Raw genomic sequence first — 72,089 nt, forward strand, 5'->3', positions numbered from 1 at the left:
TTAGAGAAGCTCTAAAGTTAACAGCACGGAGATTGCAATCGTGAGTGATGATCAAGTCGTGGCTGGAAAAGATGAAAGTGCAGTGTTAATTGAATATATTTCTAATCCTGTCTAGGTTCTTTCTAAGTTGAATTTAATTGAACATATGTTTTATACTTTCTAATGTATTCTTTTACCCGATAACTGAAAATTCATGGCATTCGAGTTGACAATACGACGAGATAAGCGGAAGAAAGCACAGTTATTTCAAATTCTAGGTAAGCCTCAAAGTTAACAGAACGGAGATAAATTGTAGCTGGAAAGAATGCAAGTGTAGCGTGAAAAGAGTTGAATTTAATCGAATATTTAATTGTTATCTGTTCTAAATTCGTAGCGTTGAGAAAAACGCCAGGATATATTATTTATTAAATTTCAAGAGAGCCCAAAGAGATCGCAACCTCCGCAAGTGGTAATTAAGTCGTAGATGGAGAAGATGAAAGTAGATGTAGTGTGAAAAAGTAAAATTTAATTGAATATATTTTTTCCTCTTCCCTTTCTAAATCTGCGAAAACTGAAAGTTCGTAGCGTTCAAGTGGCAAGGTGAAAAAAAAGAAACGCGTCTCTTTATTTTTATTTTTCATTGTAAATCTTGGCAACTTACATTTATAATATAATTCGATTTTTCAAATATGCACACGGGTAGCTTCGACAATCCTTGCCTTTGTTGCCCTTATCGTTCATAGAAGTCGTTTTACATCGTTTCCACGTAAAAAAGAAGAACATATATATATATCTACTATCTTCTCCGTCCATTTTTCAAGAAGCTTCCTCGCAAAACAATACTGAACTGCGTCGGCTAACTCGAAGATTATACGTACTATCGTACAAACAGAGAGCTAAAAATTGGAACTTCGATTCGCGGAAAACTAGACTTAGATAGGCTCTTAGGTCAGGGACAGAACAACAAATCGATCGGATCGAGCGCTGTGTATCAACAATGTGTAAGGCCTGCCAGCAACACATGCACGTTCAAGGAGGAGCGTTACACGTAATCGCGTGTGTGCTTGCACGTTGCATAGATCACGTTCGTAATTCTAAAAAACATTTTAGAGAAATGGGAGGGGGACGTAGATTTTTCACTTCACTCGTTAGTTTTTTTCACTTTCTCTCTTATTATTTTCTTTCTTCATTCTTTTCCTTTTCAGTCCCTCATTTTAGTCTGTATCCTCACGGATTTTGGAGCTCGATGCATGTACATTACAATTGAATCATCTCGACCATATTTATCCTACATGTTAATTTTACCAATTTAGCTTTAACTCTACACTCGCATGAACGTTGGAATTTCAATTTATCTTTTCGTAAGACGTCGCTCCTTTTTATGCAACTTACAATTAGCCGAACTCTGTCGCATAAGTTTTGTAGTGCAATTTATTTCGTCATGTAAAATCCTTTTTCTTTAAAGTATAATTTAGTCATCTTTCATCACGTTATCGTCATGTAATAATATTTTGATCGTATTTCACAGATTTTGGAGTCCAATCTGCCTTTTCCACGTAAAATCGTTTCATTCACACAATTTGTTCTTTACCAATCTCACTCGTACTCCACGTTCCCACAAATTTTCGTGTTCGATCTAGTTAGATTCTCTTCAGGTAAGATTATTTTTCTACCGACTCTCCCTCCCTCTCTCTCTCTCTCTCTGTTTCATAGCGATCTGTAAAAGTCTGTATAAGAAGAACAAAGAAGAAAGGGGATAAGAACCTAGAGAGAGAGAGAGAGAGAGAGAGAAGCAAAGATGAAATACGAAGAGGAAGCGGAGCTAGCCGAGCTGTGGCGCGGGACCGATCGATAGAAAACACGCTGGGCGCGTTCGCGTGTAATGAGGAAGTGTTCTCTCGCAAACAGTTACAAGTGGAGTAGGTTACGTAGATAAGTCGTCACACATACGGCCGTGTGTAATTCTCTCCCGGCGAGTGGGCATGTGGGCTCTCTCGATACCGAGCCGCCGCGACCGACATTGCAGGTGTGTAATATGCAACGTAGCGTTATCCAGTTACGTTTACACCGGAAAGAGAGCCACGGGGGAGGGAGGTATAGGCGAGAGAAGCTGCCGATGGAAAATGGATCGACCGATTCGGCCCGGGGCCGGGCGAAATTCGCCCCCGAACCGCTTCGACCCGGAGAATCGATCGTGCGAAAACCGAACCTCCGGGAGGGCAGGTGTGAGAGAGGGGGAAGGACTCGATGTTTCTCGGTAATTGATCTTTCGACGTTTGCGTAAATCCGTCCAATTCACGACCCTTTACGATAAATTATTACTAGATTCCGGATTTTCGTGCAAATTTGTATTTTTAAGAATACAGTGGAAAAAAAGATAGAACAGGTAGAACCGCGGTGGACAATTGTTCTACAAAAAGCTGTACTTTTGATATTTTATATTATATGGTATATTATAGTATATCATAGTATATTATAATATTATATTATAGTACATTAGAGTATATTATAATATTATATTATTACGTGAAAAGAAGAATTTATCGACACGGATATGCGAAGGTTTCAAACTAGGAAGATTCACCGAAAGTGAATCTCCAATAATTTGAGATTAATAATGAAAAAGAGAAACTGCATCAAAGAAAGATCCCGCGCAAACCAAAAAAAAAAAAAAAAAAAAAAAGCGCCCCCGAGAGAGGCGAGAGAGGCCTTTGGTCCGTGGCGCCACGCACATGTGGTGCATGAAACTCTCGCGTTTCATCGAAACGTATCGGCTGCTAGCATCGTTTTGATCATCGGATGGAGGTGGGGGAGGTCGCGTTTTATAAATCCTAGATGAAATGTTTCCTATCGGCGTTATCTGAATTGGACGGTGACCTGTGCTCAATAGAGGTGTGCAGAAAGGCCAGCGCGCAGCGCTCGAACGAAACCAGGCTTTGGATATCAAACTGGCCAGCGCCTGTTGATATTAGCATTTATTTATATCTCCTGACCTCAAATATGTGTATGTGTAACGTGCGCCTCCCCCTCTACTCGTGGCAGGCTCGGCTGTACAGGCACGCCTCCGTTTTTCGAGGTTACGCGGGCCCTGATATCGAGTTCCATCAAATTCTGTCGGTCACTCGTCGCCAGTGATAACACGAACGGAACGATCGCACCATTCTCTCTCGCCGATGATGCTCGGATCCTGCCGCACTCTCGATATCTTTCCATATTTTTAAGGACGTTCAAAAATGTCCCCACTAGCCTTACGTAGTAAAATCTTTTTTTTTCTCTGCGGACACTTTTTGGCGATGATATGCTCTTTAACGTGTATTTTGTATTTTGAGTGTTAACTGTCGCAGGCGTGACTAAAAAATGGTACAGCATCAGAAATGGCACGCGGCGTAGAAAACACGTAAAATATATAAAATTGTACACTTGAAATTTATTGATTATTCATACAAATTATTATTTTTATATTATATTATATGTAATATTATTTAAATAAATTTTATTTAATAAAAGATGTTGAAACGCATTGTAAAATGACTTCATCGTTATTAAAAATATACAGAAATTAAATTCATTCACTGTTAAATCGAATTCACATCAAGAATATAAGAAAAGTGACGAAGAAATGGAAGCATGAAATAAAAACTTTATACGGCGTGCAACTGAGGTTCATCACGTACCAAATTTGGAACAACGACGAGTTTTTTGAGACTACAAGACACAGATCACAACAAATTTTTAAATTGAATTGACAATTGATTTTCGAGATATAAAAAGTTCCATGAAACCCATATATCTATTAAGGTGTTGATATGCAGTCTTTTATGTTGGTCAAATAATTTAAAAAATTATTTTCAATCTGAAAATGTGGACTGTGGCCGATTATAAACTATCATTTGGCACCAGATTCAGTTTCAAGTTGATCACTTTTTGACACAATCGAGAACAAAATGTTTCTCTTTTATATTACGTTTTTACACATTATATAATTTTTCTTCATGTCAACAGTATCTCTCAAAATTAACGATCGAGATTTTCATTCTCGTAATATTATATTATTACGTAATATTACATAATATTTTTAATTCGAGTATCGAAACTTCGACGAGGAAACGCCAAAGTGATTCGAGGGGGGCTACACCTCCGTCGAGGACGAAAAAGGAAGGAGAGAAATTCGAGAAAACGAGGTCTACGCGATCGCAGAGGCATTTCACGGGAGATGAACGATAGCTTTTGTTGGACGAGACTCGTGTTCGATGTGTTACGCTGCAATCGCTGGCAGAGAATATTGGCGAGGCTATTGTTGCCGAGATTCGCTTGTTATTTAGGAATTTATTGGAAACTAAATCGAGAAAATACGTGACAAGAATGCGCGCAAGAATCTTCCATTGGATCGTGCCATTCAACCAGTTCGAGTCGCGTCGAATTATAATTTCCCCGAGCCTCATGCCGGGAAAATTTCGAATTTCGACGTCCGTCGTTCTCTGATCCTTTCTTCACGGTAGCATCGTGAGAAAACAAGCGAAGCTAACTAAATACACACGGAGGCAAACAAATTGAAAGGAAACGCACGCCAATTTAATTTTCCACGCGGTGGCGAGGCGATCGCGATGAGAAAGAAAAATTGGCATACGAGATTTTATGAGATGGTTATGAGAGCGTACGAATCCATCGCGATTACACAGCGATTTCATAGCGAAGCGTTATCTCTCGATGGATGAGCGCTGCTGGAAAAAACGTCTCGTACAATGAAGTATTCAGAGGCGGCTAATGTGGAACAGAAGGAAAGCCACGATTGTGAAACCGACGAGAATAAATGGAATAGCAACAATTATACTTCGAATAGATTAACAGATAAACGTTGGCCAATGTTGGTCGCCACAGAATCGAACAATCCTCCAAATTCTTGTTAATTAACGCTAGAACTATCGACGAGAGAGATCAAAGCACAAAACTTTCATCTTACAATTAGACGTTAAAGTAAAAAGAATGGAAAGGAAATTGTAAAATGGAGCGCACGATCTTTTACTTATACGTTTGACGAACATTACTCAAATCTATAAAAATATATATAATTTGTTTTTACATCTGTACGATTTCTAACAAAAATTATAAACAGCACTTTCGAATTTCACCATTCCTCGAGGACTATTTCGTTCGTATTTATAGGATTAAACTACATTTATTTGTAAAAGATTCTGATCTTTCTGATCTTTCCAATGCTCCACACTTGAAAAAAAAAAAAAGAAAAAAAGAAATGTGTATGTTCAATCGTTTAGTAGACCAAATTCGTGAAATCTTTCTCTAAGTTTCGTTCGAGTCATTAACAAATTGGATAGTTTGTCTACGAAAGATTATCAAAAGCACGGAGAAATTTTGTCGATAAATGTATTGAAAAGCTATGAAAGTAATTCCAAAAAAATTTGTGGTCGGATAAACTGGTCGGATAAACTCGATACAGCACCTGGACAAAAGTAGGGACTCTATCCATCGGTCTATACAGATTTCCAGCTATTTTAGTTTAGTATCAAGAGGGGCAGGAGCCAGGCAACGTGTCCTTTAGAGCGTACCATCGATCCCTCGATCCCTTCCTGTCGCAAAGGAAACTTTCCTTTCCGCTTTCTTCCATAGCCAGAGGACTGGGGTGTGCTTTCGAACTTTCTTCGCCGAATAAACACCGTGGAAGCGCCTTCAAGGTTCACCTTCGTACATTCCACTTATTCTACTTGCACGTGTATTTTTAAAGCGGCCTGGTCTCGTTTCGCCAGGCGAACCGACTGCAGATTTCAAACAACAGTTCCTCACCGGGATGATTTATTTGCCAAATCGGCAAAACGCTCGCAACGCCGCGAACAATCGATTCGAGGATCCTATACGAAAAATATTTCGAGTGTGATCGAACATGTACGAGAATCAACAATTTAGATAAATTCAGATAAATTAACACGATTGACCATTTGTGCTTGGCAACTGATTGCGGACCATAACGAGTGACCAAACACGTACAATAATTTCGTCGCTTTCTTTTTGAACTCGCCGGTATTGATATCGTTGGATAGAAATTATCGAGAAGCAATCGAATTGTTATCTGTTTTGCCTGGGTTATACTTAAATATACTTAGAACTGCGAAAAATATTGCAATTTTGGGACGAAAAGATTCTCGATCCTTAACGTTTATTGTTGAAATATTTTGGCCTTTCCTCCAGAAAAAATTGCGAGCCTCGCAGTTTTCGTGGACTAGCTATTTCAATACGTTTGTTATCGGCGCGTTTTTTCAACTACTCCAGAGGATTTAATTAAGGTTATCTACGGCAACGCTCGTAATATACCAGCGATAGCAGATAGTTGTGCATAAAGATAACTTAATACAATTGAGCGCAGTACAATTTAAGCGAGACGAACGTGTATGTGTGAGAGAGAGACAGAGAGAGAGAAGGTAGTAATCTGTGTCGCCAGCTAATTAAGAGCAAACGTTATCTTTGATATCGCGCGTTCCAGCGAGTTTTTGGTGTTAGACGTTACCAGAACCAAAATCCAACATCTACGGAATAAATGAACGAGGTGTAGAGCGTTTATAATCGAACGAGAACGCGCTGGGTTAATAATCTTAACTTGTGTACAAAAAAAAAAGAATGAGAAATACGAACTTATTTTCTTATTGTACAGTACGTTTTCTGGTTTCAGTATTTATTGTAATAATAAATAAGTCTCAGGATGTCGAGGAGCTAACTCGACGGTCGACGTGTTAATTACAAGTATAATACTTTTGCAAGAAACGGTCTCTCAGTTACTTTTGTCGTACGTACGATCGAACGTGCCCGTTTCAATTACTCGGTGGACGAAAGAAAAAAAAAAAAAGAAAGAAAACCGCTATTCAAACCTATTAAAACTCTTTCTAATTTCTAACGTCCTTCAGCCACGAGGATAAATCCGTTTCCTTTTCTCCTCCGAGAACCGTTACACCTCCCATGACCGAAAGCTGCGGCAGACTGAACATCCACTCGCGTTTCTTTCTCGTATCGACGATCAGAAACGGCCAGACGACGATTGCAACACCGAGTCACGTTCGCAGAGTGAATTATAACTCTATAATACGACAGAACGCGATCTTGAACGCGGCTGTTTCACCGTTCTAGCGTCAGAGGACTATTATTTTAAAAAACCACGTTGAACAGTGCCACGCGGCGCGACAACATACTTCCTCAATGTAACTGGCGAAAAAATGCCAGCGAAGCAACGCAATCGCGCCTCTTCTATGTTTTATTATTTTCCGCAGGGACACCACAAGTATGAGAACTGCTGATCTAAGAAGATTGAAAAAGTAACGCTCGCCGAGAGAAAAGGAAGAGATGCCTAACATTGAGACTAAACAGATGCGCGAGGGTGGGGAGGTGATCCTCTGCAATATGGACATCCTTGGCATAAGCATAGAAAGCTAGAAAGCCTCCGCAGCGACGATGATAACCCAAATACTGAACTCGGTGTGATGGGAGTTGGATCTCGAGAGAAACCTTCGGGTCTCGCGCCAAAATTCAACGACAAATCCATCGGCAGATGTGAACCGGACCAGAGGCGCGCTCCGTTTTCGGTGAAAGTGCCTGCATTTCCGTTTTCGCGCGTGCACCAACACCCGTGCGGCTTAATGGAGAAAAAAAAAAGAAAGAGAAAGAAAAAAATATGCGAAACGTTTCTCTTCGTCTTCGTCGACGATCGGCGTAAATGTAGAGAAAAAGAAGGACGAGAAAGAGAGAGAGAGAGAGAGAGACAGAGACAGAGACAGAGAAAGGGAGGTAAATCAGACACGATAAATCTCGACCTTGTTTTCCCTTCCTGAAATTTATCGACAGGCTCCCCCCTCCCGGTCGTAATATCGCTCTGAATTTCTCGGCGATCGGGATAGAAAAACTTTCGGGGAAAGTTGGGAATTTCCGAAATTTCGAGAATTAATTCCTCCTTCGTAATGGTTACGACGAAACTTTTGTGGTGAATTTTATTGTCCAAGTATTACTAGTATACCATTGTATTTATCGTGTGTGTTAATTAATTAGATTCAAATATGTTAAACTTCGTACCATTTGGTAATACGAGGTTTAACACATTCTTTCGTATCATCATGAAAATAAAAATTTCATGTTATAAAAACGAAACGTAAAACTTGAAACGTAAAGCTTTCCAAATTATTGCAACATAAAAATTTCTTTAGTTTAATCTTGACATGTACGATTAATAGATATTATTAAAAAGAATAATTAGGTAAAACTGACAATTCTATAGAGTGATTTTTAAGTATGACTGTCGAGGTTTCAACATTTTATGCAGATTTTGTGAAACACCAGCTATTTATCAAAAAAAAAAACACTCGTCAATCGTAACTATCAAATTTTTTTTATAGATTTACAATAGTGTATACGTGCGCCACTTTTTTAATTTTAGTAGCCATCGAAAACTTTGTATTAATTAATGACACTTTGATTCTAATATAGAATAAAGTATCAATAATAATAATAACGTCGTCTAACTAAAGAAAACATCTAACGTGAATATTAAATTCAAGAGATAACCATTGCAAACGTTCGCTCTTTCAACTCTCTCAAGAAACAAGAAAACACATTTCAATGCGCCGTGTACTGTTACTCAACTGCGCTGCTTTCCACCCTGTTCAACGTGAAAGCCAGCAGACACAATGCCACTAAACTCCCAGTCCAATTTCCCTAAACCAGCGTGCACAATTGATTACATAAACTCCGCAAATCCAAACTGACTGCAAATTATCGACGACCGCGTAATTGGAACAACAAGATCGTTCCCATTAATCATCCCCCTCCTTTCCGTCGCCGGAAGCCAACCAAGCGCAATTTTTACTGACACGAAATGCAACGACTCCGTCACCGCGAAAAAGTAAAAGTACAACGCTGCAAAAATAACAAATGCGCTCGTGACATTGGACTTATTGTTCCACTTATTACTGAAAGACGAGATCGACGAGAACGGCACGCGTATCGCGAGATAAATTTAAACTGCAAAATCTGTCGCTGTCGCGATTCTTTTCTCGTCATCGCTGTGAGGGGGGGGGGGGGAGACACTTATTATTATTTGATAATAATAAAAAGAGAATTCACATTGATGCTCGTTCTTTCGTTACTCCTTCTAAAATGGAGTTGGAGAGTTTCAACGTCATAATTATTTATAAATTCCGTATTTCCGCCTGTCTGAAGCGACTTCAGCTCGACTTTAACGCTTCGTTCATTCCGCCGGCGGAATTATTAAAATGAGCGAGCGGGCTGACGAGCCTCGTTTAGACGGCCGCGTGCCGCGTGAATTTAAAAAGGGGGAACAATGCTATCAAGAACATTTGCCCAAGCATCGTATAGACGTGAAAAAGCGTCGAGGACAAAAGAGTCGCGAAACTATCAAGAAAAGAATTCCAGATTACACGAAGAGGCCATCGATCTTTACACGACGCGTGACATTCCACGAAACTTTATCTTGCCTTGTCCTTCTCAGGTAAAAGTGAGACTCAACATTGAAAATCGAGAGAATCAAAAAATTACGAAACTTTGAAAGAACTTTTCGTTGATAATTTATACGCAGGTAAGTACCATTATCGAACAGAAGAAACAAAAGAAATTAAAATCGTTCGATCTATCATGAACGAGTGCAAACAAACACAGACATCTTAATGACCAATTTATAATTTCTATTAGAAATTTTATCGACACGAAACAACGTTATTTTTAAAAGTTTAAACGATTATTCGAGAAATGTGTAAATAAAAACTTGTCTATTGTATTATAAAACCTTTCCATTCTTTCACTTTAATGTTTCTGATGATTACGGGAATTTTATGCTTTGGTCGTCGATAGTTCCAGTGTTAACGCCGCTGCGAGCCAAAGCCGGTTAGACATTTTTTTCTTTCTTTTTTTTCATTCTGCGACGAGGAGCAAGAATGCTCGTTCACTTTCCCTCACGACCGAGCGAAATGCCGAACGTCACTCGCCAGGAACCACCGATTTAATAGAAGAGTCCTCTCTTGCTCAATAGGTGACGGTTTCTTTGTTGCTGCAGCCGAGGTTGCAACGCGACCGCGAGTTCTCCAAGTTTCTCGGCGAAGAGAAGTCTCCGCGAAACCACGGAAAGAGTTTCGACGAGAGATGTCGTAACTCCGCGGGGAGAAAACAAGGGATTTGAGAGAAGATCATTTCAGAAAGCGAAACGAAAAGGATAACGTTCATATTTGGTCGCATCAATAAAGTGTAAAATTTGAAATTTATCGTATATTCGTTTGAAGTGATATATAAACTGGAGTAGATATTATTATCTAATTACACTTTATATTAACATATACGAAGTACAATCTGCATATGTTGTATTAGAATATATGTTAACATAAAATGTTAAATTAAATCCTCCTTTTGTTGTTTTCATTTATTTTTAGTTACACACAGTTAAAATTTTCAACAATATTATTCTGAAACTAACCCATTTGATATTATACTGTTTTATGTTTCGTGTAATGTTCCTTCTACGCCGAATTTCCATTTTCCAAATTTTGTGTTGAAGAATGTATTGAACTTTTATTTGACTTTATATCAAAATGACAAATATATATATATATATACATATGTACATTTGATTCACGAATTTTACTTTTTTACTTTCAACGAATATTTCCACAATAAGCACGAGCTATCTCGTCTTACGCATTTTTGTGAGTCAACTCATACGCAGTTAACCACTAGCGCTGGCAACTGACTGCGGACCATAACGAGTGACTGTATATTATAATAATACATAAATTAGCATTATTATGTCACAGACTTAGACATTGGAATTTCGTACATGTCAACAGAATTTTATGTTAAAAAACGAACCGTGCGAACGTAGTTTGATTTTGTGAAAACTATAGAAATTACATACAGGTGTGCGAGAACCCGAAACGGGACACGTACCCCTGTTACTGTTGCACTAGGTTACTTCGGTTTCCATTGTTCTTTTAATACGCAATAATACCCAACTGTGCGTTCGAATAAGCTTTGTTCGAATAAAATCGTTATTCTTAAATATCGAATAATTTATTATCGAATAAATAATGCCCAACTCTGGAGCGCGGAAGCCGGCCCGCGCCGATCGAGGCTTATAATTCGAAGCCGTGGCCCCGTGGCGAAATTCTAGAAAAGGGACGAGAGCGAGAGAGAAAGAGAGACTCGGCGAGTGCCACGAGGCTTCCTACCGGCCACAAAAGATCCACAGCAGCCGCTGTCAAAGCCAGGGTTCATCGTACACAAAGTGGGTAAAGGTAGGTAACCCATTTTGGGGTGGAGAAAGGGTGGATTGGTCGTCCAGCCCTTTCGCCATCTCTCTCTCTCTCTCTTCCCTCCCCGTTTTACTCCCAATACCGTGTTCCCTCTGTCTTTGTCCGCTGCACTGACCCGTACGGCCACCAACACCATCAGCCAACTGGTAGCTGGTGTCGTGTCGTTGAGTATTGAGCGGGGTGAATGCTCTTGCGCAATGCACGTACAGCAACCCCAACCTCGTCGACCTCGAGAAGCTCCTTCGTCCGGGTCTAGCCTGGCCCTGGTCGCGATTGATTAACCGAATACCGATGATGTTTCATCCTGTTGGGGATTATTATTCGCGGCGTGTGAGATTACGCGTTGTTACTCGGCACCGTGGAGGATTGATTCGAGGAAAGTGTTTGTAGGGCGGGCGAGGAAGAGTCTGGGAAATGAGCTTGAAAAGGCTCGAATGAAAGGATAAATGGTTTATTTTTTTTTTTTTTTCTTTTTTTTGTTCCTCCTTCAAGGAAGAGAGATTTAGCGACATGGCCTGCTAAACAGACGTCGATGAGGTAAAAATGAGCAACTCTTGACAGAGTTGAAGCTCTGGGAACAGGATAGAGAAATCTTGAAATTCTCAGATAAGGAATCTCCTGTCGTAACTTTCCAATTTCAATATATTTCGTATATTTTTACCCGTTTAATGTACGTTCTACGCGTTTTTACTCGAGGAATCATCACTGATCGTGACAATTTTCCAATAATTTTCCAAGTGTAAATTGCCTCCAGTGTCAGAAATAAAAATAACCAGGCACTTAATAGATTAAAAACAAACGGCACAATGTAGCTCGCACGAACGTCCGATCGTTTTCGAGCTGCGAGGGGTGGAATACAATTTCTGAGGCATAACCAAGAGATCGAGATACTCGCGAGAGCATGGATCCATCGCAATAGTACTCGTTTCGAATAATAAGGAACTTGCTGGGTCCCTTGAGCCTAACTGAGAGATATCGCAGCTTTCTGGGTAAAATATCGAACAAAATACGAGAAGAGAATTTCGTTTTTCCATCCCCTTTTTTGCTCCGTCTCTCCTCGAAGGAAGAAAGACAGAAAGAAAGACCATGGTGTAAGAAAAATTAGTCTGTGATCAAGCTTTACGGCTGCTTTAATGGGCCTCTATACGGAAGGCAGCTGACAAACGTGAGTCGTTTTTTCTTGTAGAATCCTTCAGAGTTATCGCACAGAGTTAGCATTTCCCTCGTGTTTCGCGAAGGAACATATTGCCACCGATGGCTAAAGTATGGTGTAATATTTGTAAAGAAATTAAAGTGCAAGACACAAGAAAAAGTTAATAAAGAACACGAGCTCTGTTAGTACATATTATTAAAAATAATTCGAGCATCTAAGAGATACACTGTCGTGAATATATGAAATTCCCATAGAAAATTATAAATTGATCATTTCGATCATTTTGGTAGTTCCAGTCTCCCTCGAGTGTATGAAATTCCGAAAAATTACCGATTTTTATTACGTGCACGACGTTTTTCTTTTATTTGGAAAATGACAACGATTTTATTCACAAGTTCAACGATTATTTAACTACCTAATCTATATTCGCAATTGTTAATTCGTCGTTAATTTATATTCGTTCCGGTGACGTTCGCGTATTATTGTTGCAAGACTTAATACTGCATACACGACATGTGTCGATACCAGCGTGGATGGTTTCGGAGGTGGTCTCATTTACCATTTGTGCGACCGATTCCCTCTCACAGCTGACGCTCGTCGAGCCATTTAACAAGGAGAAAAAATGGAACAGCCCGTGAAAATATGATTTCGCGCGAAATTGTTTTCTTTCTTTTCTATCCAATCAGTCGATAACAGAACAAAATCGCCTAACATAGGTTCGAGGGTTCTCAATAAAATTTGACAAAGTAAGAGGCGATCTTCATTTATTTCTCTATCTAAGTAATTGCATGATCTATGAATTATATCTTTGAAATTACAAGTTCACAAGCTTTTGTCATTGTGATTCTTTTTGATCTTGAGTGAAGTTTAACCATGACGTTCTTTGGTATTTGGTAAATAATTGTAACGTAGTTCATTCGTTCAATCAAAGGACTCTGAAGCTACGCAAATAATTGTGAATATAATAAAATGAAGAACTGATTATTTGAGAAAACAATGTTTATTCGCTAATTGAAAGCAAAATAACATTCGAACGAAATATCCACGAAATCGAAATACTCGAACGAAAGAAAAAGAAAAATCGATGAGAAATAGTGAATAATTTCTTTCAAATAACGAAATAACAAATAAATCACTTAATTGGAAACAATTTTCAACGCCAAACAATGTTATTTTCGTTACTTTGCAGATCGATCATTTCTGAAATAACTTTAAACAGTTATCTGAAAATTTGTCGAAACATCCACGTTTGGATCGAGCAGAGATCGTCACAGCGCGACGTGGAATAAAGTTCGCGGAATTCCAAGGATCGCCAGGTACACGCGCAGCCATTTCAAGTGATTACCGGGCAATCATATTCTTGCACAAGCGGCTGGGATCGTGCGTTGGAAAGATCACCACGCGCCACGTGCTCGATCCGCGCGAACTGAATGTCAGTAGCTAAACCGCTTCGCCACTTTGCCAGATGAAAGAGCAGTTCGGGCTTCTCGTAATTAAAGTTGAAAGGTTGTGGCGGGGTGAAAAGAACGAGAGAGCTCTCTTTCTCTTTCTCTTTCTCTTTCTCTCGTTTCCTTTCTCGTTCCTCGGATCGATTGTAGAGAAAGGGAGGCCCGGAGGAAGAGGGAAATGAGAGAAAAGGCGACGAACGACAAGCCATTTGAAAAGCAAAGCACGATAAGCCGTCGAGCTCCCGAAGGGGTGCCACCCCTTCGAATCCTCCTATCTCGAGCTACCGTCAAGCCGGCGCAAGACAAATCCCTGGCGATTTTTGCCTTGGAAAATTGCACAAGTTTCCATGGCGTGCCCATTTTCCCTTTTCTCCCTCTTCTCCCTTCCCGCTTCTCTTTATCGTGCCGCGGACGCAGAAGGGGAGGAAAGAAGTTTAATATTTCGTTGCAATCGATGGGAATTCTACCGGTTGAATATAAAATAGAGGGAAGTTTCGATCTCGGATGAAAGACTGTCTGACATGTTGATATTATCGTGGTAGAACTATTACCTCGATCGTCGACTATTTTTTTCTTCGCGTGATATTTTACGTGAGTGAGGTATTTTCAAAAGGGGAGGGGGAGTAGAAAGTCGTTTACTACTGTTGCACTGGAAATTGAGGAAAAATTGATTTCTACCTGGCCGTGTAAATGTACCATGTGTCGTCGTAAATAATAAAAGCAAGAAGCAACGTTGTCGTCGTCTCGACTATATTTTCGATGCAGTTTTAGAAATCAATAAAAAAAAAAAAAAAAATAACTGACGCTCGATGGTTTACGAATTACGTGAACATCATTATTTCGCGTAGTAGTTACGATAACATTATATCGATTTATCTCAACTGTAAAATGAACGCAGTTCTCACAAGAATAAGAAATGCGAGACACGATTCTAATTGAATTTTTTTTGTAGACTTTAACATGTACGAATTGTGAATGAAATCAAATAAAATGTAAATGCATGTGTAATTTAAATGTAACATTGAAGATACACGCGTGTAACATTTATGGAGGATTCAAGCCTAAATCTTAACGCCTTCTACGCTTATTAACGTCTGCCTACTGCCACATTCTACTTGGGAAACTTCTTCCATTGACGTGCGAGGTCTGACACAAAAAGAAACCGAGATTCTCCTTATGGCTCGACAATCAGAATTGAAAGGCGACAGATGAACAGTCATAAATGATATTTCAATTAAATATTTCTAAAATTCAATGCAATCGGATGCATCTTCAAATGTAAGACAGAATTGGACGGAAGGAATTTCTGAATCAGAAACATTGCATCACAATGCAATTATTTGTGAAACAGTGTTTTTCAACGTCTCTTTTCACAGGACAATGCTCAATGGAATTCACATTTCGTCGTAAAAAAGTATGGAAACAAAAACGGAGGGAGATTCTCAACAATGTTACCTACAGAGGAAAACGATTTTTAAGACAACTATAGTTGATAGTATAGCCCTGAACTTATAGGCATATAGCACAATTTTCATGTCCCCTTCCGTTTGGAGCATATCAGAATTTCAAAAGAAATAATTGAATAAATATTTTATTTATGACACTGCTGCTTCAAAATATCGACAAATATTTTATATGCATATATACTATATAGGTTGTACGTGTATATTATATTTATTTATAGCTCTTATTAATCTTAATCCCATTTTATAAAACTATGAATCTCAGAAACTTGCATTTTAAACTTTCTTCCTGTTCGTAAAATATTAGTATTACTATCGATGTAAAAAAAAAACATGTAAATGTAATAATGTAAATAAATATCAATATTAATATATTTCATTTGAAATATAAAGCATCCGAGTAAAAGTCGAGTCTATTTTCAACTATCGAGCATACGTGTCCTAAAAAAAAAAAAAAAAAAAAAGAAAAAATTATGAAAATGTGCAGATTACAAAGAGCAAACAAATATTATCGGACCGCAGCGGAAATGTAGAAAACGCGACGGTAATCAGAAACGACCGGTTGTTGGATATCGAATAAAAAGCCGAGGTATGTTTGCAAAGAAGCGTGATTCATGGCTATCAATCGATCGATATTTCGATACGGACGGTCTATCGGCGTTTCCTTTCCAATGCTGATACGATTATCGATAACAGGAGTACGTGCTATAGTTGCAATCACCGGCATAAAGGGAGAGAATTCCGCAAACTATTAATGACGTGACGATCTGTGGCTCGTGTCTGGCATTTAGTTGCACCTCCGGTTAAAATCGGAAACCACTCTAGAATAGAATCTTGACAATGAAATCTGGCATTCACGAGGATTAAAAATAAGCACAGGTGAAAAATGAAAATGAACTGTATATTAATTTATTATTAAAACTTTACGTAACATGTATACTACGTTAAAACCAGAGGAGGTGAAGTACAACAATGAATTTTGTAACTAAGTACCCGACCGAGTACGATCGTTTGTCAAGCTGGGTGAACTGGTAGGCGAGCCCCATTGTCGAATTAAATTTAAAGAAAGAGGGATCTCTAACAACGACCGAGTAACTCGATTGCTACGAGCAGTCGTCTGGGAAACGAAGGATCTGGATTTGAAATCCTGCACCGGCGATCGATACGGTCAGCGCCCGTTCTTTCTCGGCGGAAGTGGAATTCGTTTCAACCTGCTGGCGATTTAATTTCATTTGCAATTAAAGAGGGTGGTGTTTGCCGAACGATTTCAACTGCGACTGATTGCTATTTCACGGAAATTTGCGGGTGCATTCAGCGCCGATAGTCTTCGCTCGAGTCTTCATTGTTTACCGAACCCATTCTAATTAAGTTGTGTCATCTTCAACGTTTGAATCTTGACTCTCGCCCTGACTCAATCCCCGAAAAGCGATCGCTTCAGTTTTCGAGAACTGAACGATCCAGACCACGAGAGAAACCTTGGCGAGGTGGCTGTTTGGATTTCACGAAACGAACGACAGCTGAATCGACTGGGGAGGAGCGTGGTTGCACGCGTGCCGCAAATGGGAAAGTCTTGTACGGCCGCGGCATATTTTTATCGCGGCGCGTACACGCACAGTGACGACGAGTTCCCAAGAAAGTTGTATCGTTCTGCCGAGCTACACGATATGAACGCTGTGGAAGCGAAGTAGCACTCGCGGTGCGTATGTGCGTGTCTCTCTGTGTGTGTATGTGTGTGTGTATACACGCCACGAACAACCCTGACACGTACAAACGGCAGATAATTATCTTACATTATTGCTCATAAGTATCCGGACCACTGGTTAATTTCGCAACAACGCACGAACGTTGCTTGAAACCTATAAGTTGATCGAACAAACTAATTACGGAATCGGAAGAAACGACATATCGTGCCTTTAGCCCTCAATCTGAATTTCTTTCGAATGAACAAAAGTATATATATATATATCTTTCAAAAATTTCAATGCGCCGATAACGATGACAATAAAACATGACATTTCACGACGAACGAAGCATTGCGAAACAAAATCAACACATTTTCTTTCCTAACGGCAGACGGGAAAAGCCACTCAGCGAAACTCCGCTATTTTCGTATCCTCTAACGCAATTGATTCCCAATATTAGAGATTAAATTTTTCGCAAAAAGAAAAAAAAAAAAAAAAAAAACTTTCCACCGCTTCAAACATAAAGACACCGCGTCAAACATAAAGATTGCTCGAAAAGTGAAACAAGAAAGTTGAAAGAAAAAGGAAAGACGTAAGGCACTGACTCTGGCTCCTGCGGGACTTGAGTTTGCTGGCGGTTTTTCCCATTTTCCGAGCGGACGCATGCCAGCGGGTCTTACGTTGCACCGATTCCAGGTATCGTCGCGTCGAGATGGCTCCGGCCGCGGTTAGGATGCGATCTCCGTTGCGACCGTAGCATAATGCGATGCCGAGCTTGACTGACTGACTGACCGGCCCGCGAAACGAAACACCAAGGGACGAAACTTCCGATGGACAGAGAGGTTGGCTCCGATCGTCGTCGGTCGACACACAGCCAACGAGCGCCGTCAGGAGAATGTCTGCTCGAGTGTAGAGAGGGAACGCAGGCCTCCGCCTGAAAGAGGATGGAGTTCTTTGTCGTTTGAACGAGCTTGAATGTTTGACAAAACGAGACAGAGTAACGAGGAAACAGAGTTCGGAGAGGGGAACCCGGAGTTGTTTAATGAGATAGGACGAGCATACGGCTCGGTTTGATTAATAAACGCGGCCAGACGATCGCAAAGTGATTGGGTAATCGACGACTTGGGTTCGGGTGAAAGGTGAGAGTTTGTCTTTGCAAGGAACGTTTCCCTGTACTTCTGATTAAGATCGTAGTACTCCGTTTTACGAGTTTTTGGCAAAATTTGACGATGTTGCGTCGTGTTGCGAGAAGTATTTGGGTAATGAATGAGTCCGAGTAAAAGGTGAGAGTTTATCTTTGCAAGAAACGTTTCCCTGTATTTCTGATTAAGATCGTAGTACTCTGTTTTACTTCGTTTACGAGTTTTTGACAAAATTTGACGATGTTGCTTCGTGTTGCGAAAAGTATTTGGGTAATGAATGAGTCCGAGTAAAAGGTGAGAGTTTACAAGGAACGTTTCCTTGTACTTCTGAATAAGATCGTAGTACTCTATTTTACCTTGTTTACGAGTTTCTGGCAAATTTGTCGATGTTGCGAGAAGTATTTGAGTAACGAATGAGTCCGGGTAAAAGGTGAGAGTTTATCTTTGCAAGAAACGGTTCCCTGTATTTCTGATTAAGATCGTAGTACTCTGTTTTACCTTGTTTGCGAGTTTTTGGCAAAATTTGACGATGTTGCGTCGTGTTGCGAGAAGTATTTGGGTAATGAACGAGTCCGAATAAAAGGTGAGAGTTTACAAGGAACGTTTCCTTGTACTTCTGATTAAGATTGTAGTAGTCTCTTTTACCTTGTTTACGAGTTTTTGGCAAATTTGACGATATTGCGTTGTGTTTCGAGAAGTATTTGGGTAATGAGACTGGGTAAAAGGTGAGAGTTTATCTTTTCAAGGAACGTTACCCTGCACTTCTGATTAGAATTGTAGTACCCTGTTTTACTTTATTTACGAGTTAGTTCTTCGAAGGGAATTTCTGGCAAATTTGATGGTGTTGCGTCGTGTTGTAAGAAAGGGTATTTAGGTAATCGACGAGTTCGGATGAGAATTTATCTTTATTACGATTAGAATTGCATTTGTTTTTACGTAATATACAATTTAATTCTTCTCAAGGAGTTTGATGGTGTTGCATCATGTTGCAAGTTAAAATGTTGATTACATTAAGATAAAAAGATGCGAATTTATAGAAGACAATAGATGATATTTCAATGTCGAAATGCCCAGTTATATATATGCCCATATATCCATGATAATTTTGTATATAAGTTTGGACTATCTCTAAATACAGTTACTTTACTTACAACTAATTTTGTTTGAAGAAAGCTTGAAGAGTAGAGAGGAAGAATCTGGTGAACGGAAGTTGGAAATGCTCGGAGAGTTTGGGCGAGCTGAGTAATGTGGGTTGGATGATAATTGGATTGGAAAGGGAGCAGGGAGTGGAAGAAGGATATCAGAGTAGAAGTGATTAAGAAAGTGTTGGATAATTGGCAAGGGAAAGCAGGAGAAGTTTCCCTTTCTATTGGCCCACTTTCTGGAACAATGTGATCACTGTTAGAGAATAATTAGACAAAGCTTATGTCAACCTTTTAATTGGGTCGTCCCTTAATCAGAAACTTTTGTAATTATGAAATTGAGAATTAGCAGTAGAGGCAAACGAGCTTTAAAAATATCCCAACGTATGAAGAATATCTTTGACAACATTCACTCTAATCTTTATCGATAAAGATTAGATAGTTTTTATTACGCTTTTATGTACTTTTACAGCTAACAGATTTGTAGATGCATGTATATTTCGCTCCATTAAATCAGAGGGTGGAAATTTTGACGATGAGAAGTTGTAGCTCCGAAGAACTTTATAAACCGTTTATGTATTACGAATCGCTTCGATACGAAATAATCAACGAAGCAACTGGCGAGATAAACGAGATTGAATTGAGCGATCAACGAAGAGAGCAAACAGTCGAAACGATTCTGTTCAGATATATCGGGCAACTGTTTCGTAATTGAACTGTTCTTTTGCGTTTTCTGTGACCAATGTGTTCGAAGAACTGTATAGAAAAATCGATGTATATACCTATCTGTGTGTTTGTAAAAAAATAATGACAGCGAGGAAAATAGAGAGGAATGCAATGTTCGAAGAGAGAGAAAGTGAGAATGAGATGAAGAGAGACAGGCTTGCGGGTCTGTACATGTGGCACGCCAGTGGCATGGTTGGCAACAGAGACAGATACAAAATTGAAAAGGAAGCGAGACAAAGAGGAACATGCAGATTATGCGGCGACACTGGCGATTGTTTAATAAGCGATATCAATAAAACTGTAAACAGAGAGAGGGACTCGTTGTCACGAGCGTATAACTCGTCCGCGCATTTAAAAAAATATCGACCTCGATGAAATGTATTTCTGTCTTTTTGTCTATTTTTCGCGGGGGGGGAATTCATTGTACGCGCGCACGAGACGTGGAAAAACAAATAACGGTAAATTGAAAACGTAATTGAGTTGAGGGAACGCGATTATTTTTTTTTCATTTAACATTTAACTAATTCAGGTTTGAACAAGACATTATTTTTTTTCGGATTAAGTTGCTGAACTGAATCTGAATCAGAAGAAATTTTGCTTAAAATAACAACATGTTGTTTGATGTAAAGATAAATATCCTCGTGACTGAAGTTAAATTAATTTCCTACTGAAAAACAAAGAGAAATGATCGAACAGCGCGTAGTGGCAGAATGTTTTTTTTTTTGATACTGAGAATATTGAGAGTATTGACAATTATTGTTTCTGTAATTGGAATTGAATTGATTATCGGCTAAAAGTAAAAAGGAGACGATGGAAGGAGAGAAGAGGGTTTGAAAGAAGCGGTTTATGAAAAAAAAAAAGAAAAAAAAAAACAGTAGGAAAAACGCCGACAAGTGTTTCGCACACGCGTTGTAACAACCGTGTCGTCATCGAGATCCCGGACTCGTTTCAGTCGACGTACGTTACTCGGTTATTTACGATCGGGAAAAAACCGGAATGCATCGTGTCCAATGCGAGCTGCACAAGGACACACGCGTCGATCGTAGAATCGCTACCTGTTAAACTTTCGACTTCCTCCACGACTTTTGTCCCATCGTTAGCGTTAACGATAAGACATATATAATTTTCTAATTTTTCGTTGTTTCGCCAAATTAACCTCTTGCGCTGGAATGATATATTTGGCCTAAAGTTGCAATATTTTCTCAGTTTTAAGTACATTGAAATATAATCCAGGCAAAACAAATAACAAATTTATTACTTCTTAGTAATTTCTATCCAGACGAATTATTGTATACGGTTTGGCCATTCGTTATGGTCCGTGAACCAGTTGCTAGCGCAAAAAACGCCTTGCCGTTGAAAATTTAAAATACCGAACAGAAAATAGAATAAATAAAAAATATAACATACGTATCGTGCAAACGTAGAGTATGAAAAGCAAACTTTGGACTTTGGTTCGTTTTTCTTCCACGTATATATCCGAGAGGAGGTCGAGGCTTCCATTAGAGAATCGATGCGACGTGCGGTATAAAGAACTTGTCGAGAATTATTGTCGCGAGCTTACGTCAGACACAACGGTACAAATTGCTGGAAAGTAGCAAGGTTGCGGCTGTAATTGCGCGATCATTCAGCGTTCACGCTGGCCGAGCGCTCTCATGCGTGTCTCCCAGCTGTAAAACAAGAACCAAAGCAATAAAGTTATTTAATAAACTTTATTTCTGATTGTCTGAGATTTGACAGAACCGCTCGAACAACCGTACGAACTGCGAAGACCTTTCAGAATATTCATATCAACTGAACGATTGCGGTCGACGGTTGTAATTAGCCTTGAAAGTTACAAAACGATCGTTGATGGAACAGTTTTAATTACCAAATTATTCTGCTTTAAATAATCATCTTTATTTTTTAAATAAAAATACTGCAATGATCACCAGATATTTAATTGGCAATTATTTTTAAATTGTGAGAGCAGGTTTGTTTAAAAGGTATCCTTTTAGCTTTTGAATCGAACTCAGCGTATTTAAAGTGACCTACGCTATAGAGAGGCGCCTGTATCTAGGCAGCCACGCTCTTCGCATAATAAGTTGCGTCTCTAACATTCTCAAACGAAAGATTTTCGAGGAAACGTGTTTGTAATGTAAAACGATTTTTTTTCTAGCAACCAGTGTAGTAGCTATTTTTATGAATAATGACAGATAGATGACAGCTTGGCGTTGATGGATAGTTGAAGAGCTTTCCGAAAATTATAATCATAAGACAAAATGGCGAGTGATGTAAATTGTCTCGGAAGTTTAAATTTTAACATTTCAATATTTAATTTCAATGTTAATTTGATAGATTAAATTAAAAAATGATTCAGAAAAATACAAAGAAAGATCTGTTTAGAAAGAGATCTTTTTAGAGAGAGTTCCAAACTGTAAGATACGTGGGGCAAATAGATGCAAGGGGAAGTTGAAAGGAACCGTGCTTCTTTAGGCCACTTTTTATTGGTGCGAACTTACCAGAATACATCGAGTTTTACAGTCAGTTATTCTTTATGAAACGACGCTTCATCGGGCAGTCGTTCGCTTTACTCTCTATACAACGTACATACACAGAATAAACGACATGTATACACGCACGAGTACACACATATACAAGTTAGCGAATGTGCTCGTTAAGCTACGAGATGGTACAGTGCTTCATGCTTGCTTAAATTCCTCCACGAAATTTTCCGTTTCCTTCCGCTTCGTGCCGAAACGGAGCTTGACAAATTGCGTTTACATATAAAAATTTCAACAGACGATACGTCGTGTCTTTCTTTTTGTTTGTTCGTTCGTTCGTTCGTCTGTCTGTCTTTCGGCTTGCACGTTAATTATTTAAATATTCGGGTCACACGATGGTTTACATTTTTACGCGAGGGAATTGACATTTTGCAACAGCTTTTTCCCCACCTGTTTCGGCGTAATTGTTATTAATAATGGATTTTTATGCGACTTCAGGTATCTTATAAAAGTAACTAAAGAAGTAGAATTTAAATAGAGATTTACTTCATCCTCCAGACGTCGTAACATGTACTTTATCTTGGATATCCTCTATACTTTTGCATATTATCTTTAAACTCTGCACATTATGTGTATATATATATATATATATATATATATATACATCATTCCATATATCTTTGCATTATTCAGATTTCTCGGGTTACGCATAAAAATTTGCAGTTTAGTCGTAACAATTTATACGTTAATATCTATTAGTTGTTTGAGAAGTTTCAAAATACAGCTGGATTTCTGTAAAATTTCATCGTCGCGTTATTCATCTGATTTTCGCAACGTACAATACACATTTCCACTTTTATCTTATAATATAATGATCACGTCACGCGTGACCATTTCACAATAATAATTCCGATAAATGTTTTAATTGTTACAGTTATATATATATATCATGAATACATTGCATAATAAAGATTATAGTAGTCGTTACAAGTTTCGTCATCCAAAGACGATATTTTTAATGAAAAATTTGCGGCCCAGAAAAATACTATACATACATATCTCATTTTTTTTCTTTTTTTTTCTGTTTCTGCATACTGAATGGTGCAATAAGAATTAGCGCTTGAATATTTTCGTTGCTTTTCGAGATGTGAAAAAACTATTAGCAAAGGTTATTCAATATAGAAGGAGCTATGATAGTAATAATTTTATGGTAGTAATAATTTTTCTGTGATTGCGGAGATTTCAAAGACACTACATTAATCGATGCAGCTCGATACTCGTCACAAAAAGATATTAATCTACGTATGTTGAAAAATGATCAGTTTAATTTATGTTTTAACTTTAATTTAATTTAAAAGCTACTGAATGAAAAACAATATGAATCGAAAATTTTGCAAAATTAAAGCTGAAATATCTCCTGAATTAATAATTTTTCAACATACAGATTGATATTTCTCGTAGAGAATATCGATTAATGGATTAAAAGAAATCCTGCTAGCTACAAAAAAATTATCACCATCGTATTATAGCTCTTCCTACACTGAACAACTTTTGTTGATAAAATTTTTTTATACCTCCGAAAACAACAGAGACATTCAGGACAGACGTTAATTTTTACTGGACCATCTCGTATGTTTTTTTCGATCTCTATTTCGTCCCTTTCCACGCACACGTATACGCAAGCCTCGCAAAGAGTCGATTAATTATAAATGAAACGTATGCAGCATGTGTCGGGTGTTCAGGTGAAGATGATCCAGTGGCTGTAGTGAAATTATGTAATTTGTGCGATTTGTTCACGTGATCGAGAAACCTTGTTCCTTTTCGTTACGCGACAGTAATGTTTGAGGTTTAAATTGAAAATTACAGAAAATGATACTGGTGGTTCGTTAGGAAATGATTAATTTCGTCCAACGTATTTCAAATTACGCCTTTTAACGCGATACACCTCGTACATCTTTTCATTCACGATCGAGATGAGGAATATTTTTTTCCATCTTCGTCATCTTTCAGGAAAGAGAATTAAGCGATTCAATTACTCTTAAGAAAACAGCGATGAGCTTTACCTTATTTATGTTACACAAAATTTAAATTTCAAATTCAAACAAGATGAAATGCAAATTTTCCCCAAGCGGAACAAAGTTTCTCTCGCCACGCGAATCGAAAGTACCATTATTCGCATTGGTGATAAAGGGAGACCGCGACTTGTGTTGTTCGTACAAAAAGATGCATCTCACCGATAGAAAAAACGGATTTAACGATAGCGGGAGGGATCGACTATTCACGCACTTGAAATATTATTATTCGTGTTTCCTTTCAGCGCGAGGTACAAAAGAACTCTCGTATCTTGAACAACAGCGTATCTTGAAAAAGACAAGTGTATAGGCAGGTACTGTATTATGTTTCAGATTGACTCGATCGACGTCCACTCGATTGGACGATCGTGTCTCTCGAGACTTTTATCTCGGTTTCATTAATCTTCTCTCGTTGCTGAATCGCTCGACGAGTCGCAACGAGAGTACAATGTTTACAATAGAATCCTCGAAAAACAGAAAAATTAAAAAAAAAAAAAAAAAGAAATGAAAGAAAACGGATAACATGTCCGCGACATTTGCGCCCCGAAAGCCCTAGGCTTGTCCCTGCAACAGTGGAATCGAATTTTCGCGATTTTACATAGAAAAAAAATCACATCGAAGAATGTCGTTTCGAAATCGCTAGACAGACTACGTTAGCGCAACAAGTCGGAATTAATCGAATCAACGCAATGGAGAACGAAGAACCAGGAGTTTGAATAAACGAATAGAATCTACCGAGTCGTAAGAACGTATTTATACTCTATTTTCGCGGTCTATTTCGACTATCGTCTACTCAAGAAAGCTGTAAGTGACGTAATTTGAAACGGAGAGATCGGACAGTGTCAAACGTGTCGCGTTGGTTTTCATGATTTTCGATAATTGTCAGCCAGTCTAATATTCAGTTCGTCTGATTTGATGTAACACATATTTGTAAGATAAAAATCGTTACCATAAGATATATAAATATAAAAGAAATTTAGGAATTGCTTATTAAAATATCTATGATGATAGAATGTGCCAAAAAATTTTCCAATCCGAAAGGAAAAATATCAAGAAATAACGTTGAAGGCACAAAACTGCAGCGATGTGCAACGAATTTTTTGAAATTTGAGACAGCGCAACAAGTGAATTTCTACACGCGAAGTCTGTAAAATGTTGATGACCAACGTGACACTTGACACACTAAAATTATAAAAGAATCAAAACGTCCTCGCGGTCTGTACTGCGAAGAAATATGCAAACGAGACACCATTGAATACACGTATTCGACGCTCGATCTATAATACTTTCATGTGTTTCGAGTTTCGATTTCCTCGGACACCGTACCGCGGGAAATCCGTGTAAATTACAATCGTTAATTACACATCTAGCTACGCGCGTTTCGCCGCGCGGAAGAATCGACAGGGGGCCGTTGGATCGACATTGGAGCTTTCGATTTCTTTTCTTCTCGAGAAATGAGATCGCGGCCGTTGTTCCTCTGTGAGTGCTTTCTGGCCTTCTGTCTGCGAAAGATAGTCGCTTGTTTCGTGAAGTCTGTGGAAGAAAGCGGTAATCGGAAGTGACGTTCGGTGCCATTTGACTTAATATTTGCTTCCAGTGGAGTAAGTGTTTGACTTCTCGCGCGAAAAGTCAAATATTAATGCAATAAACGTCTTTTCAGTTGCCGAGTTTCACATCTACTTAAGTTATTGGTCGATGATATATTAATTGTAAAAACAGCAAATAGAGTAAATTACGTGACTGTGAATGTCTTAAATTATTTCTCTGTATGGTTTTAATTGTTTTCCATCTTGTTCGTTAAAAATACTATTTCGTGAGATACATAGGTAAATGATAGGCCTGTTTCATCGTTGTCAAAAAATGTAAATAGTACAGTAGTATAAGTAGTTGGTAAAAAGACGTAGCCTATGAAAGACAGATGAACTTTCGCTCGTTATCTGAAGTAAATTCTACAAAATTTCTTACCGATAGACTGCGGAAATTTATATCTTTACGCGCGTGATGACTGAAAGAGTAGTATTTAGACAGAGATTTGCTTCATCTAAAGGATATAATACAACAACGAGTATTGTACCCTAGATATTTTATACATTTACGCATTTTCGCGTGCCATTTAGATATTTCACAAATACATAAAAATTCGCAGTCTACTTTCAACGACTCTGTAAACTGTGTAATCGATTCGTCTCATTCCTCGAGCCACAGAAAATTCGGAGCGAGTCGATCGAACGGGGCAAAAAAGTGGTCATTTACAATAGTACTGCGTTTTCGAGACAACATGCTGATTACTTATATACTGCGTTTACAACATGGCTAACATTTACGCTATTTATTTATTTATTTATTTTTTTCTTCATTTTCTTCGTAATTTCCCCAGATGAAAAGTATATCCCCTTCCATTGACAAAGATTCCATACCCTTTCGCATTATAGAAGGAAAAGAAAATCTGATAAATTCGGGCGAATTTTGTTCGAGCGAGAATTTCACGATTGCAAATTGGTCCAGTTTTGATCGCGCTGATCGAATTCCATCCGGAGGATCTGAGGAGATTAAATATGCATCGCCTGTGAGCAACACGGTTCAGATATTGATGTATCAACACTCCGGAGAGTTGACTAGTATACCGTTTGAATCAGACTATGAAATTTTCGAACAATCTCGAACGTGAACTTTACAAATGCCTATTGTAGAAATTGGTCGAGCGTTTTGCCAATCGAGTGAAAATGCAACGAGCAAAATTGACAAATTGACAAATTGAAATCTCTCTCCTTCTGACATCGACACTTCCATTAGTGGAGCTTCTTTGTCGAAGCACAAAAACTGCAGTTCGCCTCGCGTTATCGGAAATATCTCTCATCGAGAAACGGCAACTCATAAGGTACCGTCAGATAACAAAAGTTCCATCGAAACGTCTGCGTAATAATTTGCGACCGTCGAAAACAAAAATTCGCTCTCCTCCGCGAAATGAATTTCTTCGTGAATTAAATTTGGAATTTTGCTCGAATTTTCTCAATTCCGTCGATATATCGTGTCGCTTGGTAATCATCGAATTTTTCTTCGAATTTTCAAAATTGTTTCACGATTTAATTTCGACGGGTCGATCTTTTTTTTTCTTGTTTTCTTTTCTTTTCAAACGAAGGAATCCCAAATGAAAATTCACGAAGATCCGATCTACACGTTACATATATACCCTTGACTACGAGCTTCGAAATATTGGCTGGCTTTAGAAAAATTGTCAAAGGACGAGCGGTCGTTTTAGCTGATTCACGGTTCTCGTTGGTCCATCAGGGAACAATGAGAGCCCGGCTTGTGCGCAATCATGTGAACTTTCGCTTGGCCCGCGGAAGCACGGCAAAGACCGTGTCGGGGCTTGTTTCCGCCGCCTTAGAACAGCACGCAAGCGGAACCTTGCATCACCTCGGAAATGAACATCGGCGTGCCGGCGCCGAGTCCGCCGTCAGTCTTCTGGTTCTCGTTCTTGTCGTACTCGCAGTCGAAGTAACAGCTCTGTGAACAGAATTCATTCGGATTTTCACGATTCCACACTACTGAAATACTACACCATACCGAAATGCACGAATTAACGATCAGTATTTAATCTGTTTGATAGTCAAACGACCTACGATAGTAGTGAAAAATCAATTCTGTAACTGTAAGAAATCACATTTTGTCAACAAGCGTTCGCGATATATATATATATATATATATTTGCGGTTACGAAATTTTTAATTTGTAAAAAATGTTTTGAGAAATTAAAAAAATTCTGAACACTGCTACGTTTTTTGAGATGTCTATGGTCAAGAAGTTTTGATTTATTCAAATATATAGGCATAAAATATATGCTTCTTATACTTCTTCCTCTCACGATAGGTATTTCTTGATACAAAATACGATAATAATAATAATAATAATCGAAGTGTATAATATATAATTAATAGAATAATAAGTATAGATTATATAATATAGTATAATATAGTATAATATAGTATAATATAGTATAATATAGTATAGTATAGTATAAGTATATATTATATAATATAGTATAGAATATTATAGAATATAACATAATATAAATAGAATATAAATAGAATATTAACATAATATAAATATAATATAAATATTATAGAATATAACATAATATAGTATATAATATATATAAATAATACAACAATAAGTCTCAAAGAAACTCTCGATTATAAATTCGAGGGTGATGCGAAAGAATCGCCTTTAGTACGTTTGATCTTCCGGTGTAATTTTACGCAGGAAGTTGCCTTCTTCGCGGAAACGGGGGCAACGCAAGAATTGAGACATAAAAGTTGAAGGACGGCGGCGAGCCGTGTACACAGGCCGTTTTGAAAAAGCAGCAAAGTGTCGGCCGGAACGTTGAAAACGGGGGTTGAGGTGTATTCAATATCGCAGCCGAGTGTGAGGGAGTGAAAAGCGAGCTTACCTGACAGTCCAAGCATCTGCAGTGGTCGCTCATCTTGCAAGTGATGCCACACTGTTTCGCCACCGCTCTGTACAACTCTTTGCTCGACTTGTGAAGGATCTTGGGCGCTTTTGTTCTATTATCTTCGCCAGACGCGTCGTTCCCGGTGTTCTTTCCACCCTCGTACTTCTGCGCCTCGGCTGCGTGCTCCAGCCGCGTCTAAAATCACATCGCCGCGATAAGAAGAAGAAGAAGAAGAAGAAAAAAGGATGTGTATCGTTTCTCAAAGCTCAAGATCTCGTTTTAACACCTAAACAGATAAATGAGAAAAATCCCGCGTCTTCCGAAAATTACTTTCCCCCAACGGGGAATAGCTTTTAGATAGACCGACACGAGAAACGTTCAACGACGTTTATACATGCACGTGTATATATATGTATGTACGCTGAATGAAATTTTCATCGTTCTGTAAACGTGGAAAAATTGAGAATCAAGCATTTCCATTTTAAAGGTTTCCGACAATTGCACGTTTACGGCGGGAGGGGAACGAGGGACAAGTTACGCTCTTTTATTCGGTTAGGTCAACCCCAGATCTTCACCTGCTCGATAACGTGCTCGTAGGAGGGGGGAGGGGAGCTCCGTATGGCTTGTTCGTTCCTCACCATCGGGCTGTTGGAATCGAATATCGGCGATTTTAAATTGGATTCAGTTTCGGTGGTCAATTGCAGTTGACTCATTGGTTGCTGAATGCTCTGCCCCTTCGCGTTATCCTCCTCGTCCTCGCGCGCCTTCTCCTTCCCCCCGTCCTGCTGTTCCGCGTCGCCCTCTTTAACTCCTTCTTTCTCGCGACGCTTGTCCTTCTCCATTTTACTTCCCAGTTCTTTGTCCTTGTCCTTCTCGTCGTTGCACCGCGACTTGGACGTTCTCGAGAATGGAAACTTGAACGGGGCCAGTTTCACCGCTTTCTTCTTCGTTATTCGCCTGGAACGAGAAACGGGTTCGTTAGAAAATTGCGGACTGAAAAGTCGAGCGTCGAGGGAGAAACACTGTGCAAATTGAAAAAAAAAAGTGGGAACACTTGTATTCCAATAACACTGTCGTGAATCTTCGATTTTTCCTCGAGCTTTGTAGATCCCTGGAATTTTATATTGACAACGCACGATGAATGGAATCGATGCGGAATTGCAGACGAAATATTGCCTCTGATGGATTGCCACTCTGTGAAATAAAAGAGTTATTAAAAGCGAAAGAATTTTCCCGCGCTGTGGCAGCTTACGAATTTTCAATCGATATATACCTATGCTTTCGAACACGCAATACGAAAAAACTATCAGCCTCAACGCGATCTTCTTTTTTTTTTTTTTCACTTCTCTGCCTTCGAGCTACGCTGCTCGTCATCGTCGCCACTTGCCCACACTTTCGTGGCTCGCGAGGGATTCTCGAGTGATTCTCGTTCACGCTACGGGACACGGATTCATCGAGCACGAGCCGGTGGACACAGCGGCTGAGAGAAAACCAAGTCGTGAAAAAAAAAAAAAAAACAGCGAAACGAGAGGACGAAAACGAGAGAGAAAGAGAGATAGAGGGAAAAAAACAAAACGAAAGCACAGGAAAAACAAGCGTTCTGGAGAGATCGGGGAGCGGGAGAGGGTTGAGGGTGGCGAGAGGTCGGGGGTGTGTCTCGGTGCGAGTGCACCAGCTGCATCTGTCGTTGACCCAGTGGCCGAGTTTGCCGTTTATCGGTCGACCTGGCGCAGTTGCGGCTGACTTTAAAGCCGTCGACTCCTCCGGAGATTTAAGGCCGTCGCCCATCTAACGGCACAGCGTATGAACACCGACGTGTTCAAAGATATCACGTCGAGTTTAAATATAAACGCATTCGCTCATCCATCGCGGCGACACTTCTTTACATCTTCTCGATGGCGTCATGAATGTTTCGTTGACTGGACAATGTATATATATTGTGCGTGTTACCGCTTGCTAGGCTGCAACGAGTGTGCGATGGATGATAAAACGTTAAGAGAATCTTTATCTTCGCATTGATTCTCTTATATCAGAATCACGTTCGCGCTTGTACAATTGTATGAAAACATCGTCGAGCGTATAAATCAAATTCTTGCTTTATCGAATTCAATTTTTAATTATCAATTGAAATAGATTGTTCTACGTTTACATGTGCGTTGGCGAGTGAGAGATGGATCTTTGATTGAATTGCTAAATTTCGTGGAACACTGGTCAACTCTCGAGCTTCGGTCTGAAATGTAGGGTGGTCAGTGAAAGACTGAATGATACGATACAAAAATAACTTTTACAATCACATGTTTCTTAAATTTTTTATTATTTTATTTGGAAATGTAATCAATGGATTTTTTTCTATAACTTGCAAAAGAAGGAGATGAAAAGATTGAAAATGAACAAGTTATGACTTTCTCATACCCTTCGATTTTTCAGTTCGTACGTGTATTGATTGCGTGTTGCTTGTTAAGGGTTGTCACGAGCGTAAGAAAGAGAGTGACAGTGTAGTCGTTTTATACGCGATGGACGATAAAACATTTATCTTGACGTTGTTCTACTTATACGGTCTGCACTTGTACAATTATACAAAACGTATTAACATCGAGCGTATAAATCAAGCTCTTGCTTCAACCAGCTCAGTTCGAATTGAATTTTTAATTAACAGTTGAAATCGATATAGTTCTGTGTTGGAAAGTAAGAGATTTTTTATTGAATTTTAGTATTATACTATGCAATACATTATAACGTATTATGCAATAATATAAAATATTATGCTACATTATAACTTATTGTGCTATATCATACTACATTACGATCGATATTATACCATATTACCACCATACCATTGAGTATTGTAACATATTATATATTTTATTTCGTAGTATACAATTCTATATCATACTACAACATATTTGACGTTCAAAATTCGGTCCAATAATACATTATTCGTACCTGATCCAGAATTTAGGAAATGCTCGCACCAGTGTAATATTTGGGTCCCATTGGACTCATCGACACAGATTTCTCCGACACTGTGGTCATCGACTCATTTGCCCGACAGCGACTTTACAGTTTCTATCGACAATGACATTGACCGACAGCAACATTAGACAATTGCATACCGCCTCAGTTTGCGTTCGACTATGGTCTTTATTGCATCTAGTATACCGAATAGAGTTATAATCATACTTGTTGTTAGTGAAAATAGTTAATTATACAAACATGTCTCGACCATATCCAGAGAATGATAGTTCTGTTATGGCCGAATATATATTATCAACTGAAAATAAAATATAACTAAACCTAACCTAAATCTTGCATTATTAGAAAAACAACGATGAACGAATATCATAATAATATCATCGATCGGTATTAGTGAAAATAGTTAATTGTAAAAATGTCTCGACCATATTCAGAGAATGATGGTTCTGTTATGGCCGAATATATATTATCAACTGAAAATAAAATATAACTAAACCTAACCTAAACCTTGCGTTAACAAGAAAAACAACGATGAACAAATATCATAATAATGTCATCAGTCAGTATTACTGAAAATAGTTAATTGTACAAAAATGTCTCGACCATATTCAGAGAATGATGGTTCTGTTATGGCCGAATATATATTATCAACTGAAAATAAAATATAACTAAACCTAACCTAAACCTTGCGTTAACAAGAAAAACAACGATGAACAAATATCATAATAATGTCATCAGTCAGTATTACTGAAAATAGTTAATTGTACAAAAATGTCTCGACCATGTTCAGAGAATGATGGTTCTGTTATGGCCGAATATATATTATCAACTGAAAATAAAATATAACTAAACCTAACCTAAACCTTGCGTTAACAAGAAAAACAACGATGAACAAATATCATAATAATGTCATCAGTCAGTATTAGTGAAAATAGTTAATTGTAAAAATGTCTCGACCATATTCAGAGAATGATGGTTCTGTTATGGCCGAATATATATTATCAACTGAAAATAAAATATAACTAAACCTAATCTTGCGTTGTCACTAGAAAAACAATAATGAACAAATGTCATGACAACGTCATCGGTCAGTATAATTGTTAATACTGTCGTCGGCAAACACTGTTGTCGGGCAAGTCTAGAGTCGATGAAATATTGTCGGTGAAAAACAGTGTCGATGATTTCATTGTGACCGGTATAATATTGTTGGCCCGATAGCGTCTTGTTAAAAGCGGACGAGGGTCTTCGAGGATCGTTGCCGCGCGTGGCTCTTGCCGAATTCGGCGATCTCCAGCGGGAATTAACGTAACGGGGGATAATCTGCTGGCCGGTGATCGATATCAGAACGATCCAGCCGCTACGTGACCTATCTCGCGATTCGTCCGGCATCTTGATTGTTTCCGGTTACGGGCGTAACTCTGGCTTTATTGGTTTGATACTGCTTCCCCGTGGACACCTTCCACCCGTAGGGTGTAAAATAGGGGAAGAGGGACTGTCGGATTTAGTCGAGTGTATAGGTTTTGGAAACACCGGCGTGATCAATTAGACAGGTCTCTTTCCACAAAATTGCATGGAAGTTTGAGTGGGTGGGCAGGGTTTTACGATCGAAGCTCGTGAAAGAAACGAGGCAGAATTTTGAATCGTTCCGAATTTTTCACGTTTCGCGGGAATTGAGATCGAAGACGTAGTAGCGTTTAAATTGTAATGCAAATTATCTGCGCCTCTCGTTGTAAATAACAGAAATAAAATACCCTTACGCGAAATTGTGAAATCCTTTTTTAAACGTGAAATTATCTTCGCTTGTTTCACTTGTCTTGGTCGAGCAAAATATTCAAAATTATACAAAGTATCCAAGCATAGTGTTATTCGGACTTGTTGCGCATTCGCGAGGAATTTCTGTTACGTTTCGAATACGTATAAAAGAAATCGAAGAGATTTTGTCATCCGAATAAATAATTAGACGCTGTATTATACGTCGTAGTAAATTCTTCGATTTAGCTTTCTCTAAATTAAACAAGCATAACGATAATAATAATTTTTAAATATTATTATAACAATTTTAATCGTAAGAGCGTAACATCTCTGATAACGGCGTAACGATGTTACGTAGAACGTAATCAGCGCATAAAGCCTTCCCAAGCCTCCTGCAGATCAATATTCTACGCGAAAGGTTGGCGCGAGAAGATGCAATTTCCTGCTTTCCTTCAGACGCAACGGAGGATCGTTTCACGCGAAACTCTCTGCTCGTCAACGTCGTCTCTCTTTCCCCAAATGGGAAAATTCTTTTCCCGTCTGTCTTGTCGAGGGTGTTCGATCAACTGAACGGTAGGAAGCGTCAGTCAAACAGTCGGAACGGGTGGTGGCAGCTTTAATTCGACGCGTCACTCGAAATGCTCCGACCGGCACGTTAAAAATGTATCACCTTGGAGGGCTGCTGACGATATGCCGTCTGTCAACGCTTTTCACGCGAATCGTCGAAAAAAAAAAAACAAAGCGCGAGGCTCGCGCGCGCAATTAGGCGGAACGTAATAGGCGAGGTTGACCAAGTCTTTCATTTCAAGCGCGAAGTTTCGAAGTCAACAAGTTGTTGGCGGAGATAATAATTATTATGTATATACTTCGACGAGTCATTTTTGAATTACATCTGCCGCAGAAATGGAAGATTTAGATCGTAGAGTTGGGCTAATCTGTCGGAGGAGTTGAGCAGCGGTTCGTATCGGTTGTAATCGTAGAAACTGGGAGGGGAGTGGTTGAGATTGATTCACAGTCGGGCAAATACCGTGGAACAACAAGTAGATACGACCGCGCGTGTTCAGACAAGCGGAAGGTTGTCGGCAACGGGCAAACGGATAAGAAGGAAGTCACGCGTCGTCGAGTAAATAGAACGTGACCGTTCGTGTGCAGACATGCAGAGTAAAATGTTGCCCATTCTGCCTGAGGGTGATATCGGTGCGTTAACGTTTGTAGATTTGAGTAGACAGTCAGGTAATCTGGAACACGTTGACAGTTTTCCTATTTTCCTTTCCGAAAGTCTTGTGACTCTCGTCGGGCAGTTTCAGGGACCGGCGATCGGGACTCGAGTCGCCCGAGTATCGTTGATAATTTTGCACGAAATTGCAAATTTTTACACGCGGCATGTTTCAATTTGTCAGCTTGTACGGAAATTCACGGGGCAAACAATCGCAGCGGAGCGAGCAATCGTACACATTAATCCCGCGGCAGAATGGTCGGAAAGTTTGCAATTCAGGAGGAAGTTTCATCGCGCGTTGAATTGGAGCAAGGACGGCGGCATTTGAATGTCTTCGCAGAAGTAGGCAAAAGCGGGGTAAAAAAAGAGGGACAAAGAGAGAGAGAGAGAGAGAGAGAGAGAGAGGAGAATGAAAGAGAGGAACTCACGGCAATTGTATCGCGGATATTGTGTCACTTCGCGCGCGATACGAGCGGCTCTATTTCGCTTCCGGTTCCTAAAACCAGAATTTTCCAGCTTCCTTGCTCGGTATCGCTGCCTCCGGCCTGGGAGAAGCGAAGTGAGTGTACAAATATCGTTTTCAAATATCAATTCTCCCTTTTCTCAGCCCTCAATTGAAATCTTCGCCGTTATCGCTCGAACGATCATCTCGATAATTGTTCGTCACGCGACACAGATCGATCTAATTAATCCTGAACCGTACGTGCGTATCGTCGGTATCGAAAGAACATTGCTGACGAGACGACGGTGGAAACAATTTACTCGACCTTCGCTGTCGACGGAGGCGTCCTTGCAGCGCGATGATTCGTTACGATTCGAAATCGTTGCTCGTTTGGAACGTCGTTTGCCGCGCTGGGGTCGAATACAGGTCGTCGAAATAAGACGACCACTCGGCGGGTTCGCGCGAGGGAAACGAACGAAGTAGCTGGCAAAGTAGGTTGCGCCGGGGGTGGGGGGTGGGGTGGGTGGAAATCCAGCGAATTCAATGGCCGTACACCCCTCGATAGAAGTGGACGGTCTCATGTCAGTGGCCCCAGCTAGTGCACCGTCATCCTGGGCTCGCACCTTTCGTCCTAGTTTCTCCGTTCTTACCCTCTCCCCCTGTCTCTGCCACCCTTTCATTCCGCTTCGTCCCTCCCTACGCTCGCCTTCTCTGTCTAACTCTTTTCTCCTCCTCCCCCTCTCTCCCACCCTTCCGTAGATCTTCGCAACCCGCTCGCGTGCCTCTTTCTCTTTCGTCATCTCCGTTTCGTTCGTGCGTTCAGACGTCTTCGTTTCCACTCGTTTCCCCTCGGATCTGATCCATGTCCGGCGAGTTCCATATCTCGCGAGCGAAGAAAGGAGGAAATTTTTCGCTCGAACCATCCTCCGAGGGACGAGCAGATCGATGCTCGATGTTGATAGGCGAGGATAGGCAAAGTGGAAAATGGAAATTTGGACGTGGTCTCGTCTCTCGAGGAAGGTGACGCGCTTCGATATATTTTTCGACGTGGTGAGAAATTGCGTTTTGGTTCTCTTTCCCCGACGGTTTTGCCGAGATATATAGGTTTTTTACGCGAGGTATCCACGAAACCGAGCAAAGAACACCCGGTGTTTACGAGCTGTTTCGTTTTCCAGCTAGTTTGACCCGAGAAACCTTAATTAACCTCCTGCGCTGGAATGGCGTGCCACGCACGTCGAGAATTTTTGCAACATCTTCTCAGTTTTAAGTACACTTAAGTACAACTCAGACAAAACTTCTCAATAATTTCTATCCAGTTGAAACGGAAAGCGACGAATTATTGTATACGGTTCGGTCACTCGTTATGGTCCGCAATCAGTTTGCCAGCGCAAGTGATTAATAGGCTGAACACTAATGGATTTTATGGTTTCTCGTTCCCCCCCGAATAACGCGCGAATCATTTTTTCTTTTTCTTTTTCTAAAGAAACAATTTACCACCCGTTCCTCCCGCAGTGGCACAAAAATTCTACGAATTCTGCATGTAATCTTCTCTCTCTCTCTCTCTGTCTCTGTCTCGCTTTGTCTTTCCTTTTTTCCTCTAGCTGTTCATCTTCGATACTTCGTCGTTCTCGTTCTCGTTTATTCTCCCTCGTGGAAAAGTTTTATAGTCGGGCCGAGGAGCGGCATTGTCTTTGGGATAACAAACACCCTCGGCTTCTTCGTGTCCTTTCATGCGGGAACTTGGACCGCCATTGTGGTGTTCTTCTCCGTGGGAGAACTTGGGAGAACAAGATGGTCGCGTCTGCGACGATGCTAAACCCCCCGAGGTGACGTGGTAATCTCGGTGTCTTCGCGGCGAAAGTTTGCTCTGTCCAAACATCAAGCCAGAAATCTCTGGGACGAGTACGACCGGCGTGGACGGGAACAATTTTAGCAGACGATTCCGCCGGAAGTCGCGACCATCCACTCGCCACGAATTATTTCGTTTCAATCCCGTGGGGGAGGGACTCTGTTGTCCCCGAGATTGTTATTAAATCTCCTCGTTCGCAGTCGACGACGAAACCGACGAGTAGGGGGAATAATTAAAAGCGTTTTGCGCGAACTTGGTCGTTCGTTTTCCATTTCCATATTTCAGAAGACCACGGGGAGGCGCCCGCTTTGCGCGGAATTTCACAAACGCGAGACGAAGAGAAACTCGCAACGGGTCGTTTTGCGTAAACGCGAAATTCGTTCGAGCAAACGAGGGTCAACAAATCTCCTTGTCGAGGGAAAAACGATTAACAGGCACGTTAAAATCACATCGGGGGCCGCAGCTCGGTCGATGGTTTTCATTTCTCGTTCGATTATTCATACCCCGTCGTTATTTGTTCGAAAGGATGATATTACACTGTTAATAACCCGTCACAGTTCTGCGCGAGCAGAATGTATGTATAATCCGCGATACCTTGGTCTCGAATTTCAATAATAATGTGATTCTCAACGTATAATTTTAATAACGTAATTCCGCCGATAATTTCGAGTATCTTTTAAATAACAGCATAATCAGCAGTTCGAAATGAATTCAATGGTCGAGATAGCTTGCCGCTCATTTGCAAAGATATTTTATAGGCCGCGTTAATACCAGCAACAACTTGAAATTTTTAAGCAATCCGCTTTCCAGCGAATTTTCTTTCCTCTTTTTTTTTCGAGAAATAAGGCCGCTCGCGTAGCATCCGACGCGTCAACTCGCATTCAGACGGCAAACAATGAGACCCGTTGAATTTACATCGTATCCGTTAGAGAGAGAAGAATTTTTAAAGCGATTTCCGCCCCGTCTCGTTTCCCACCCCGCGACCGTTTTTTGGCACATTGAAAGCGTTTTTTCCTTTCATTTTCGAACATGCAGAATTTTTGTTTGTTTCGTGTGTAAACTGGCTGCATGTATTTTTCTGGCTTTTGTTCGCCTCTATACATTTCGCCGGCGATTTTACGAGTTGGATAATACTCGTTAAATGATACGAAGCGACGATACAAATAAAGGAAATACATAGGAAATTGCGGAAATATTCGTACACTTGATTATAGATTTCTCTGCGTTGATGAAACATTTGAACGCGCAAGAGCAAAACGAATATACGCATATAATGCTTTATTGTAACATTTAGTTAATGGAACGGCTATTTTCTGGATTCAATTTTTGAAATTATATCTGCGAAAATATGAGTTCGAATGAAAATTCGGCTTCCACTTGTGACAGGAAATTTTTGTGAATATATTGCGGACATTGTGCAGAAAGAAACCTTTTCAAAATTTCATCAGCATTATAATAAGACGCGAATATATCGCAATTACGTTAGCGTAAGTTGAAACCAAATTCGAACTTGCAAAGAAGTTGTGCCGCACGTCTATCAAAAAATAAGTAATAGAATGTGAGAAATAAGTAATGGAATATGATTTTGAACGTACAATCAATGTATTATACAAAGTGTCGCCCAATATTCGAATATTTTTACGAGTTCGACGAACAGCAGTCGTATTTATTTTCCAATTTTCCCGATCTCTCTCATTTAACGTCGTCTTGTAGCGTATCGTTATCGAGCTCCGAGGAATTTGATTAATCCGAGGCAAGATGTTTTACCCTCTTTCGAGGGGTGGTGGTCAATGCGCGAACGCTGCTGGGTGAGCGCAAAAACGGCTCGTAATGGATGGGAAATTGCCAAGAAATGACGGCGGAAACACGAGGCGAAGATGTGGGTGGTCGTCATAAACACGGAGGGACGACGAACGAGCGATAAAGACGATCGAGCGTCGCGAAGAAAAATCGTAAAGGTGATTTTTATCGTACGGCAACTAGCAGCTCGAATTCAACCTTCAGCCAGGGAATTTTTCTGCCTGTCAAGCGTAATTTTTATCTGCTAGCCGATCTAGAGGATCGTTCCTCCGCCAGAAATAATCTCCTTCCGTTAAATCCGTGCAAAACCCGTATTATATTCTTCCTCCTTAATCGGTTTTCTGATGGTCGACGATACGTTAATTGAACTATCTTTCTGTTCTTTGTCTTTCTTCTTTCTCTCCTTCCTTTTTTTTTTTCCAAAATGGACCGCGGTATCATCGGAAAAGCAATCTCTAAGCAAACCGGAACCGGAGCGTTCCGAGAACAAATTACTCGGCGAGCGATTTGGGTCATGCGGTCTTGTTTCACGTGCGAGGTGGTGGGAAATGTGTGCTTGCTATCGGTATCGGGGTCCTTACCGAGAGAGGAAGATAACGTTTATCGTTGATATTCGATATTTCGACGGGAGGGATGAAACGAGACGAAGAAGGCCAAACAGCCGAATTTCACAGGCGGTGAAGATAATCCGGCGATGCGAGAGATTCGGCCCCCCGTCTCGAAGAAGAAGAGCGCTTGAAAGCCCACAACATCAATCTCAACTACCTTCTCTCTCATTCGGCTCGAATTCGCATCGATGAGTAATCCGAAACCACCAAACAAACTTCTAACTCGCATCGGATGCCGGCTACTCCCTTTCTTGCCCGCATGTTTTATCCAACCAAATTTCTCCGTTCAGCTGACTGATATCGATAGCTTTCTTTTCCTTCTTCTAAAAGCAGATCTAGGAATCTTGACTGACGAATTCCTTTCTGAGACGTTGATCTCTTTGATTTGCTTGTTCAGTCGTTGAAGAATTTCAGGATTCTTCCTTGTTACTTGTCTCCTCAGCTGTTCGTTTGAACAGGTCAGTTTGGAAATGGATCTCGTTTGCCGATTTTCTCGAATCCCTTGAAAGATTCATTAAATTCACACGAGTATTGGAAAAGAATAATATATCAATGGTAATAATTCGTAATAATTATTATAAAAATAATATGATATTAATATTATTATAATAATATAATATTATAAAAATATTTAATAATTTTATAATAATTATTATAAATATAATATTAATAATATTAATAATAATATAATATTATACAAATATTTAATAATTTTATAATAATTAGTAATAATTATTATAAATATAATATAATATTAATAATATTTATATTATAACATAATAACAATATAATATTAATAATATTAATAATAGTATAATTATAATAATATATTATTATAGAAATATTTAATAATTTTATAATAATTAGTAATAATTATTATAAATATAATATAATATTAATAATATTTATATTATAATATAATAACAATATAATATTAATAATAATATAATTATAATAATATAATATTATACAAATATTTAATAATTTTATAATAATTAGTAATAATTATTATAAAATTATTAAAATTATAAAAATAATTTTAATGATAAACTCCTATTGTCTTCAAGTACTTAGCAACCTCCCTCCAACTTTCATTTGTCCCACTTGACACTCGCTGTTTCTCTCTAAAATTTTGTCTTTCAGGAAATAAACTCGCGACATTTCTCTGGAAATGTTGAAATTCGCTCCATCTGTCGTTTTATTCGAACAAACAATATTCACGAGTTCACGAATTTATCGTCGAATTTTCAGGGCGAATTGAATCGTCGAAACTGATTCGCGTCCGGCTGTCAAAAGATTACAGTTGTAATTTCGGGGTGGACGTTTATCGGGGCCGCGTGAAATTTTATGCACCTGTTGATATATGCAAGCGGCCGGCGGATTAAAGCGATTCGTTGCTCGTCAAAGAGCCAGCCCCGCTTTCCCGAAACGAACGTCGAACGATCGCGTGAAATGTCAAACGCCGATACGCGTGAATACGAATATCTTGGGAGCCAGCCGATCGCCAGCCACGTTCGATTTAACGTTGATTCGACTACTCGCGCGAGTCGACCGCGAGTCCATCGTGTCGTTGAATCTTCACTGCAATTTCGAGACAGGTTATGTGTTGTCCACACTGCGAATATAGTTGGATACGAACGTAATTCTTTGAACAGTTGACGCAATTCGATTGGAAAGGTTGATGTTCTTTATTCTTCACTTTTTTTAACTATTACGACGGAAGACTGACAAACGATCCGATAAATTTGTGTTTAAGTTCGTGTGCGTTCGTTTGTAATTATTTTTGAACCCTTGATACTTCGTGAAATTTATAGAAACTTTTAGTACGGAATTCTGAGAATTTCAATATGGAACAGATACACTTAAAGTCGTTTATACAGGTGTTTTTGCAGAGTAAATTTTCCACCTTCCAGTCGTTCCTTTTTCCATTTATACTGGTCAATGTTAACTATTATTTTGATAATGAGCAAATGTTCGCAGGTCAAGATGATTAACTCTGTTTCTTGAACGTTTTTTTTTTCGAAATTTCGACGATCGATGCTTAACTTTTTACATTTGCTTAATAAATTTTCTTAATAATTAGATCGAACTTGTTTGATCACAGAATGATAAATAATTTACTTCAGAAGCTAGTGTAATTATTCCAAGAACACATTTAGTAATGCTACGCTTGTAACAACACATTTTACATGTTTATTCTTATAAAATAAATAATACACTCTACGTGTAAATGTTCGAAGAAATTTTTAAAGAGGAATGTGTATTATTTTATACTCTTTGTTTCGTAGAGTCAACTAACGTGGTGAAATGAGCTCGTATGCAGACGAGAAAAGAAATTTTTGTTTCGACAAATAGAAATTAATTATATTGGAGCTGTACGCGTTTTATTACTTGGAAATGGCAATGTAAATTCTGTGACGAACGTTCCAATACTTGGAAATGGCAATGTAAATTCTGTGACGAACGTTCACAGATTTGTGTATCGATCGTTCATAAAGTAGAAACAGCACATCGACAGAAAGGGGCAAGGCTTTCGTCGATCGATATGCCATCGACGGTGAAAATTTCTGGCCAATAAAACTGGCCAGCGAGGACAATTACTATTTAATTCGCGAAAGTACCCTTTGTATTGACGATGGCAGAGCGACGAAACGGGTCATCACGTGGAATTAGATTACTGATGCTAATTGAACGCACAGTACCGCCATCTGATTAACAACAAAATTAATACTGCGCTGGTACGCTGAGTTCGATTTCAAATAATGGGGTTAAAAATATTTGCAACACAAATGGCGCGTGTTCGATGTTTCTTTTGTTTTTTTTTTCTCGAAATGTCTAACTGTGTATATATCGCGTTATTATTATGCTGTAATGAATGGATGTGCGTACGTTATCGGGCGTATTTTGGTTGGTTTGTAACAATGGTGTTCGAATTTAAGCAAAGTGTATAAATTAATTAGAAGCAATGCTGATCGCAGGTTTCGCTGACGATAAATTTCAATCATTTGTCAAAAACGTGGCTGAAATCAATCGTACACCGCTGTTTAATGAAACTGAGAGCGGTGAACTTTTAAAGAAAACAAAAATTTAATTAACACTCGTTTGGTAAGTACTGTTTAGATCGAATGATAGAATATCAATAAAATGTTATTACAACGAAATTCAATAAAATGTCGTTATAATAAAATTGATGAATTTACTTCTCTGTTAATTAGAAGCTCGCCGTTGCACGACTCGAAGCGAACAAAACGATATTCGCTGTTAATAACAACAGCTAGGAACTTTCTCTCTCTCTCTCTCTCTCAGATCAGCTCTTACATAAGAAGCGAAATAAAGTATAAAAACTGTCGTTCGGATAATTAACGTGTCTGCCGCGTATTTATTTCACTGTGAAAAACATTTCATTAGGAAGAATAATGGAACGACGATGGATAGAGTTCGCGAGAGTCGCGAAGGGTAGTTCTTGCTTGGAGAATCGCAACGTTAACAAAACGTGGTGGAAATGCGAAACGCCGCGAGAGACGCGGAAAATTGTCGTCGGACCTTTCATCTTTCTTCTCGTCTCGGCGAGAAACAAAAACGAATGGTGAAAGAAAAAGAAAAGGTGAACGACTTACAAAGAACGACGCTCAGTGGTATTTGGAGAAGGGGTGGATCGAACCAGCGAGTTTTTCGACTAGAAACGAGGGCCTCGGTGACAGGCAGAAACACTCACACGTGTCGCGCAGACGGAAGGCTTGGTATTAACGGTGATGGATCGTTATTGAACGCGTGTTCTTCTTTGTCCATCGAGCGTGGAAACCGAAGCAAAGACAAGAAAAATTATTAATTGCCAATATATATATATAAAACTTGATCTCTCTCTCTCTCTCTCTCTCTCTTTCTCTCTCTCTCTCTGCTGGTCGTAGTCAGTTAACGAAGAATGGGTTTGAAAGAGCAACTCGTGATAGCCGAGGGAGAATTTATAAGGGTTTCAGTTTCAGTATCGGGGTGAAAACCACTGAAGTTATAAATATGAAACGGTCCGCGGATAAAACGATGCCAATATGTTATAAATAGCGTGCGTACATTTGTTCTTTCCGCTATTCATTCATAAAACCGAGTCATACAACTCGAACAGTACAATACAATTGGAAACGAATATTTGAAAGTTCTCTACTCTTACGATTTATAATTTCAATCACACCGTGATTCGTCATTGTCGTAAATACAAAGTAAGAGACCTTTTGGAAAGTGTTTCATCCGACGCGAACGTCACGAAAAATATCCGACCAAGTGAATCGCCTCCCTTACGAGCGAATTAAATTTCAAGAAATCAGTTTCAAGACAAACGCTCGATCGATCGGAGATCCTGCGTGGAAGATCCGATCGAGCCTGTCGTTAACCATCGGCTCTATTGATCGCCAATGTCAACGCACACTATCGCACGAGGTGGCGTAGATACACGCGAGAGGGGTGCGTTCCCTATGCCGGACGAAGCACGCAATTCGACTCGAGACACTTTACGTCGTTTCGGAGAGGTCAACTGGCTGTTTGGCGAAGAGACGATTACGAGAAATGAGTGGCTACTTACAAGATCGGACTGTCGTCAGGCTCGACGATGGGATTCGCTGGTTTTTTGGATATCATGCTGGTCAGCTTGGCGGAGTCTTCGCACGGGGTGTCGGTGTTAGACGGCCATGTTGTTGGAAATTCACCGCCCTCTAGCCGACGCTCGGCGAAGTCGCGATCCCTTCCTCGCAGAGAGGAACTCACCCTCTCGTTTCCACCCTTTCTCGCGCGTCCTCGGAATACGACCGAGTTCACTAGCGAGCCTTGCCTCTTCGTTTAGGGCAAAAAGCGCCAACGTGGATTCTCTCCTCTTCGCCTTGCTAATTTAAATGATTTGTGCTGGTTATTTAAAGTGGACGAGAAATATATCAGAGGGTCGGGTTCGGGGATTTTTATATTCGCGCGGGGCTAACGTGTTAAATTTAATTACACCGTGCTACATTTTACGGTGACTTCTTTGCTTTCATATTTCTTTGTAAAAAAGAATTTTATTCGTTGCTCAAAGGACAACTTTTTATTTCGAAGATCGTACGCAGGGCTGACGATTATATCGACTTGCAAATGATCGAAGTCACCTTCGAGAGATTTTCTTCTGTCAGAGTTATTGTCTCCTTGCGTTGTCATATACAGTCTTGTTAATTTATATTGATAATGTATGAATTAATGATAAAACAGTGATTAAAAGCAAAATTTTTTTATGGATACATATATATATAATTTAAAATTTAAAATTTTATTAATACTGCATTAAAATTAAATATACGTCAAAATGTTGAGCCAGTTTTAAATATTGCAAAAATTAATGATAATTGCTGTTTAACAATCAAACATGCTGAAACTACCTCATTACGTTCGATATTTATAAACGCGAGAGTTTCCATCATACGTTAAATATTTTAAAATTCATCGCGTAGTTAATACTGATGAAACAAAATCAGAATAAAAATAAAATTACTCTTTACATCTGTTGTTTCCCGACTAAAAAGATTATATTCTGTAAAGTGTAAACACAGCATTTTGAGCAACGGTGTTAGATAATACTTAAGAGTAGACAACACTTTGTAACGTACATTGTGCAAGGGAATTAAGCGATCGAAGACTTTCCAAGAAAATTTAAACTTGCATCGGGTGTTTGACTGGCGACCGCAGCTCGCGCAAGAACTTTCAGAATATTCAGAACCGTTTGAATTATGCGTTCTCAAAGGGAGCCTCGGCCGCGTCTACTTTCTTGTCTCTTTTCTTCGTTCCTACCTTCATTTTCTCTCCTTTTTTCTTTCTTTTTCCATTCAGTGGGTTTCCTTTGGTCGCGAATGATAATCTCAAGACGAACGCGAACCGCAAATCGACAAATGCGCGCTTTTTAATTAGAAAGGCCGCACGTTTTAATTAAAAAAAAAAGAAAAAAAATCTTCGCCGTTGCTTCAGAGATTGAATTAATAGACACGAGCTTGTTTCGCGCCACGATACCTTTCTGGGTTCACAAATGACCTCGAGCAGAGTGTAACTTTTGTAATTTTGTAACTTTTAATGTAAGTACTTCAATACTTCGCTTTGATATGAGCAACTTTGAATTTGATCAACTTTCTGCAAGGATGCACGAAATAATTTCTATAGAAAGAAACCAGGCGTTTCTTTTAACATTTCTTTGTTGTATTCTCTTTAAGTTACAAAACGAAATTAATATTTAAATTGTATCACTTCGATGTGAGCAATTTCAAATGCAATTCAACTTTGTTGAAAAATTTCAATACCTTCCGAGATTGCGTAAAATAATCTTGCAAAAACATCGAAGAACCAAATTCTCTCTACATAGTTTGTTTGAATATTGCCATGCAGCCACGAAGAAAGCAACGAAACGGAATTCCTTCGAAAAGTTCTTTCGCATATTTCTTGAAACTTTCTACAAGTAAAATTTCACGACCGTACGTACACGCGGTTTACTAGTTGAAAAAGAAACGAATCGATCTTGCTCCCGTGTTCGAGCTCCAGCCAACTGTCAATCAACCTTCATAAAGGCAAATTGTCTTGATAAAGGCGAACTTTGCTGGAAAGTGGAATCTGCGGCAGTGGCTCCCACGCAAAAAATAAACATAGTGTCACGAATCCGCTGATACACGTTCCCAAACCTGTTCCAGAGCCCAGCTACCAGAGAGACAGCGAAAGCCTCTTTCCAACCCACACACACACACACACACACGCACACACAAACGCGTGCACGCAGAAACACCCGGGCGAAAGCCACTTAAACCTCCGTGTGCATCTGTGCTCGAACGACGAGTACAACATAGTCTGTGCAACATTTTTTCCGCCGTCGTGGCAGATCTCGTTCTCTTTCGCAAGGTGTACGCGCAAGGAGGGAAAGAGAGACGAGGGTACGTGGGATGGAGTGGCCGGAAGAAGGACCGTAGTGCCAAGTGCTCTTCCGGCTTGTTATAATTAATACGATCGATCCTCGCGGGGCCGCGAGCCTTTATCGCATACGCGCGGCAGCCACTTTCCTTCGCGGTTTTCGCGAGATCCGCGAATTCTTTTCGGTGAAAAACCCTCCTCTCTTCGTCCCCTCTGGTTTGTTACGAAAAGGTCAATGGGCCGATGTTCGAGAGGCTGGGAATGTAGGGCAACGGGGGGAAGGGGCGAGGCGCGGAACGAACCCCCGTGTGTACCCAATTCATACATTAATTCCGAGGGTAATCGAGCAGGTGGCTCGCGAAACGCGCCGAGTCGAACCTCCACAACGATCGAAACTGCACCCTGACTTTCCTGTGTTTTGTTTTCTTTTTTTTTTTTAATGTTGAGCGAGTCGATTTGTTGGATCGAGACGGTTGATAAATGGTAGATCGTGGTTACTGATTGATTAACTATACTTAACTCGCGAGGGAAGTGTGACAAGCGAACAGGTAGAATTCGCGCACGCAGTACGTAAAAACTATGTAAATTATTTTTTGTCTAATGGACAAAATGGTCTTCCATTTAGGTTCCATTTTTCTGGATTACATTCGTAAAGATACGAATTTGTGCGGGTATATTATAGTATATAATAGTCTGATAATAATGGTTCGTGACATTGGGTGATAAAGTTGTTTTCACAGTGAATATTTTACTTGTCAGATTTTCTTGCATCATCCACGTTAGAACTTTGTCAAGATATATCGCGATAGGGTGTAAAATTATAACATAGTGGCTAACTGTAATACTTGGACAGTTAATGGGATATTCCAGGAAATCGTCATTTATCAGTGTTTGATTAATAAGTTTGCACCACAGTAAACCGTACGTCGTAGGTAGATCGTAGGTAGAGACAAACTTACTGCATATTTATCAATAAATATAATCACACGACCAAAAGTAAATTATATTTTGTCGTTAAAAATGTACACTTCGTATCGTTGACATTCAGAACCTTATATCAGAAAATTTACGAGAAATCCGACAGGGTAAACGTATCGTACGTGTGTGCTTGACAAACACGGTCAACATCGGGAGAAAAAAAGGCTTGCAAGATCTCGGCGTGTCAAAATATTTAATTAAACTCTATCAGGCAGTAAAAATCGCTTTCACGCGATAGGCGACAGACAGTTTCGAGAAGCAACCATGATGTTTCGTGATTAATGGCTGCTTGTTTACGGCATGTGGGAATTTATCGAAGGGGAGGGTTGCGAAGAACTTTCGATCGAACTTTTGACAGGGTGTCGTATATTAGCAGTGAATTTTTTGAACCGGAGGCCGGTAATATCGACGGAAAATTGAAATTTATAACGTGACGGAGCAACGGGATCCAGCGGAATGCCAGCGGGGAATTGCATTTTGCGCTGAATTATCACGATTGCGCTAAATTATCGACGCTGGTGTCCGCGTTGGTCGCTCTCTTCATCCCTTGCAGCTCGCTGTCTAAACGTGTAATTTACCACGCGGCTGATGAATCATCCTGATGATCGTTGTCTACGTGATGACATTTTTCCCTCGTTGGCGACGTGATGCCATCACAAGCGGGAGACGAACGGATGCTGCCGCGACCACTCTGCGCGATTGTTTAATCTTCGCCGATCACCTTTTTCCCCCGCACGTGATTGGCAATAACGTTACAACTTTCATCGGGTGATCGAATCTGCGATGCTCCTTTCGGCGACAGGCTATAATTTCTCAAAAAATTCAGAAAGAAAGAAAGAGGGTGGCCGATGCTCGTTACAATTTGTCAGTCAGTCGAACTTCAAGAAGCACGCTCATCGATGCCATCCGAAATTTACGATCCCCATATAAATTCCCTCCGAGCCAACAATTTTCACGCTCGTAAATTTGGCCCTATATCGAGTCCAGCGAAATCGCCATCTTACCGAGCTTCATCCTTCACCGCGTGCCACAACGCCCGCGCGCTTTACCTTCGTAATACCGAGCTATCATTTGTCAGGGCTCTCAGTCATCTCAGTTGGCTTCGAAAAATTTTCCGTCCCGTTGATAATTCTTGGGAGAGAGCGCGATGGAAAGTTCGGATGGCGAAACTTCCTAATCGAAGGAAGATTCACGGCGTCGTGAGCTACCTGTTCTCTGAAGAGGCCGAGCATTCATTCAACGAACAAAAGGACTCGAGGACCCATCGAGCGTTCCTCTCTCTCCCTCTCCCTTGGTCTCCAGCCCTTCCTCGTATAGAGGTTTGGAGGAGTATCATCTTGAAAGTCGATCGCGCTACTCGGAAGTCGACTCGGTGCTCGTTCACAGACTCTCTCGCCTCTCTCATTAAAAATTCACACGGGGCCAAGTGTTCGCGGAGTTCTAATCAATCGGCCGCTTAAGCGTTTTCGATCCCTTTTTTCTCCTCGGTCCCGGAAGGAAGTCGAAGCCTGTCGTTCTTAAGCCTCTCTGGAAACTGTATTATAGCAGGTCTGAGCCTGTCATCGAGATTTTCCACGCTGTGGTAGAGAGCTGGCGCGCTTTCGATCTGGCAGCCACGTTTATTTGGATTGAGTGGTGATATCCAAAGCGCGCTTTGTCAAGTCGATGCACAATTTTAAAATTCTATATATGTATAAAAGCTCCGTGCTTTTCATATTTTTCAAATTTGAAGATATTAACAAATTTAATTACATTTTTGGACAAGACAGTGGGTTTGGCTGTTTTAAGATATTCCATTTTGATCGTTAATCCCTTGCTGGTTCGCGGACCATAACGAGTGACCGAATCGTATACGATAATTCACTTTCTCTTCCTTTTGAACTCGTTCGTATGATATTACTGGATAGAAACTATTTAGAAGTAATCGACTTATCGTTCCTTTTGCCTGGGTTACATTTAAATATACGTGAAACTGAGAAAATATTGCAATTTGGGACAAAAAAAATTGCACGTCATTTCAGCGCAAGGGGTTAAAGTGAAAGAATAATCGACAAAAATACGCTTCATCGTGCTTCTCTGTATAAAATAATAAATTTCCCAATTAGCGTGGAATTATTCAGTGATTAAAATTGCTGTCAGATCATAATCGAAAGCCGCTGGGGGAGGATATAATGACGCTCTCAATTTTCCACGAGGGAGTAAATTTGAAAATTTGATGATCAGTTCGACTCGCTTTTCATTTTTTAAACGAGTGTGTATAAATGAGTGGGCGACGAAGAGTAATATATTGAATTAAAGGCGCAGACTGTGCGTTTGTTGATTGGACTGAAAATATCGTGCTCCAATTGATATCACGATATTTTGGGAATGAAATCTGGCTTCTTTATTAGAGGCTAGCGAGAGACTTTTACAACTGTCGATCAGGATGTTCCTCTTTAATTTATCCAACGAAATTAGCCCTTGTTGAAGGAACTCGTCCCTTATATTACATTTTCATACGTTCATTACATTTCATTCCTCTTTCGTGTGCTCGTCTCTCAAAGTAAACGTAGGCGCAAAGTTAACGTATACGTAAAGTTATCGTCAAACTTCACGCTCGGTAGCTGTCGAGATTCCATCTTCGAAAAACGTCAACGTTTCGTTCCATGTTCAAACCGCGTACCATCACAATATTGACTCGTTCATTAAGAAGAAACTTGAGACACGCGCGTTTCGAAATTAATTGTCGTATAATCAATTGATTCGCGTGAATCGTGAGATCTAAAATTTTCGTCTATGAAATATACGCGCAGTAATGCGCAGAAAGAATCATTGTTCAAATCGAGTACAAACGTTCTCTGCCAGGACTGGTTTCAAAGGTGGTTTCAATACACGCTGTTCTCTGCAAACGCGTTTACGGAACGCGTTGCTTCGTGCTTGTCCTCATGGAACGGAAAGAACAATTGCGTCTCTTTTCTTTCGTTTCGAAACCAGCGTACCTACGTTAAGAAGCATTTTAACGTAATTTGAAACGACAGGAAGAATCGTAAATGCGGCGCAATATTTACGAAGCGCTGTGAAAAAACGCGAGGATACGAAACGCAAACGCAACGGATCGCGCAACTAGCGCAAGTGTTCCCGTAATTGCGATCGTGTTCACATCGCAGAACACATCGTGCCATGTCGGCGAACTTCATAAGCCGAGGTTGCAAGCTTCGTTGCGATGGGATCGCAATGTGTGCCACTGTTGGTAAATCGATACACACACACACACACACACACACACACACACACACACGAAGCTCTCATCTCTCTTCATTCTTCGCTCATCGATCTCCTCTCTCCTCTCTAATTCACCGATCGTGCCGTTTTTTTTAACCTTCGCGCCTTTGTCTCCCTCGCTCGCTCGATTTTTGCACGATGGTTATCAACCCCCTCCTCCCTTCCTCTGTTATTTCCCATCTCTCCGAGAGAGTCGTCCGAAAAATATTTTTCTCCGGTATCCAGTTTCACATTATTTCGTTCGCGATCGGCGTTTCCTTCCGCACTCCATCGTCACCTTTCGTTATCAAGGAATCGTATGGCAGACCGATATTCCTTCCGCCTTTCATCCCTCCCTTCTCTGCTCTTTTCACTTTCTTCCTCGCCTCGCGCGAATCCCCGCCGACTCTTCTTCCATTTCATTCATTTCTTCGCCTACACACACACACGCACGTACACGCGCGCGCGTCAATCTTCTGCAACGCTTTGCGTATCGCCTAATGCCACCCACCCCGTGACTTCTTTCCTTTATCGCATCATCTACTGTTCCTCTCCGCCTCCCCTTCCGAATCGCGGTTTCATTCTCACTCTTCCAAACCCCCGGTCTCTCCTTCTTTCCAACCCTTCCTCGCTGGTACACCCTGCGCGCCGCCACCCCCCACCGAATGAACGAGAGCGCCGGCCCGAAAGCCTCGGTTGAGTCAAGCTCCGGCACGGTTCAGGCGAGTTCAGTCGCGCCATTCGGCCGTGGTGTGTTCACGTGCGACCGTGTTACCTCGCGGCGACTGTCGTTTCGTACGAGAACGGCGGAGAAACGTACTGAAAGAGGGAGAGAGAGAGAGTGAGAGAGCGAGAGAAAGGGTGAAAGAGGGAGGGAGTGAAGCAAGTGGATCGCACGCGTTCGATGTTCCCGCTCGGAGAGGCCTGCCACGATCGCAAGGTAGATCCATAGATCTCGTTTAAGCTCGTTAGATTGGTTTGTTTGTTTCGACACGGCCGGTCCGCGTGCTCGTGCTGGTGCAATGTGTTCCGTCTGTTAAATAAATGCATTTGTTTTGCTCCGCGTCGTTCCGAAATTCTGTTGTAGAAATTTTCTGTTTCACGTCGTTCTCGCAGAGCGAGTCGAACGAACTTCGAAAATCGGTCCGTTCCCTTTCCTTTTTTCGACGATTCGTGTCGTCGGCGAGGAATCGTTCCGACCCCACCGGGAGCCAAATTTAATTAGATTCGTACGGGGCTTGATGAAAGAGAGGCTAGATTGCGATCCCTTGTAGTTTTGGAGGGAAATTGACTCTGGACTCGAGCGATAAACGAGTCGCGTTTCGAATCAACCGGCCCGACGCGGGATCAATTAAAAATCATTCATATCAGGCAGACGGGGCCAATTGGTCCGACGAGTTTTCACGACTCCTCGCCGATTCGAATCGACTTTTCCGCCGGCGATGAATCTCTCTGTTCCGGGAGCAAATCGATCGAAAAGCTCGTCCGTCGACTTTTGTTTGCAACGATGCACGATTCGCGAAATTCACGAACATCACAGATAAAAGAGGAGAAATGAATCTGCACCTGTTTAATGCATCGAGTTTGAAACGTTTGCAGCACTCGGTTAGCTTACTTTCCTCGAATTCAATTAATGTTGCTCCAACACTTCTATGATCCAAGGACCGTTTCTTTTTTTCTCTTTTGCAGCTTTGATAAACGTCTGTGTCTTTTTTCCACGCATGTTGTCACACGATGTTCGCGATGTTTAGAATGTAGAATTTCCTCTTGGCCTCGTTTCGCCAACCGAGTGCCAGAGGGTACGTATTGCCACGATTCCCGCCATTTTGTATGATTCTAATTAATCCTCGAGAGGATACGGGGAAGCTTGAATTAATATCACGCGATTCGATGCACGAAGAGGGCGAAAAAATCTGAGAGAGAGAGAGAGAGAGAGAGAGAGAGAAAGAGAGTGAGAATTTCACGAACGAGAAACCACCGTTCAAGTAGAAGAAACTTCCCTCGCCAGACCAGACCAGACAACTTTCGAAGCCTGCTCAGTTTGGGCTCCGCGTCGTTTGAAATCAATCAGCCAAAGTTTCTGTCGAAAGCTACAAATATAACTGCTCGAGAATAGTTCCCCGAGCGTTGGTTCCTCGACCCCGGTATAAATTATTTAATTATCGGTTTTCCAAGGCGAGCCAGACGAGAAAAAAAGAAAACGGGTCGAGGTATTCGCGTAGCGAGCAGCTTGGACGAATCTCGGTGGAACATTTACGATATTACGAGATCTAAAATTCTCGAGGAAGTTTGCCGTTCGTCCGAATCAACTTTCGAGAGTTTTCAAGTTTATCCCTTCAGGATGGCCCTAACGTATTTTGTTTTCGTATCTTTCGGCGATTGGTCGAACGAAGAGGGAATACCGATATCGTTAAAAATCGTGGTGATGACAAATTTGATCGTAGAATGAAAAGAAGCGAATTATGGAGGAATATTAGATCTTTCTATTTTAGTTGAACAATTAGAATTGAAAGCTACATTGTAGAAAGATTCTAGATTGCGGTGGAAACGCAATTAACCTCTAGTAACTGGTTCGCGGACCATAACGAGTGACCAAACCGTATACAATAATTCGTCTTCTTTTTGAACTCGTCACTGGATAGATATTACTAAGGAGTAATAAATTTATTATTTGTTTTGTCTGGGTTATATTTCAATATACTTAAAACTAAGAAAATATCGTTCTCTATCGTTCTCCCAATGAATGTTAATAATATATATATAATTAATAGTATTATATATATTATTATTATTAGTATTATATATATTATTATTAATAGTATCATATATATTATTATTATTAGTATTATATATATTATTATTAATAGTAATATATATGTAAGTTATTAACCTCTTGCGCTAGTAACTGGTTCGCGGACCACAACGAGTGACCAAACCGTGTACAATAATTCGGTCTTCTTTTTGAACTCGTCGGTATATCACTGGATAGAAATTACTAAGAAGTAATAAATTTATTATTTGTTTTGCCTGGGTTATATCTCAATATAGTTAAAATTGAGAAAATATTGCAATTTTGAGGGAAATATTCTCCATGTGCGTGGCACGTCATTCCAGCGCAAGAGGTTAAGGTTCGATTACATCGATTTACGAGATCAGCTTAGTTTGTTGTTTCCATCGGCTTATAGTTTCACGAGCGTTGTTTCTTTTCAATGCCAGTGCCGAAAGGTAGCTGTTACTATGACGAAAACAACCAGAGAGTGACTGATTGATTCGTCAAAACGACTGATTAATTTTAACAACTTAGTTTACTAATTCCTCACTCTCGCAACCACATCATTTCGTTTACCCTTTTTTATATTCTTCGGTCCTGCGTTCGTTTCTACGCCGAAGCCGAGGTAGCCCTCGGCGCCTCGTATTTTCACAAAACGTACTTTCGACTCTGAGAATTCCTCCCTCCTCTCGTGCAAAACGAAACAAAATTTACCCGCGTCTACGCGCTAACGAAGTGCCGGCAAGCGTCGCCCGTTCAATTCGTCTAACCGAATCGCGAGACATCCGGGGCACTCCTGTCGAGAGTTGCTGGCGAAAACGCGGGGGGCGTGGTTCAACGAGTCGGGATTAATTCGTCGGGACTGATTAGTGAAAAAAAGGGAGAAAAAGAAAAAGAAAAAACTGTGGACGGGAACGTGTGTCGATCCGCGGGCCGCGGATTTTGAAACGAATAGAAAAAGAAGAAAGAAAAAGGCAAAGTGGCAATCGAACGAAGCCGGGAGCCGAAGGGAGAGGGAGAGGGTGAGGTCGCGAGCTGAAGAACGATATCGTAATTAATCAAGTCGCTCGAGACGTGTTGGATAGGTTGGGGAGCGAGCGTCGCCTCTCCGGGGATGATCGGTGCAAGAGAGCAATTTCTACCGCGCCCTCTCAGCTGTTTCATTTCGTTTCTCCGTGCACCGGCGCGTCGTCTCTGTGTTCCGAGGGGGGTTCTCTTTGCGCGAGTTAGTTAGGCTCGCCCTCGACCTCGTGGAACGGGGGAAACAATTTCAATTTCGCGATGGGACGCTCGCGACACGCTGCTCGCCGACTACGGTTGCGCCGTTGCTCGAAAAATGGCTGTCTGGGGGAAACAGGGGTAGAAAACATTGTAAATGTCGAGCATCATGCTTTTCGGGCGAGAGAAAAATGTTAAATCAAGCCGAGGATTAGATCGATATTTTGGCAGCGTAGGCTAGTGCTTACAAAAGGAGATTCCATTTAAATTGCGTGCGACAATATTCTCAATGGCACATAAGTATAGTTTTTCAATAGAGAAACGAAATTTTTTGATTTTGACACAGATATTTTGCTTATTTTCTATCAGCTAACAAAAGGTGATTCCACTTGAATTCCGTGTGACAATATTCTCAATGGCACATAAGTATAGTTTTTCAATAGAGAAGCGAAATTTTCTGATTTTGACACAGATATTTTGCTCATTTTCTATCAACTAATTTTTATCTTACGTTTTCTTTTTAAATTTCCAAATCTTTAAGGATTTTTTGTTATTAAAGAATATTATTTATCCGTTCATAAAAGTGAATAATCTTCGTTATTTTAAAGAAAATCATTTTGAAGTTTCGCTTGGTAGTTTTGTTAGTTGAAAAATTTGAGAATTTATAGAAATTTCATGATTCAGAATGCTTGGATCGCCCAAAGAGTATATAAATAATCATTAACGAGCAAAATCGACGTTTGGAAAGGAGAAGTTTTAAAAGGCGGGAGAAAATTTGAGGAATATCACTTAGCAGTCGATGTTTTATATTACAAAAGAATTTAAAGATTCAAACATAATATAGATTTCACATGATATGGATCATGCGTATCCAACCCGCGAAATTGAATAAGAATTTTATTGTTTGAATAATTTTAGCCATAAATGTTCATGATATCCCTTGAGTACTTATATATGCGAACGTATCTTTTCCCCATGTGAAGCACACAGATAAAATAAAATAAGAACAAAAATTTTAGACGGGCATCTTGAAAATACTCTTCGTGATATCTATATCAAACCAAATATTGATGCACTGGTATTTAAAAAATAAGCTCTAAGTGTTCTGATTAAAAATTTTTATATTTTTTTAAATTAATATACATTTTTTTAATCAATTGTATTGTTTCAATATTCTCACAAATAATATAGGTTACACTGAACTGAAGAAATATATATATAAACTATGTGCGGCTCTCGACAAAATTTCGGTTGGCCAATAAATCGTAGATATAGAAAAGAGAGTGTACATCTAAAAAAAAAAATCTTGAAACTCTCGAGCACACGTTGAATAATCAACTTTTCCACGCGCATGTAATTTCGCGGTGGACGATTCTGGTCTGCACAGTACCTCGCGGCTCTTTCACGGTCAGACAGCTGTTTTAATCGACGAGAACGCGAGGAGGTTTCTTTCAAGCGGTCGATTGAAAGCCGCGTTCCACACGGGTGTGGCGGCGGAATCCCTTTCCCCTTCGTTGTACTTTGGAAACTGATTCACGGTTATTAGTTTCTTTGTCTCGCGCTTTACACCGACGAATTGACGAGCGAACGTATCTGACGGACCTCGACAAGTGACATTCATAGAAATTCGTTTAGTTTCTTCTTTTGTCTCGCCAGCTGAACACGCATCATTGGCGGTATACGGGATGAATGGGACAAACGGTTCGTGGTTTCTAGATAGTACTTGCCAAAACGTGAAAAAAATTCTAATAAACGTGGGTCGAAAAATTAATAGTGTTTGTTTTGTTTGTTGAATTTTTGAAAGAGTGCGTATTCTTCTTTAATACGAAGGTGTCGATGATGCATGAAAATGAAAGGAGGACACGTAGAAAAGTTCCTGTAGTCGGGAGAAGAAGAAATTATAAGGTAAACCACTACTTACATACATATGATATGTATGATGGCTTTCGAAGCGAAGAAATTCGAAACAGAAAAATCATTTGTAACTTTGAAACTATTAATTTTTCGATTCATGTTTATTAGAACTTTTTCCCATGTTTCGACAAATGCTATCTAGCCTAGAAGTTACGAAACTCTTTTTTCTCTGTTCACACTGTACATCGCGAATTGCTGAAACATGTCGGTGAATCTTTTTACATTTGCAATTAGCTCCAGCTCGGGTAGGATTGAAGTCAAAGAAATTAATCAATGTATCGAGATCTCAACAAACGATCGAGTAAGGGAAGGGTATAAGATCGATTAAAATTGACTGGATCATGCCTGACGATAAATTCGAGGGAAAATGCAAATTAGATAAATACAATTAAAGATAAATTTTGCGATTTTACGTAAACAAGTATGTACGTTTGCGTGGTTTTTATCTATTAACGAATTTTAATGATTCTCGCGCGAATGGCCTGAAATGGATTTACACGCATTAAATGCGTGCCATTCGAATCTGTCGTTTCAAAAAAATTCCCAATCTTTCGTGAAACAGCCGAGGAAGAATGTAAAATTTTCGTTCCTGTGCGTACGGTATCTGTAACATTTGAATCGGCTTGCAGCAACAATGATAAATAGCGATGAATTGATACCGGGTGTATCAGTGCGATTAAAAGGAGAAACGATGTTGCGAATATTTTTTTTAAATCACTACGTTCGTATCATTTTTCCCCGGTTCTGCAGAATCGAGCGTTAATCGTGTGTTTTTTCTGTTTCACGCGACAAAAATGAAAAAAAAAAAAAAAAGAAATTGACGATAGAATCGATCTATGCTTGATAAATTCCGAGCTAAATTCCGAAATAAAGAACAGCGAACGCTTCTGATGGTCACTGAATTTTAAGGCACCGGTTCGCGAATAGGTTAATATCGATCGGCGATCTTGGGATTTGTTCTGCGATTTTCGATTTTCCGTGGCCGGCGACCTGGAAGCGCGCGCTGGAATTTCTATGGTTCATGAAATATAGTGGGAGTATTTCCGCGGCATAATGTGTTTTCCTCGGCTTAATTCCACTCTCCCGGGAGGATTCCGCCGTCCGTGGTTATATTTTTCCGCGAGGAAGACTTTCGAATGCATTAAGCGCGGGCTCCTCCGATGAATTACGACCGGGAGTTGGATAGGCTCGTGCCGGTGGAACGCGTAATGAAAAGGAATACCTCGCCTTCGTACACGCGATTTAACCTGTTTCGGGCCCGGGGCAATCTGAACGCGAATTTAACCTACTTTTAAGTCGAAAATAAAAGAGGATGGAAACGAAATTTAGCATAATGGCGTTTGCTGGTCTAGTTCAAACTAGAATCAAGACGTGCCAGTTTTAAAATTGGATACTGGATTAAGATCGGGTTCTATTAAGAAAATATGAACGCTTCATTAAATGCTTCGTTAAACAAAATTCGTGCAAATTCGAATTTTCTTTCTTAGCTCGTGAGTGTTAAATTGGACTCGAATTGGAAGAATAGTTTTATAAAAATATCAAAATTAGGATGTTTAACACTAGAACTACCAAAGCAGTTGAAAACGACCAATTTTTCAGAGTAATTTTGCGGATTTACAATGTTACTTTAGAAATTCGAGTGGTTTTTGTAAAATACATGAACAAAAGTTCCATTATCGTATTATAAATCTTATCCTATTCCTTGTATTCGAATTTCTTTGACTCGATTTTTATACTTTAATCCTCGGTAGTTCTAGTGTTAAGTTTGATCAGGTGGATATTCGTGTAAATTCGAATTTATCCGTAATTCGAACGTAATACGTAGTCAAATTGGATTCGGATGTTCAACTGGAAGAACAGTTTTGTAGAAATATTAAAATTGAGATGTTTAAATTTAATCGAGTGAGTATTCGAATTTTTCTTTAATCCGCGTGATACATAGTCAAATTGGATTCATACGTTTAATTAGAAGAACGATTTTATAAAAATATTATAATTAGGATGTCCAATTGGGAGAACAGTTTTATAAAAATGTCACACAATTAAGGGGTTACTGCATTTATTCTTATTTCTGTTTGACAATTTTTATTTATGTAAATATTTATTTGAGAGTCAGATTTACAACTGAGAGTCAGATTTAGTCTGAAATACGACGAAAACATTTCTTGATGTTGGGGGAAAAGGGTTTGCAAGATTATTGTAAAACTAAGTCCCGATATAAATTCCTTCGAGCGTCGAGCATTCGCAAATTAATACACAGAGGGGATGGCATCAATTTAGAAAATTGAAGATACTCTCGTTCGGATGTATTTTATTTCCCTACGCGAAAGTCAAATTTGTTTCCAGCTGATACATCTCGAGAGCTATGCGAAACAAGCGAGCGATGAAGAAGGAAGTAGTTTAAACTCGACGATATTCGCCAGGAGAGAATTTTTAGTACACCGTGAAAAAGCTTTAGCTTATCATTTCCCGTGCCTCACGTTCCACGCTCGCGCCAAGTGGAAGGAAGATGTTTCGTTCCTTGTGGAAAATTGATATTGACATGGAGAATTCTGAATCGTGATTGAATAGTGCCGGGCGAGTTATCGGGAGGTGTGATCAGATTCAATTGAAATATCGCCTTCCATTTCTCTTCGACTCTTAAATCGAGACTCTTGAAATCAAAATAACTCGTTCGTTCTTGATATGGGGAGAAGGAGGGGAAAAAAAAAAAAACAATAATTGTAACATACGAAATTCTTCATTCTGTCATGTCCATTATAATATTTTTAGATATATTTACGCTCGAGAATTCTCCGTTGCAAATATGATTTTAGATCTCTATTCACGCGTGTGTGAACTAATCTCTTTTTACAATTCAACGAAATAGAAATCATTAAAAATCAATATTCCGATATTTCATAGCTGAAAGGGTAAGATACGAGTAAATATAATAACTGAAGTGTAGGCTTTTATGTAAATATTTATGGGAACGTGAGAAACGCGCGTCATATAGCAAAAGTAGAAAAATCCAAAGTTCATCGTTATAACATTAAGGCGAGTAAAACGTTTCTCTGCTTCCATTATATTAATTACATTCGTATAATATAACATAAAACAGTATATAAGCATACATCTACACTCTGATAATGATTTCGGGCCAAAACGGAAGACAACTTCACGCAAAAAGCCGCTGTAAAGTAGTGGAGGTACACCGATTGTCAGGCATCTCTGACGTCGCTCGAGACTCGAGACGAATTTTCGAGATAAAGACAACATTCGCTGTGCTGAACTTTATCCAAAGAACGGCTCGTACTTTCTTCATGGTCATTACTCTTCACTTGTACAGACACGCTGTTTTTTGTAAGTGCGGTCATCTTTCAAATTCAATTCAGCTCTCCATTTTTTCTCGAAACTTTTCTCAAGCGAGGGAAATAACGCGCCACCGATCTTGCTACCGCGATCTTCGATTTTCTAAGACAGAAAATGAGAAATCTAGCTTTTCATTCTCTCTGAACTTGTTTCACTTGCTTCAATTTCAATTCTTCGATGGTTACTCGAGGTAATGGCTGGCGATTGCGACGAGGCTATTAGCGAGGCGTTAAAGCACGATGATATTAAAATTGACGTCTGAACGACGATCAAATGGGAATTAATACACTGTTGTTCTGTGACAACGTATGATGCACGGTCTCGACACGATTCTGTCAGTGAAAATGAAGCTTAATAGCCACGCAGCACTCACGTCCCCGTGTTTATGTCACGTCGATGCCACGTGTTTACCGTCGTGTAAAGCGGAGGACAGCTTACAAGGAATGTTTGGACAACGATCGATCCCTCGAATTTTGGCTTCTGGTTCCTCCGAAATTTACACTTCCTATATTCTGTAACGAGATTCACTCGTGAATCTCATTTTATCCGTGGGGGGAAAAAAACCGATATTTTGCTTCAGTTTACTTTCCATCGACAATATTATTCCCATTTTCGAAATAACAGTTTGCACAGAAAAGAGAGAACTGCAGAAACTGTTTGACGCATTAACGATTGTTTCATAAAGCGTGATTTAAAAAAATTTTTTTTTTTTTTTATCTATGATGAATGTTACGAATGTTACAAACTTTCGGGCGGGAGTGTACGTATTGTTTCAGTTAAATTGTACAGTTACGCAGCATCGCATGAAAGTGTGAAAATGCATTCAATCTCCGCGCTCAATGATTCGCCGCGATGCGATTCTGAGAAGTTCGGTCATTATCGTATTCATGTCGCAAACTGTATTGACAACAGCTTACGCTGTTCCCCTTGCATTGTATATTTTCCCCTTTGTACCTTTCATTTTCACTTCCTTGGCAGATTTCATACTTCTCGAATTGTCGGCAATTCCGGCATTATCGCAAGCGTGTATGTTTTCCACGAAACGCAGGTAATCGGAAGCATTGAAATCTTTCGAGTTGACTGAATTAAAATCGCCGATTTCATGTCCTCGTTATTCTAAATTTTAAAGATTTCAATATTCTCAAACACTGGACCTCGCACTTTTCGAAATGGTAGTATCAACCCTCTATAGACAAGCAATTTGTCCATCGAGAAAATTAAGTCGCCTAATTTTTCTACTATCCTGGAATTTTCGAAAAATGTACAAAATTTTTCGATTACTTCGTGAAGTCTTCGCTACATGATTGCAAAACAGACTTCTCAGGTCAAGTATTCAACCTCTTGCGCTAGCAACTGGTTCGCGGACCATAACGAGTGACCAAACCGTATACAATAATTCGTCTTCTTTTTGAATTCATCGGTATATCATTGGATAGTAATCACTGAGAAGTAATAAATTTAGTATTTGTTTTGCCTGGTTATATTTCAATATACTTAAAAATAAGAAAATATCGTTTTCCTAATAAATATTAATAATATAATAATATATATGTAAGTTATTAACCTCTTGCGCTAGTAACCGGTTTGCGGACCACAACGAGTGACCAAACCGTATACAATAATTCGTCTCCTTTTTGAATTCATCGGTATATCACTGGATAGAAATTACTGAGAAGTAATAAATTTATTATTTGTTCTGCCTAGGTTATATTTCAATATACTTAAAACTGAGAAAATATCGTTTACCTAATAAATATTAATAATATAATAATATATATGTAAGTTATTAACCTCTTGCGCTAGTAACTGGTTTGCGGACCATAACGAGTGACCAAACCGTGTACAATAATTCGTCTCCTTTTTGAATTCGTCAGTATAGAAATCACTGGATAGAAATTACTAAGAAGTAATAAATATATTATTTGTTTTGCCTGGGTTATACTTAAATATACTTAAAACTGAGAAAATATTGCAATTTTGGGCCGAATATTCTCGACGTGCGTGGTACGTCATTTCAGCGCAAGAAGTTAAAAAAGAACATGAAGATTTACTTCGAAAAAAAGTTGAAATTTCGCTCAGAAACGCAATTCAAGTTACCTGCGGAGTTCAAGTTAAAACTAAATGTATCGAGAGAAAATTCGCAAGAATTCGCCTTGTAAAACGACAGACAAATATTACGAACCGTCTTGAGATCGGAAGATCGAAAGGGGACCGAAAATCGGTGGAGGATCGAATGAAACCGGGACCGGTTCGGTTCTTGAAAATTTCACCGAGGGCTGGGGCTAGTCAAGTAAGTCGTTCGGAATTTAATTATCAGAGAGCCGGACAGTTCGGCGAAGTTACGATTCGAAAGTTTCCAGCGACGTCGTCCACCCTCCTGGGCTGGCCTAGTTCGATACACGTGTTGAAGTAAATGCGATCCTTTGGACTGCTTGTCTAATTAGACAAGCCTTTTTAGTCGGACGTTTGATTAAGTAGCAAATTGGCGGGCGTGTGTGTGAAAGGAAATTAGGAGCGGCCAGAGGATGGGATAGAAGGACGGGGAGAGGAATTGGATAAAACGCAACACGAGGGAGTGGGAAAAATTGTCGCGCTTTTCGGAAATTTTCAAACGCTTTTGTACTATCGAACGCGACATGATTTTTCGGCCACTTTGCGATTAATATACTCTCTGTTCAATGAATATCTTTGACAGAGAATATCTTTGATATTAGCGAAAAATGTATGATGAAATCTACCATCTGCTTTCGTTTTATACGAAATTTGTTGGCCATTTTGTGCTTCTGGAAAAGGAATGTCGGAAACATTTGAAATATCCACGATATTTGCTGCACCTAATTTTAATGTTATGCATTGGATATGTCATACAAACACGTATGACTAGACGTATTGTACTTGCACTATGTACACGCCAACTCAGGAACCTTTGGACAAGTTGTATAATAAAAACAATACAATGAATATAAATTATACGCGCAATGTGCAATGTACAATATAAATTGTTTACAATAAATATAATGCATACAATAAATATCAAACGTACTTTGCACAATAAAGATACCGTTAATATATCAATATATTATATTATTATATTATTATAATATATATTGTGTTACATTGTATTATAAAATATACATATATGATAATCCACGATAAGCACGGAATATTAAAAAAATAAAAATGTCCCAAAACTTTCGAGCGGGAATGTTTGTACATCACTGTGATTTTTGCTCGAATCGATATTGTAGCTTAAATAAATGAACACTTTTGTTCAGTACATTTCGCAGATTAACGGCAAAAGTAATACATATTGCATAGTAATACATATCGATGTATTTCCTATACACTGCAGCTTGGTTTGCTTGAACAAATGTAGTTTCGTTCCAGTTCAAATGAATTATTTTTTCAGTATATTTTGAATGAATTATTGTTAAATTACTAACTAAATTAATATTTTATATATAATTTATTTATATTAAATTTATATATATATATAATAAGATTATATATAATTTTATATATATATATAAATTCTATATAATTTAATGGAAATTAAACAGGGTAACTAAGATTAATAATGATAAATTAAAGTGCCAGCTTTATAATATAAGCTAATAATTAGAAGCGAGAAGGTATAGCGGATGTAGTCTCTTTACTTCAGCCAATTTTCACTTTATCCGTTTATTTGAAAATTCCCTCGTATGGAGGATTCAAGGAATCGAAGAACACCCGGAAACGCTCCTTCTCTAAAAAAGGAATTCACGCGTCGCAGAACATTCGTGACAAAGAAATTAAATTCCCTTTCAAACGTGTCTCGTTAAATTCTTCTTTGTCGCAGTTTACCACTGATTAAATTTCCTATGAAGAAACCTGCGACACTTCCACTTGACAGTTCAGCAAATGTATTGCAGCATCTGCCATGAAACGTGTCAGGTCAGGTTATGTGAAACTTCAGCCTCGAAATGCTGAAGTTCGATTTGGAGTACGCGTATCCAAGGCAGAGGGACGCGTAGCTGCACGTAGGATGAAAAAAGGGCACGGATGGAGGTATAAGAAACGGGACGAAGCCTCATAAAGCGATGGGTTGTTCTTTTAAGTGAATTGGACTCGATCCCCCGGAGGGTGGGTCCGAAGTTTGCACGTCGTTTGCCCCACGGTGGGGGTGGTTCGTAGTGGCCGGGTGGAATTTTAATTAATGCATCTACGCGAACGATATCTTAGAGACGCCTTCGTCTCTGTTACGTTCCACTCGAGGTATTAAAGGAACGCTGGCTCGTTTAATTGTTTAATCTGGCCGTTCCCGTTTCTTTCTCCCTCGTCCTCCCCTTACTTTTCCATTTAAATTCTTGCCACGGCCGAACAAATTTGATGCCAGTGTTCTGTTTGCTTTGCCGTTAAATTTCTCTCGTCCGTCAGGCTTCGATTCAAGAATGCTCGTTGGATCGTACGGTTTCGTTTCGCAGAGAAAACGACAGGTCGAGATGGGGGAGTGTAAAAAATAATTAATTTTGTTTGTCGCAGAGAAGACAATGACTTTTGCTATTAACTGAGTTAGGAGTAACAAAGAAGAAAAGTATACGCCATTTATTGTTTGAGGAAAGTAATCAAAAAATATGGACGGTGATTATAATTCGTTTGATCGCAACTTGGGCGCAATTAGTTGCAATGGCTTCATCCATTCTACGACGACAAAGCAATCTTGTGTTAATTATTGGTTTTACATTCCTCTTTCAATTTTATATCATTTATACTTTATATTTATAATTTATAAATATAATAATAATATAATTGTAATTTTTAATAATAATAAAATGATATTATATTTAATTTTAAAATGATAATTATAAATATGATAATAATAATATAATTGTAATTTTTAATAATAATAATTTTAAAATGATAATTATAAATATAATAATAATATAATTTTTAAATAATAATTATAAATATAATAATATAATTTTAATTTTATACATTTATATTTTATAATTTTAATTTACATTTCATATCATTCGACATTGACCTTCTTTTCTCTCGAAATTATGCCATGAAAATTCATTATAAAGTGAATGACAGGCTTTCGAATTGAAAATTTTCGGAAGTGAACGATGAAAGCGATTCATCGTTTAATCGTGAGGCACGTTGACAATCGAAATTTTTCATCTTCCGCGTTACGCAACAAATTGTTTTCATCTTGAATCAGTGCCCGTTCCCCCTCGTCGATACGATTAATTGCTCCGGTCTCGTCCCAGTTATTAAAAGTGAAAGAAAGATGAAACTAAAGAAGACAGGAAGCTCTTATTTATTTATCTTTTCGGGCAGCGAAGTAGGTCGTGGAAGTGGCACAGTGGTAGCTACTAATTACCCCACGCTTCGTGCATTCACGGAGAGACCAAGAGGAAGCTGGGATGCGAGAGAAACAGCGGAGAGAAAGAGAGAAAGAGAGAGAGAGAGAGAGAGAGAGAGAGAGAGAGAGAGAGAGAGCGTGGTGCTTTTGAATATATTCCAGGAATGAAGCATGAAAATCCGTGAACGATTAAACCAAACAGACCGTTCGATCGTTCCTATTTACTCGAAATTGTCTGTCTATCTGTTTCTCTTTTCGCGTGTCTCTTTTTCTAATCTAGCTTCACGTTCCATTTAACTTCCCTCAGGTAGTTCCATATCTTCTGAACGAGGACAGGGTTCAATTTGTCGCTTGACGGGTAATTATTCTTGACAATGTAAATATTACGAAGCAAAGATCGTTTAATTGCTAAATCGTGTTAAATTCGTTAAACTGAGAGAAGTAGTTTCTTACAGACTTTTTATTGTCCATTTTCCTGCGAATTATTGATTTTCGCGCGGATTTTCACACGACGTTTGTAAGAAAGTTTAGAGGGGCGAAATTGCACAGATTGCAACGTGAAACATATATATATGTCAAGTAATAAGGAACTCGCGATTAAAAATCTCATTAACTCGCTGCCGGAGGTATTAGAACGAGCTTACACGTCCGAATTACACTTTCGTCTCAGGATTTAACTTCGAAAAAACAAGATGGCGAAACGCGAGGGACACGGAGTGACGCAAGGCGATTAATAAAGTGAAACGATACGCCGTGCATCTCCGTTCGTGAAGTTTTAATGGCCGTAGTTTATAAACCTAAAACTAAAACTCCTGATAATTTTATGCAGCATACAGGGGCGACTATGTTATAATTAAAAACTTGAGTGGAAACGGTCGGAGATATCGGTCGACCTAACTATTCTGCCTACCTTCTCAAAAGGAACGCTCGCCACTCGTATCTCTTTCTCTCTCTTTCTTTTTCGGTCCTTTTGTCCAAAACTGTGCACCGGTTTGCTGTCAAGGCCGTGGCCATCCCTCGTCGTCGAGTTATTCACGCGAGGTTGAATTCACTCGGTGTCGCGAGATGCACTTTGAAATATCGGCCAAAAATGCAACGGAGGGAGAAAGAGAGAGAGAGAGAGAAAAGAAAGGAACGATCGCGAGAAACGGAAGCGTGAGCTTGAAATTGGAGAATCGAGTCGAAAGCACGCGTAACATCTGCGCCACTTCGGCGATTTTCCGCCGTGCGCGATTGAAATTTCCTTTCAAGAATCGCAGCGACAACTCGCGAGGTACCGTGGAATTTGATCAAAGCTTTAATATTCGCAGGTATGCGTGGGTCCGGTGAACTTCGAGAAATTATTAATCCCCGTGAGAAGATAAATCAGAGCGCTCGGCTTCCCGGTTATTTATGAGATTCTGGTATGAAAAAAATCGACGTTTCTGGAATTTTTTTCTAAGGAGACCGTGGTAGATTTTGGTATGCAGTTTTCGCGCACAGATTCATTCACACTTGCACGTGTATTTGCACAAATTAATGAAAGTTGTGGAAATTACATAGCCTTAGGTAAAGCATGTTTTTTTAAACGGGTTCAAATGGAACTGACGTAATAAATTTTTGAAATTGTGATGAAGAGACTTTATGGACACCCTGTATTTACCGTTCTATTTTCATAAGAATTTTTCAAAGTAAAGATATCCAAAATTCAAGATCAGTTCCAAGAATCCGTCAAATCGCGTGAAAAAGGATTACTCCGCCTCGAGGATCAAAATGCCATTCGAAAGATCGATGTTCGCGGTGAGCTTGGAGAGCTCGAGGGAAAGAATCAAACGAAAAGATTCACATCTCGACGGGAAAAAAAAGTTTAAACAAACCATTAACCTTCATCCGACGAAAAAGTGTCGTGTTTACGAGAATCTCAAAGAAATGCCTCTTAGAAGCTTAAAGGTCCGGTCTGGATGGTTAAAGGTTCGAAAGCTGTGTCGATGCCTGAAATCCCAAGCCATAAGGAGCAGCGTTCTTCAGCGACAGTTGTGTACCGAGAGGGAAACAGTAGAAATCCGAGACACGGGTTTGCCGGCGTGATGCATTCAGTCGGCTTCAAACGGACGTTCTATCAAGTTCCATCGAAAACAATGAGGGACAACGCGAGAGCAAGTTGCAGTTCGCTGTCGCGCGACCCATTCGCGAAAATTTCCTTTCTTTCTCTCGCCGAACGAACAGAGAAACCGCGTACGCGTATCCAAGAGTTCGGGAACGAAGGAGATAACGGCACGTGGGAAATCACGAGTATTGTTCGCGCACAATAAAGACAATACGGCGTACGTAGCGACTGGCTCGGTTGCCAACAGCCAGGGGACACGAAGTGTGTCAGATATGGAAGGCCGCGCAGTTACCGGCGCATAAAAGGGGCGCGCGTTCCTCCGCGATTAAGGCTGCGAAACGCTCGTGATTTCATGGCCCATTAAATATCGAAACGGGAAAGCGCGCCCGTGAATTCTCTTCCGAAGATCATTGGAAAGCGTGGGTCTCGCTGTTTCTATTCATTTTGCACTTCTGCCAGCTTTTTCTCTTTATAATATTAATATTTTCGTCGGGAATTCACAGTGTCTGTTGCTGCAGACTGTAGATTTTTGACAGCAAATTGACCTTTTGGTGTTTTTTGGTAATTTAATCAAATTAAATAACGTCATATTTTTGTACGTTTCTACAATACTGATTTTTGCCTCTCAGTTTCTGACAAGTTTTCTTTTTAATTTTTCATAGGGAATTTATAGATTCTCACGCAAATTGATCTTCTGGTGTTCTTGGTAATTTAATCAAATTAAATAACGCGCGTCATACTTTTGTACGTTTCTACAATACTGATTTTTGCCTCTCAGTTTCTGACAAGTTTTCTTTTTAATTTTTCGTAGGGAATTTATATATTCTCACGCAAATTGATCTTCTGGTGTTCTTGGTAATTTAATCAAATTAAATAACGCGCGTCATACTTTTGTACGTTTCTACAATACTGATTTTTGCCCCTCAGTTTCTTACAAGTTTTCTTTTTAATTTCTCGTAGGGAATTTATATATTCTCACGCAAATTGATCTTCTGGTGTTCTTGGTAATTTAATCAAATTAAATAACGCGCGTCATACTTTTGTACGTTTCTACAATACTGATTTTTGCCCCTCAGTTTCTNTACAAGTTTTCTTTTCAATTTTTCGTAGGGAATTTATAGATTCTCACGCAAATTGATCTTCTGGTGTTCTTGGTAATTTAATCAAATTAAATAACGCGCGTCATACTTTTGTACGTTTCTACAATACTGATTTTTGCCCCTCAGTTTCTGACAAGTTTTCTTTTTAATTTTTCATAGCGAATTTATAGATTCTCACGCAAATTGATCTTCTGGTGTTCTTGGTAATTTAATCAAATTAAATAACGCGCGTCATACTTTTGTACGTTTCTACAATACTGATTTTTGCCCCTCAGTTTCTGACAAGTTTTCTTTTTAATTTTTCATAGGGAATTTATAGATTCTCACGCAAATTGATCTTCTGGTGTTCTTGGTAATTTAATCAAATTAAATAACGCGCGTCATACTTTTGTACGTTTCTACGATATTGATTTTTGTGTCTCAGTTTCTTAGAACAAGTTACTTTTTCTCAATTTTTGATCGGAAGTTTACGTTGTAGTAGACTATAAATTCTCACGCAAATTGATTTTCGGTGTTCTTGGTAATTTAATCAAATTAAATATCGTAACGTGCGTTATACTTTTGTACGCCTCTCGTCGTTCGCGTTATTTTACTTAAGAATTGAATGAACAAGAAGGACGTTCGTAATAGTTAAAATGAAATGTCGTTCGATTCAATCGGACTTAATAATCGGCCGCAGACACCATCACGAACTTGATTCGTATGAACACAATCTCGAGTAACTTGAGACGCCGTGCGCGTGGCAATTCCGCGGCCTTTTATCCCTGAACTGTGCTTCTCAAGCATGTATCTGCAAGCGCACGTTGCCGTGGATATGCTTGCGAGACACGTTCGAAAGGTGTAACGTTAGAAACGTGTTCACTTCCCTCGGTGAACACAATTCGTTCATTTCGTGCGTAACAAGCTCGTCGAAACTGTGTCACGCCACGGCGTTTCAAAATTTCCGACTCGTCTAATTTCTTTTTGAATTATCATTATGCAGGGTGTTCTGTAGCACGTGGAAAGCAGAGCTCCTCGTGAAAAAAAAATAAGTCGCAAATGTAGAATAAAATTTGTTCTTCGAGGAAAATTTGTCAGGTATACTTGAATTTTGACTAATCAGAAATGAATGGTTAACAGAAATAGGTAGAAAAATGTAGAATGATATTTTTCCATTCCAATCTTCATTCTCAATCAAAAGTATGTTTCGTTAAAAATTTTCTCGAGAACGAAGCCTCGGATGAAAACATTTTATTCTATGTACTTTCGACTTAGTTTTTCATGAGGAATCATCTTACATGCTACGAAACACCCTTTATATGTCGCAATAGAACCGATAACGTGACTGTAATGTCATATGATATTCCCCTAGTGATCGATGACGTGTATCAGCGGTTATATAACTAATTTGACATGGTCGTACAATTTTTATCGTACCTGTAAATTCGTCAGATAAAAAAATGACTCGCGAAGACAGCCAGTCGTCGCAGCGTTAATAACTGCGAGATCTCCTATTTACGTCTGTTCTCGTTCGCAGCATCCCGGAGGAAATCTCGCAGTCATTAAACGATGCTTTCGCTCGCCGCGCATACGCTTGCTTTTACACATTGCGGAACAGCAATTAAAATGACCCGGTTCTCTCTCGTCTAGTGACGAGTGAAGGAGAACAAAACGAGGAAGAGAGAGAGAGATTGGTGACGAGAAGCAGCTGGTCGTCGGGAAAACTGGCAGGGAGGAAATTAACGCGAACAACGAACGAGATTAAGTCTCCTCGAATCTCCTCCTCGAGTCGCGTTGCCGTCTTGGCTAATCGCGAAGCCAAAAATTTCAAGGGGGCCAAAGTTACCTCGAAGCTCGTTAGAAGACAGCGCGAGTTGTCCTCGAGGATACTCTCGGACAGTCACGTGAGTTTCGAGATGAACTATCTCTGGGCAAAGACGTTCGCCAGCCAAGAAATCACCATCGAACGAAATGGAACAACAAATCCACTCTAATCTCAATCGTTAAACGGTGTCCCTAATCAACGATCCTTGGCCGATTTACAATTTCGCGAAGTACGCTCGTTATCTCGTCTCGATTAAATCGCAAGCAGCTTCTCTCTTCGTTTGTTTCTCTGTTTCTCATCCCCTTCGAGTGATCCCAATTGCTCGCGAGGCCGCTGAGAACGATACTTTTGACGAGGACGCTAACGAAGTTTCGTTGATTGCTTTCTCCCTTTCGGCATGAAAATGTTTTAAATATTTCGGGAATTTATCGACTGCGAGCTACCTTTGTCGTACGGCGGTTAGTTGCTGGCAGTTTGTAAGTTCGCGGCGCGTGGTTGTTGCGCGAAACTTTTAGATTATCCACTACGATAATGAAGTTATTGTAGTTTTAATCGTTAGCACGTTGTATCGTTCGCGCGCAGCGTCAGTTTCACTGCGCGTACACGTCGTCGTGTAAAATGTTACACTTTTACGAAGGGGAATTCTGCACAAATGACAACAAATTCCACCGATATTGGAATCGACTAATAAAAGAGCAACGGTACAGGTTCAAAGGTTCCCGGCAAGTGTCTATAAAATTGCAGTAAAATTTAACGACGGCCATGAACCCGGGCCATCTCTTCTCGATGTCTGTTTTTCACGATCGGTAGCTGTGTTCGCGGGACGCTCAAAAAATGACGAGAGCGACCAAAAAATGTGGTATTCGAGTTACGTCGCTTACAGTGTAGAAATGTCGCAGAAACAGTCCTTTGTCAATTGCGAAAATCTCACTCGAAAATCTCTTACAACGTGTTTTGGTTGATAAAAATGAATTATATTGTTCATCTTAATTCGTTATTATAAATTTTGTCTTAACCATCATTGCGAACAAAAGAAGTGTATTATTTTTAATTTTGTTGCTTCTTTAATTCACAAAATAATATCCAACATTGTTTAAAAGAATCAGAGATTTTTAGAAGAACATTTCGAGCGAACTTTTTCGAGTTGTGTTACTTTCGTCACAAGGGACAGATACGCTTTTGCATTAGAATGATGTGCCATGCACGTTGAGAATTTTTTGTCCCAAAATTGCAATATTTTCTCAGTTTTAACTATATTTAAATGTCTCAGGCAAAACAAATAATAATAAATATTTATTACATATAATAATAATAATAAATAATATTATAAAGTTATAATAATTTAAAACTTCTAATAATAATATTATTTACTAATAATTTCCAATGATATCATACTAACGAGTTCAAAAGGAAAGCGACGAGTTGTATACGGTCTGGTCACTCGTTATGGTCCGTGAATCAGTTGCCAGCGCAAATAGTTCAAGGAAAAAAAAAAAAAGAAACTAAAGAAGAAAAAATAATCAATAATACGTTTGACAGTCCACGATCAGGAGGCAGCTCTTAGCTGAAACTAAACAAATTTTCGATACCCATGATGTCTTAGCTAACAATTACGAACATCTTCCTCCGAAGCATTCTTCTTCTTCTTTTTTTTTTTTTTTTTAACGAAATTTAGTTAACTAAATGCTGTTT

At 39.5% G+C, this 72,089-nt stretch overlaps 1 protein-coding gene across 1 annotated transcript; it reads right to left on the reverse strand.

Moving 5' to 3' along the window:
• Positions 1-25,586: 25,586 nt before the first annotated feature.
• LOC122527893 (splicing regulatory glutamine/lysine-rich protein 1-like) lies at positions 25,587-44,421 on the reverse strand. The gene is made up of 4 exons (XM_043652468.1): positions 44,263-44,421; positions 29,625-30,006; positions 29,047-29,244; positions 25,587-28,103 (listed from the first exon to the last, which is right to left on the reverse strand). Exons 1-4 carry the CDS (start codon positions 44,316-44,318, stop codon positions 27,981-27,983), a joined length of 759 nt encoding a protein of 252 aa, XP_043508403.1. The 5' UTR covers positions 44,319-44,421; the 3' UTR covers positions 25,587-27,980.
• Between the last annotated feature and the right edge of the window lie 27,668 nt (positions 44,422-72,089).

This window comes from Frieseomelitta varia, unplaced genomic scaffold (assembly GCF_011392965.1).
Source record: "Frieseomelitta varia isolate USP_RPSP 00005682 unplaced genomic scaffold, Fvar_1.2 scaffold_236, whole genome shotgun sequence".
NCBI classification, from domain to species: Eukaryota; Metazoa; Arthropoda; class Insecta; order Hymenoptera; family Apidae; genus Frieseomelitta; species Frieseomelitta varia.

Bases quoted from the DNA above. Each gene is read 5' to 3' on its own strand.
- LOC122527893 (XM_043652468.1), bottom strand. From the start codon at position 44,318: ATGATATCCAAAAAACCAGCGAATCCCATCGTCGAGCCTGACGACAGT. The intron at 29,245-29,624 runs GTGAAGATCTGG...ATGTGATTTTAG, and splicing joins ACGAGCACGTTATCGAGCAG to ACGCGGCTGGAGCACGCAGC. The intron at 28,104-29,046 runs GTAAGCTCGCTT...TTCTGTTCACAG, and splicing joins GCAGATGCTTGGACTGTCAG to AGCTGTTACTTCGACTGCGA.